General features: G+C 38.6%; 1 pseudogene across 1 annotated transcript; it reads right to left on the minus strand.

Moving 5' to 3' along the window:
* Positions 1–9,384: 9,384 nt before the first annotated feature.
* On the minus strand, positions 9,385–47,912 carry LOC147350313 (vacuolar ATPase assembly protein VMA22 pseudogene; annotated as a pseudogene). Its single transcript, XR_015149083.1, has 2 exons — positions 47,849–47,912; positions 9,385–11,095 (listed from the first exon to the last, which is right to left on the minus strand). The product of XR_015149083.1 is annotated as a vacuolar ATPase assembly protein VMA22 pseudogene (transcript).
* Between the last annotated feature and the right edge of the window lie 24,177 nt (positions 47,913–72,089).

The following is a 72,089-nucleotide window of genomic DNA, read 5'->3' on the forward strand; positions in this document are numbered from 1 at the left end:
GTTTTATTTCTCTGTAGTAGTTTCTTGGGATCCTTTCTTTTTGGTTCTTATATTTTAAAAGGGAGAAAGACAAGCCATCATCAGATTGTGAGAGGAACACTGGGCTTTGGTTTGTACTCTACCATGTTCCTGCAGGGGTTTCCTTGGTCAAGTCAGTTAAACATTCTTAACTCAGATTTCCTACATAAAAAACAAAGATTATCCTATTTTATTTTATTTTTGAAAGCAAAAAAAATGAGATGACTCTGTAATATTATAAATTAGTATGTAAATATAAAGCTTCTTTTTTTAAATTTCAGAGGCAATGTTTTGGGGTAGAATGGTATATCAGTTCAGTTCAGTCACTCAGTCATGTCTGACTCTTTGTGAGCCCATGGACTGCAGCATGCCAGGCTTCCTTTTCCATCACCAACTCCTGAAGCTTGCTCAAACTCATGTCCATTGAGTGGGTGATTCCATCCAACCATCTTATCCTCTGTTGTCCTTTTCTCCTCCCACCTTCAATCTTTCCCAGCATCAGGGTCTTTTCAATTGAGTCAGTTCTTCACATCAAGTGGTCAAAGTATTGGAGTTACAGCTTTAGCATCAGTCCTTCCAATGAATATTCAGGACTGATTTCCTTTAGGGTGGACTGGTTGGATCTCCTTGCAGTCCAAGGGACTCTCAAGAGTCTTCTCCAACACCACAAAAGCATAAATTCTTCAGCGCTCAGCTTTCTTTTTGGTCCGCCTCTCACATCCATATATGACCACTGGAAAAACCATAGCTTTTACTAGATGGACCTTTGTTGGCAAAGTAATGTCTCTACTTTTTAATATGCTGTCTAGGTTGCTCATAACTTTTCTTCCAAGGAGAAAGCATGTTTTGATTTCATGGCTGCAGTCACCATCTGCAGTGATTTTAGAGTCCCCCAAAATAAATTCTCTCACTGTTTCATTGTTTCCCCATCTCTTTGCCAAGAATGATGGGACCAGATGTCATGATCTTGGTTTTCTGAATGTTGAGTATGAAGCCAACTTTTTCACTCTCCTCTTTCACTTTCATCAAGAGGCTCTATAGTTCTTCTTCTATATTTGCCATAAGGGTAGTGTCATCTTCATATCTAAGGTTATTGATATTTCTCCCGGCAATCTTGATCCCAGCTTGTGCTTCATCCGGTCCACCATTTCTTATGATGTACTTTGCATGTAAGCTAAATAAGTAGGGTGACAATATACAGCCTTGACATACTCCTTTCCTGATTTAGAACCAGTCTGTTGTTCCATGTCCAGTTACAACTGTTGCTTCCTGACCTGTGTACAGATTTCTCAGGAGGCAGGTCAGGTGGTCTGGTATTTCCATCTCTTTCAGAATTTTCCACAGTTTATTGTGCTCCACACAGTCAAAGTCTTTGGCATAGTCAACAAAGCAGAAGTAGATGTTTTTCTGGAACTTTCTTGCTTTTTCAATGATCCAATGGATGTTGGCAATTTGACCTCTGGCTCCTCTGCCATTTCTAAATTCAGCTTGAACATCTGAAGTTCACAATTCACATACTGTTGAAGCCTGGCTTGGAGAATTTTGAGCATTACTTTACTAGCATGTGAGATAAATACCATTGTGCAGTAGTTTGAGCATTCTTTGGCATTGCCTTCCTGGGATTGGAATGAAAACTGACCTTTTCCAGTCCTGTGGCCACTGCTGAGTTTCCCAAATTTGCTGGCATATTGAGTACAGCACTTTCACAGCCTCAACTTTTAGGACTTGAAATAGCTCAACTGGAATTCTATCACCTCCACTAGCTTTGTTCATAGTGATGCTTCCTAAGGCCCACTTGACTTCACATTCCAGGATGTCTGGCTTAGGTGAGTGATCATACCATCATGCTTATCTGAGTCATGAAGATCTTTTTTTGTATTGTTCTTCTGTGTATTCTTGCCACCTCTTTTTAAAATCTTCTGTTTCTTTTAGGTCCATACCATTTGTGTCCTTTATTGAGCCCATCTTTGCATTAAATGTTCTCTTGGTATCTCTAAATTTCTTGAAGAGATCTCTAGTCTTTCCCATTCTATTTTTTCCCTCTATTTCTTTCCAATGATCACTGAGGAAGGCTTTCTTATCTCCCTTAATATTAGATCAATATTAGACTTAATATTAGATCTAAGCATTTCATTCTGCAGCTAGTGTTCTTTTTCATTGTTCATCATGGTTCTCTTCTCCTTTTGAACCTTCTGCAGAACAGTTCTGGACCCTCTTTTAAAAGTTCCATGAAACACTCTAGATATTTGGGGAAAATGTGTAAATTTCCCTACAGTGCACCTGAAGTATATCTTCTAGAAGAGAGAATGGGAACTGCTGTCTTGATCCTGGCTTTGCAGCCTGTTCAGCTGCTTATTACTCCAATCTGATTTTAAAGAGAACCTGAATACATTCCCTCTAAATATCCACTACTTTGTCTCACTAGGACATCTGCCCTAAATTGCTGACTGCTTTTAGTGAGTTAGACTAAATGGCAATAGAAAGGCAACATTTTCCCTCAAAACCTAGATGAAGACCAGCTAATCTTTTCACTAGTGCATACAGTTAGTCCATCAAAACTTCAAGTACTTAGGAAATTTCTGAGGAATCTCCACTACTTGGAGAAGGGATTCTCTAGAGGAGAGGGGATGAGGGAAGTAAGTTGTCTTTTTTTTTTCTCCCTTCAGAGCTTGCCCTGATCACTCTCCTCCCAGCGTGACCTAGGTTTTCTCTTGATGGGTCCTCCCCTGTGGCCCCTTTTATCCTCCAGGAGACTGAAGCAAATGAAGGCTTTTCCCAGGGTTTTTGGCTGTCAGTGACAAACTCTTCAAGATGGTAACATGCATGCATGGGCATTAAGTACATTGGAAAGTACTGACTGAGTTAGTGGGGACCTTAGTGATTGAGGTCAAGTTTAAAGGAAGTAGCAGCAACTATTGGAGAAGGCAATGGCACCCCACTCTAGTACTCTTGCCTGGAAAATCCCATGGATGGAGGAGCCCGGTGGGCTACAGTCCATGGGGTCATGAAGAGTCGGACATGACTGAGCGACTTCACTTTCCCTTTTCACTTTCCTGCATTGGAGAAGGAAATGGCAACCCACTCCAGTGTTCTTGCCTGGAGAATCCCAGGGATGGCGTAGCCTGGTGGGCTGCCGTCTCTGGGGTTGCACAGAGTCGGACATGACTGACGCGACTTAGCAGCAGCAGCAGCAGCAACTATACAGCCCTAGTAGATTTGTGTTAAGGAAATACAGGCTCAGTTATAAAAATTCCTCAGAATTTTTTAAGAGAAACCAGACACTCAGATTTTTTTTTTTCAATTTTGAAATAATCAGCTTTTAAAAACCTAACTTTTACGTTATGTAAAGAAAAAGATGTGGCTAAAGAAAATACGTCTGTGGCCTTAATTTGCCCAATGGACTCCAAACTTGTGGCCTTGCAATAAGAAGTAACAATTATGATGTTTGACTATAGATCAGGCACAGAGCTCAGCGGTTAACATAATTTATCCTAAAGTCTCTTTTCTGTTTGTGTGTACGTGTGCATCCATGCATGTAGGACGCTGCTGTTTGTTTCCCTGAAAACTCTTCCCTTGGTTTAGGCAACAATTCTCTCTCATTTTTCAATCTGAGCGATTTGTAATGACCTGGTTTAATGTCATTTGTTCCACACAGACTTCTCTAACAGTGATCTCTAATTGATTTCCATGTTTCCATATAAATTTTCATATATTTCATAGTGATACAATTATATCACAAATTCATTATTTAATGATTACTAATTTAATGGGAATTGGTGATGGACAGGGAGGCCTGGGGTGCTGTGATTCATGGGGTCGCAAAGAGTCGGACACGACTGAGCGACTGAACTGAACTGAATTTAGTGGGATCTCTTATAACAACTACTTTAATATTTATTCAACTTTTGTTGAATCTTATGTCATGTTTCCCAAAATAGATTATAAGGTTTTTTAGGGAAAGGTATAGACTTCTTTCTTTGTCTCTTCTAATGATTAATAATTAATTGTAATATGTACAAGATAGACAATAAATATTTGGATGAGTATGTTTAAAATCAATAACTCTATGATAAGACATAACAGGATAATGGATTTCTTAGTTAAAATGTAAAAGCTATGTTAAGTGCTTGTTAGGCACTGTGATAAGAGCTTAAAAATTTTATCAGTTAAGTATTATTGGCTCTATTTTATAGAGGCAAACAAAAAATTAGAAACCTATAAGGTACATGGTTTTTCCATGTCACATACATGATAAGTTGCAGAGCTGGTATGTACTTTAATATTAAGAACACTCATAATAGGCATCAACAAGGTATGAAATATATAAACAAAAAGATAAAAGTGCTCCAAATCAGGAGGCTAATCACAAAACACTCAGCAAATAGTAGGATGAAGAGATTTTAAACACATGCGTTGTTAGTTTCCATTCTCAGAGAAATGTAGATACTATAAAGATTTCTTATTCAGAGAACTGATACCAACACTGTGGCTATCCTCAACTTTTAAAATAAAAAGTGCTATATCTTTTCCAACTTTCTGTCCTGAAAGGATTAATTCACTCCATCAAAAGTTAATAGCTTGAATCATAAAAATAGAATGTTGAAATTAGAAGGGATTTTAGAAACTGACGACCTATTTATTATCAAATGAAGAATATAGACACAGGAAGAGATTTACACAAGTGCATCCTACGAAGAAAATAGTATTCATAAAACCACTACTGTTTTTTCATAGAAAGTAAATAGCAAGATCAAACATTTTTCAATAACTATGTAAGACTGCTGGAACCTCATCTCCTGATTGACAGAGAGCAAATGCAAATGAATTGACAGCAGAAGGCAATGGCACCCCCACTCCAGTACTGTTGCCTGGAAAATCCCATGGAAGGAGGAGCCTGGTAGGCTGCAGTCCATGGGGTTGCACAGAGTTGGACACAACTGAAGCGACACAGCAGCAGCAGCAATCCCCCAACCAGTAACGCTGAAGAAACTGAAGTTGAATGGTTCTATGAAGACCTACAAGACCTTTTAGAACTAACACTCAAAAAAGATGTCCTTTTCATTATAGGGGACTGGAATGCAAAAGTAGGAAGTCAAGAAACACCTGGAGTAACAGGCAAATTTGGCCTTGGAGTATGGAATGAAGCAGGGCAAAGGCTAATAGAGTTTTGCCAAGACAACACGCTGGTCATAGCAAACACCCTCTTCCAACAACACAAGAGAAGACTCTACACATGGACATCACCAGATGGTCAACACCGAAATCAGATTGATTATATTCTTTGCAGCCAAAGATGGAGACGCTCTATATAGTCAGCAAAAACAAGACTGGGAGCTGATTGTGGCTCAGATCATGAACTCCTTATTGCCAAATTCAGACTGAAATTGAAGAAATTGGGAAAACCACTAGACCATTCAGATATGACCTAAGTCAAATTCCTTATGATTATACAGGGGAAGTGAGAAATAGATTTAAGGGACTAGAACTGATAGACAGAGTGCCTAATGAACTATGGATGGATATTTGTGGCATTGTACAGGAGACAGGGATCAAGACCATGCCCAAGAAAAGGAAATGCAAAAAAGCAAAATGGCTATCTAAGGAGGCCTTGCAAATAGCTGTGGAAAGAAGAGAAATGAAAAGCAAAGGAGAAAAGGAAAGTTATAAGCATCTGAATGCAGAGTTCCAAAGAATAGCGAGGAGAGATAAGAAAACCTTCCTCAGCGATCAATGCAAAGATAGAGGAAAACAACAGAATGGGAAAGACTAGAGATCTCTTCAAGAAAATTAGAGATACCAAATGAACATTTCATGGAAAGATGGGCTCGATAAAGGACAGAAATGGTATGGACCTAACAGAAGCAGAAGATATTAAGAAGAGGTGGCAAGAATACACAGGAGAACTGTACAAAAAAGAGCTTCACAACCCAGATAATCATGATGGTGTGATCACTGACCTAGAGCCAGACATCCTAAAATGTGAAGTCAAGTGGGCCTTAGAAAGCATCACTATGAACAAAGCTAGTGGAGGTGATGTAATCCCAGTTGAGCTACTTCAAATCCTGAAAGATGATGCTATGAAAGTGCTGCACTCAAAATGCTAGCACATTTGGAAAACTCAGCAGTGGCCACAGGACTAGAAAAAGTAAGTTTTCATTCCAATCCCAAAGAAAGACAATGCCAGAGAATGCTCAAACTACTGCACAATTGCACTCATCTCACATGCTAGTAAAGTAATGCTCAAAATTCTCCAAGCCAGGCTTCAGCAATACGTGAACCATGAACTTCCTGATGTTCAAGCTGGTTTTAGAAAAGGCAGAGGAACCAGAGATCAAATTGCCAACATCTGCTGGATCATTGAAAAAGCAAGATAGTTCCAGAAAAACATCTATTTCTGCTTTATTGACTGTGCCAAAGACTTTTACTAGGTGGATCACAATAAACTGTGGAAAATTCTGAAAGAGATGGGAATACCAGACCACCTGACCTGCCTCTTGAGAAACCTATATGCAAGTCAGGAAGCAACAGTTAGAACTGGACATAGAACAACAGACTGGTTCCAAATAGGAAAAGGAGTATGTCAAGGGTGTATATTGTCACCTTGCTTATTTAACTTCTATGCAGAGTACATCATGAGAAACGCTGGACTGGAAGAAGCCCAAGCTGGAATCAAGATTGCAGGGAGAAATATCAATAACCTCAGATATGCAGATGACACCACCCTTATGGCAGAATGTGAAGAGGAACTAAAAAGCCTCTTGATGAAAGTGAAAGAGGAGAGTGAAAAAGTTGGCTTAAAGCTCAACATTCAGAAAATGAAGATCATAGCATCTGGTCGATCACTTCATGGAAAATAGATGGGGAAACAGTGGAAACAGTGGCTGACTATTTTTGGGGGCTCCAGAATCACTGCAGATGGTGATTGCAGCCATGAAATTAAAAGACGCTTACTCCTTGGAAGGAAAGATATGACCAACCTAGATAGCATATTCAAAAGCAGAGACATTACTTTGCCAACAAAGGTCCGTCTAGTCAAGGCTATGGTTTTTCCTGTGGTCATGTATGGATGTGAGAGTTGGACTGTGAAGAAATCTGAGCGCCGAAGAATTGATGCTTTTGAACTGTGGTGTTGGAGAAGATTCCTGAGAGTCCGTTGGACTGCAAGGAGATCCAACCAGTCCATTCTAAAGGAGATCAGTCCTGGGTGTTCATTGGAAGGAATGATGCTAAAGCTGAAACTCCAATACTTTGGTCATCTCATGAGAACAGTTGACTCATTGGAAAAGACCCTGATGCTGGGAGGGATTGGGGGCAGGAGGAGAAGGGGACAACAGAGGATGAGATGGCTGGATGGCATCACCGACTTGATGGGCATGAGTTTGAGTGAACTTGGGGAGTTAGTGAGGACAGGGAGGCCTGATGTGCTGCGATTCATGGGGTTGCAAAGAGATGGACACGACTGAGCAACTGAACTGAACTGAACTGAATTCTTTATCATGATTGACAGTAGTTGTCCTCTAAATTGCTCTGAGCCAGCTGGATGGAGAAAGCTGGGTAGATTAAGCTTGTAGCAGATATAAAATGATGAAGAAATGAATTTCTTGTTGTTGCTATTCAGTTGTGTCTGACTCTTTGAGGCCACATGGACTGCAGCATGCCCAGCTCCCCCTTCACCGTCTCCTTGAGCTTTCTCAAACTGATGCCATCCAATTGATATCATCCTCAGTTGCCCCTTCTCTTCCTGCCTTCAATCTTTCCCAGCATCAGGGTCTCTTCTAATGAATGGCTCCTTGCATCAGATGGCCAAAACATTGAAGCTTCAACATCAGTCATTCCAATGAATATTCAGGGTTGATTTCCTTTAGGATTGACTAGTTTAAGCTCCTTGCAGTCCAAGGGATTCTCAAGAGTCTTCTTCAACACCACAGTTCAAAAACATCAATTCTTCAGCGCTCAGCTTTCTTTAAGGTCCAACTCTCACATTCATACATGACTACTGGAAAAACCGTAGCTTTGACTAGATGAACCTTTGTTGGCAAAGTATGTCACTGCTTTTTAATATGCTGTCTAGGTTGGTCATAGTTTTTCCTCAAAGAAGCAAGTGTCTTATAATTTCATGGTTGCAGTCACAATCTGTAGTGGTTTTGGAGCCCCACAAAATAAAATCTGTCACTGTTTCCCTTGTTCCCCCATCTATTTGCCATGAAGTGATGGGACTGGATACCATGATCTTTGAATTTTTTGAATGTTAAGTTTTAAGCCAGCTCTTTCACTCTCCTCTTTCACCCTCATCAAGAGGCTTTTTAGTTACTCTTGGCTTTCTGCCATAAAGGTGGTGTCATCTGCATATCTGAGGTTATTGATATTTCTCCCGGCAATCTTGATTCCAGCTTGTGAATCATCCAGCTAGGCATTTTGCATAATTTACTCAGCATAAAAGTTAAATAAGCAGGGTAACAATATACAGCCTTGATTTACTCCTTTCCTGATTTTAAACCAGCCTGTTGTCCCATGTCTGGTTCTAACTGTTGCTTCTTGACCTACATACAGGTTTCTCAGGAGGCAGGTAATGTGCTTTGGTATTCCCATCCATCTCTAAGAATTTTCCACAGTTTGTTGTAATCCACATGGTCAAAGGCTTTAGCATAGGCAATAAAGCAGAAGTAGATGTTTTTCTAAAATTTTCTTGCTTTTACTATGATGCAATGGATGTTGGGAACTTGATCTCTGGTTCCTCTGCCTTTTCTAAATCCAGCTTATACATTTGGAAGTTCTCAGTTCATGTACTATTGAAGCCTAGCTTGGAGGATTTTGAGCGTGACCTCAATAGCATGTTAAATGAGTGCACTTGTGCAGTGACTTGAACATTCTTTGATATTGTCCTTTTTGGGATTGGAATGAAGACTGATCATTTCCAGTCCTATGGCCATTCCTGAGTTTTCCAAATATGCTGGAATACTGAGTGCAGCATTTTCATAGCATCATCTTTCAGGATTTGAAATAGCTCAACTGGAATTCCATCACCTCCACTAGCTTTGTTCATAGTGATGCTTCCTAAGGCCCATTTGACTTCACATTCCAGGATGTCTGGCTTAGGTGAGTGATCATACCATCATGATTATCTGGGTCATGAAGATCTTTTTTGTATGGTTCTTCTGTGTATTCTTGCCACCTCTTTTTAATATCTTCTGCTTCTGTTAGGTCCATCCCATTTCTGTCCTTTATTGAGCCCATCTGTGCGTTAAATGTCCCCTTGGTATCTCTAATTTTCTTGAAGAGGTCTCTAGTCTTTCCCATTCTATCGTTTCCTCTATTGCTTTGCATTGCTCACTTAGGAAGTCTTTCTTTTTTTTTTTTTTTAGCAGCAGCGATTCAAGTATATTTTTATTAAAGGCTCAAGAATTAAAACACTGTGGTACCTGTGTCTTAACTTCCATTAAGATCAATGAAAAAAATGGAAATGCCAAAATATGGTAGGGGTATACAACACTGGGATTAATCAAAAGAAAAGGGTGGCATTTCAAATCAGCGCTAAGGATGGTCCACTGTATGAACTATGGTAGAAAAGAAGAAGTTGAGTGCAGGACTCACCCTATACTTCACTTGAATACAAAAGTTCTTGAGGAAAACCCTGGAGAATTCTATTATCCCATCAACTGCAATCCCAAAGCCAGAAATCATAAAATAGCTACCTGATAATTTCAACTGTTCTAAGAAACTTGATTTAAACACAAGAGCTGAGAGAGCTTTCACCTTACTCATTACACTATTCAACTGTTCTGTGCAGTTTAATGCAATGTGTTTTATAATAAAAAGTTAAAAAAAAAAAAACAACCCACCATAAGTGAAGTTAAAACACAAAAACTACAGCTCATATTATAAACAAAAAACTAACATCCCCCATAAACTCCTAGAAACTGCTAAAAATATCAACAAGCCCATAGAAAAATGAAGCCAGGACACAGAGTTTCTGGCCCCTCAACAAATTAAAAGACTCATTCTTGAAAGGCAGTCTTTTAAAAACCTGAATGGTCTTTTGAAAGAGTTCCCTTGAAAATTTAGGTCAGATCCTTTTTACTTTCTGGCTTAAAACCTGCTAAGCATTTCCCATCTACTCAGATACGTGTGTTTTTCTATCAACGCAGAATCATTCTGTCCTGATCTGTGTAGCTATGTATGTTTTTTGCCCCCCATCAAAGTCAGTTTTAAGGATCTGGAGAAACTGAAGCACCTATTTCTTGTCCTTCCCTGCCACTAGCTGTGTAGTATTTCATCCAGTAATGAAAAACCACAGCTAATTGATGCGTGAAGTTGTTATTGTTCAATAATATGAACTAACCTAACAGCTTTGTGACTGCTCCACATGGATGTGTCCTGGGACAATGTGAGTTTACAAGTGGTTTCACAGTAGTAACCTTGAACATTATGCAGTTTGCCTCTTCAGACTTTCCCACCTAACAAAGTTGGAAACATGCAGACCAGAGAAGTATTAAGGAGCAGGAGCTAGTTGGGGTGGCGGGCAATCTGTGAAGGAGGAAGGGCTGATAAGGGAGCCACATCGAAGAATAGCTGTTCCCACTGCCTTGCTTCTGTGGTGACAGGTCAGGGCCCTGGGTTCTAGCTGCTTGAGTTTCTCCTGGAGTTCCTGGAGCTGGCTTCGACCCCAGGTGATGCGGCTCTGAAGGCTGGCCATGTCCGCAGCCAGCTGCAGACCCTCCCGGAAGCTGGCTTGAGCTTGTCGCAGACTGTGAGGAACCAGGATTCCAAACCATTTCAAAGGGTTCTGGGGAGCTGGGGAGGAGTCTGGCTCTGGGGTCCTTGGGAGACCCTTGCGCCTGTGCAGAGCTGCCTCGCGGGATCCCACCTCCTCTGGAGTCTGGGTGCCGGCTCTCACCATCCAGAACGTCTGAAGTCCGTCCTGAGCCTCGCTGGTGCCGACGCGGACCTGGGGCTCCATGTGGGAACGCATACTGCAGGGGCCCTACTGACTTGGCGCCCATGGCATAGCGCGCTTTGGAGAGCAAGAGCCAGCCCTCCTCCACCCGGGCGTTTAGCCAGGAAATCTTTCTTAACACTCCTTGTTATTCTTTGGAACTTTGCATTCAGATGGGTATATCTTTCCTTTTCTCCTTTGCCTTTTGCTTTTCTTCTTTTCTCAGTTATTGGTAAGGCCTCCTCAGGCAACCATTTTGCCTTTTTGCAGTTCTTTTTCTTGGAGACGGTTTTGATCACTGCCTCCTCTACAATGTTATGAATCTCTGTCCATAGTTCTTCAGGCACTCTATCAGATCTAATCCTTTGAATCTATTTGTCACTTCCACTGTATAATCATAAGGGACTTTTAGGTTATACCTGAATGGCCCAGTGGTTTTCTCTGCTTTCTCCAATTAGGTCTGAATTTTGCAATAAGGGGTTCATGATCTGAGCCACAGTCAACTCCCAGTCTTGTTTTTATGAATGTGTAGAGCTTCTCCATCTTTGGCTGCAAAGAATATAATCAATCTGATTGACCATCTGGTGATGTCCATGTGTAGAGTCTTATCTTGTGTTGTTGGAAAAGGGTGTTTGCTATGACCAGTGCATTCTCTTGGCAAAACTCTGTTAGGTTTTTCTCTGCTTCATTTTGTATTCTAAGGCTAAATTTTCCTGTTACTCCAGGTATCTCTTGGCTTCCTACTTTTGCATTTCAGATTACATTTTGTCTTTCCTGTTTTGATATTCCAGGAAACAGCTGACTGTATGATGCTTGTAGCTGAAAGGAGTGGTAGATGCTTTGCATTCGCTTCTGCTCCAGTTAATGTTTAATGATTGTTTTCTGTGCGGTAGACATTGTGCCTTGAGCTTTCAACTATTTAATCTTACTTAATCTTCATGATAAACAAACAGAGAGAAAGGGAGAGGGGCAAGATAGGAATAGGGGATTAAGAGATACAAGCTATTATGTATAAAATAAATAAGCAACGAGGATATATCATATAGCCCAGAGAAATATAGCCATTATTTTGTAATAGCTTTAAATGAAGCAGAATCTACAAAAATATTGTTAACCTGAAACTTATATAACACTGTTAGTTAACTATAGTTCAATTATTTTAAAAAACCTTGTAGATAAGTATCATCACCATTTTACACATAAGGGCATAAGTTTAGGGATGGTAAGTTTCCCATTTACAATTAGTAAAACTAACACTATAACACATGATTCCAAGTCCAGAACACTTTAAGCCACACTTCTTTCTCTCTCACACTATGTAAAAAATATTTGTATCTGAAGCTGTCTAAGCAAATATCATACCATTTATCAGAGCATACATTACAACATAAGCAGTGTTCCGAACATCTCAGCTGGAGGTGACTTGCTAATTAGTAGCTAATTTTTGAATAGAAACCCTAGATGTAAGCATCTGAAGAAGCATTTCCCCTCACTATGAAGTGGTACTGTTCAGTCAGAGAAGAGCCATAGAGTTTTTAAGATAGTAACTAGATAAAACATTGCTTTTCTCTCCACAGAAAGCCACAGATATTCATAAAGCCTTGCCCTAGGAGGATGAAGCTAATAATGTAACAAAAAGCACTCAGGTCAATGTCTAAGGAATTTTATAATGCTGAAAGGATTACATGATATTCTTGTCTTGACCCCGAACTCCTGGACATCAGGGACAGTTTCCTTTGTTACTATAAAACCACATACATGACAGATGTTCACTATATTGGTCAACAAATTTAGAACTACTTGTAAAAGTTGTAAAGATAATATAATTTTTATGTCCTTTCTTCCTGTTCTATAGGCTAAATAGTAAAGGTATATCAGATGTGTTTGTGCATGCTAAGTCACGTCAGTCATGTCTGACTCTTTGCAGCCCTATGGATTGCAGCCCTCCAGGTTCCTCTGTCCATGGGATTCTCTAGGCAAGAATACTGGAGTGGGTTGCCATGCCCTTCTCCAGGAGATCTTCCCCACCCAGAGACTGAACGTATGTTTGTCTCTTACACTGGTAGTGGGTTCTTTACCACTAGCACTACCTAGGAAGCCTGTATGTCAAATGGACAAGAATTTTTTTTTTTTAATTTAGTCTTGGCTTGTAATGATCAGATTTAATGATTATTATGAATTTATTCTTGGTAAAAACAAACTTAATTATAGTTTTATTTAAGAATATCAGGAGGGTTCAGAATGGGGAACACATGTATACCTGTGGTGGAAAAAAAAATTTAAAAAGCAAAAAAAAACAAACAAAAAGAAAAAAAAATAAAAGATGAAAAAGCAGTATAAGTTAGAATTAGGTAAGATAACAGAACTTAGGACAGAATTCAAAATAAAAGAAATAAAAAAAAAAAAAGAATATCAGAATGATGCATAGAAAAAATGCTTTCAACAGAAACATCTTCAACAACCAATATTTCTAAGACTTTGCAGAAAGCAGTTTGATAGTCTATAAAGTAAGTGGCTAATCTAGCATCTGTCATTTACATTTCTGTGTTTGGAGTGATTATTCCTGTGTTTGCAGTTAGTGTGATCTTTAAATACTTATATATTTACATAAAAATTTTTTTTAAGTGACAAGTTAGCTGTAGAGATGTATATAGCGTACTGTGCAGGCTTGACTTTGGAGAGCAGATATAAAAAACAGCACAAATTGGGTTAATTTAAACTCAAACAAAAGGTCAGCTGGCAAAAAGTAAAGACCTCTCTGACCTCTTGTTCAAATCCTGGAAGCTATAAATCCCGCTAAACTACTTAGGGCTTTATTAAGCAAGCCCAACAAAAGATAATCAACATTGTAATTATTGTTCAATTATAGTCAGAATAATAAACCTGGTTTTTATTTGTCAAAGCAACAGGCCTCAAGTCATTTGTAAAACCATTTTAATGAATAGTAGAGAGCTGTAGGTTACATAGTAATTAAAGAAAAATCATAAAACCAAACAATTAAAATTGGTTGAAACCTTAACAGTATCCATTAAGCTTCTTGAAAGTCAAGGTTATAAGGGTAACTAAAATGCAAAATTCAAGGGCAAAATCTATTCAGGTTTCACAATCTCTAATGTCTCATTTTCATCGAAAAGTTCAGCCAAAGAAGGAAGGAAAATTGAAAAACTAGTAGGACTCCAAACCACAAGTTAAGTGACCCTGGTTTTTCCTTGTCGAGTGTCTCCAAAACAAGAAGCAGGATGTTCTGTAAACCAAAAGTTGAAAACCTGGGTAACACTTTATGGTGTATTTTATAAGTACTTAAAAAAAGACAATTAATAAATGACTGGAAGAAAAATTTTTCCTTAATTATTTTAATATGTATTTGTGCTTCATTACTCATGCAGCATGTAATGTGTTTTACAAGCACTTAAAACTTATTATTAAATAATTTTAATACACTAATTTTCTTGAAAGCCTGCAAAGTTCTTACATTGAAATCATTGAGTGGAAATAGTATTGAAAATAAATTTTTTTGAATTCTTACATATAACATTTTGCAAGTATGGACAGTACGTGTTTCACTTGTAAAGAAAAATTATAGAGAAGTTTGTAGTTAATGATCTCCTTTTCTACATATATTTCTGTTATTGATTAAGAAGTTAAAAACGGAAAGATAGAATGACACCTTTTGAAAACAATTGAGTCTTTCTTGAATATAAACTGCTTATTTTTCTGTCTGAATATATGTTTTAAATTTCAAAAGTCTGTGCTTTGGGGTTTGCATTATAACTGAACAGCTTTAAGTGAGCAATCCCCAAGGTTACAGAAGCCTTGTATAATCAACCTATTGGAGAAACTTCGTAAACACAAAGCAAAGCTTCAAACCCTCCGGTGCATTCCTACAAACTAAATTGAAGAGAAAAAGCGTGTCATGATAAAGTGAGAATAGTGTCAGCTGGCTTCTGGGGTTTGGTTTTGTTTTGTGTTGGTTGAAAGAAAGAGGAAGCTTTCTGTGGAACCCACTGAAACCTGATTTTGGCATTTCAACCAGGACTCAAACCTCTGGCAAAACACAATACCCTGTTTCTAAGAAAAGAGGTTTACAAAGCTCAGAAAATCTTGGACATCAAATGGTTCTTACAAAACAACATTTTGATGATTTAAAGTGAATCAGAAACATATGGATTAAATTTCTCTTAAAATACACATGGGTTTAAAAATTAAGAATGAAAGTGCTCGGCAAGATGCGTTTTTAGTTTTACTAACTCCAAAAGGTTTGAAAAGAGTTCAAGTTGACAGACCCAAAACACAGCAGTATTCTTCATTGTTTTATTGATTGTTCAATCATGTCTGAGTCTTTGCAACCAGATGGACTGCAGCATACCAGGCTGCCCATCATTCACCATCAACCACTTTACTCAGATTCACGTCCATTGAGTTTCACTGGTAGTACCAACCAACTCTAATCTCAGAAACAATGGATGTCTACCCCATTCAAAAGGTGTCAGGTACTGCCTTAGTCTGTTCTGCTATGTATGTTCATTATAGCATATACGCTATAATGAAATACCACAGACTGGGTGGCTTATAAACAACAAATGTTTATTTCTCACTGTTCCGAAGGCTAGAACATCCAAGATCAAAAGGTCAGTAGATTCGGTATCTGGTGTGGGCCTGCTTCCTGGTTTATAGACAGCAGTTTTCTTGCTGTGTCCTCACATGGCAGAAGGAGCAAGGAAAGCCCTTTGGGGTCTCTTACACAAGAGCACTAATACCATTTATGAGAGTTCCACCCTCATGACTTAATCACTCCCAAAGGCCCCACAGCCAAATGTAATCACATTGGGCATTAGGATTTAACATATGAATGGTACACAAAACAAGCTGGATACACCAACAACTCAGATATAATAGTTTAAATTAGACGTTAAGTTATAGAATATTCTACTTATTTCTAAATCTTACAATCATTGTATAATCATTGCAGGAAAATGGAGCTTCCAGGAATTCAAAACCAGGTCTAATTTCTTCCTACTTTTGCAAAACTCAGAAATGCTGGTTACAACAAATGCAAACGCTTTCTAAACTGTAGAGCATAGATCAACTATGTCAGAAATATCTAGGTTTTTATTTAAAATATAAACTCCCGTTTCCTTTTTCAGATTTATGATATCAAAGTCATTGGAGGCAAGGCTGGACATTTACATATTTTATAAGCTCTTATTCAGATGCCCTTTAAACATTGAGAATAACAGTAGTATGTGAGGCAGGTACTTTCAGATCTCCCAAGAGAAGGGTACCATCATTTTCTGCGTGGCTAAACTGAGTGTCACGTTGGATTGATTTCTAAGCTGAAAAGGTCTGCATGGGCGCAAACTGTTCACTCTCACTCACCATTGTATCCTCAACTCAGTTGCCCATCATAAAGTAAAAGCAAAGATTTTCTAATAAATTCAATGAACTAAAAGATACAATTTTTATTTAACACTTTTGCATTCAAGAATATATTTTGAGATATTTTTGAAGGGTCATGATGGCTATTTAATACTGCTTTATTCAATGTTTTATTTTCTAGTTTATTATTGGGTCTTAAAATGTAAATGAGAGAATATGTAGGTAGCTTTGTTTGTATACCAGAATTACAGAGAAATGGCTTAAATTTCATGAATAATTCTGTCAAGGGAGTAAATGTTAAATCCAGGATACACTATCTTCACAGAGTTACTTGCTTAATGTCCTTCTGTCTATATCTGGTATCACAGGAACAAGCAGAAAGTTTATACCTGTAAGGTGATACTATGAAAGAAAAATAAGTGATGAATCACAACCAGTTAAAATATTTATGCCAAAAGATACAAAGAAATGTAATGACAGGCAAGAAAATACTTTAATACCTGTGATTATTAAAAGCTTTACTTTTGTGTGCAATAATTGCACATTTGGTTCCCTCAGTTTATAAAATGAATATCTCATGTTTATTAATGTTTTTGAGAAAAAACAAGGTATGAACAAGAAATCCTCTAATAATCCAAAATTAATACAAAGCTAACAGCTTGACAACTACTCCTCCCCATCACACTTATCTTAGGTTTTCCAGTGTATTTGTATGTCAGTACACACACACATATTTTAATTTAATTTTTATTTTATATTAGAATATACTTGATTTTGGAAAACTCAGCAGTGGCCACAGGACTGGAAAACGTCAGTTTTCATTCCAATCCCAAAGAAAGGCAATGCCAAAGAATGCTCAAACTACTGCACAATTGGACTCATCTCACACGCTAGTAAAGTAATGCTCAAAATTCTCCAAGCCAGGCTTCAGGAATACATGAACAGTGAACTTCCAGATGTTCAAGCTGGATTTAGAAAAGGCAGAGGAACCAGAGGTCAAATTGCCAGCATTCCTTGCATCATCGAAAAAGTGAGAGAATTCCAGAAAAACATCTATTTCTGCTTTATTGACTATGCCAAAGCCATTGACTGTGTGGATCACAACAAACTGTGGAAAATTCTTAAAGAGATGGGCGTAACAGACCACCTGACCTGCCTCTTGAGAAATCTGTATGCAGGTCAGGAAGCAACAGTTGGAACTGGACATGGAACAACAGCCTGGTTCCAAATCGGAAAAGGAGTACATCAAGGCTGTATATTGTCACCCTGCTTATTTAACTTCTATGCAGAGTACATCATGAGAAATGCTGGGCTGGATGAAGCACAAGCTGGAATTAAGATTGCCAGGAGAAATATCAATAACCTCAGATATGCAGATGACATCACCCTTATGGCAGAAAGTGAAGAGGAACTAAAGAGTCTCTTGATGAAAGTGAAAGAGGAGAGTGAAAAAGTTGGCTTAAAGCTCAATATTCAGAAAACTAAGTTCATGGCATCCAGTCCCATCACTTCATGGCAAATAGATGAGGAAACAGTGGCTGACTTTATTTTTGGGGGCTCCAAAATCACTCCAGATGGTGATTGTACCCATGAAATCAAAAGACGCTTACTCCTTGGAAGGAAAGTTATGACCAACCTAGACATTATATTAAAGCAGAGACATTACTTTGTCAACAAAGGTCTATCTAATCAAGGCTATGGTTTTTCCAGTAGTCATGTATGGATGTGAGAGTTGGACTATAAAGAAAGCTGAGTGCAGAAGAATTGATGCTTTTGAACTGTGGTGTTGGAGAAGACTCTTGAGAGTCCCTTGGACTGCAAGGAGATCTAACCAGTCCATCCTAAAGGAGATGAGTCCTGAGTGTTCAATGGAAGGACTGATGCTGAAGGTGAAACTCCAATATTTTGGCCACCTGATGCAAAGAGCTGACTCATTTGAAAAGACCCTGATGCTGGGAAAGACTGAAGGCAGGAGGAGAAGGGGATGACAGAGGATGAGATGGTTAGATGGCATTACTGACTCAATGGACATGAGTTTGGGTAAACTCCGGGAGTTGCTGATGGACAGGGAGGCCTTGTGTGCTGCGGTTCATGGGGTCGCAAAGAGTCAGACACGACTGAGCGACTGAACTGACTGACTGGTACTTGATTTACAATGTTGTATTAGTTTCACTTGTACAGCAAGGTAACTCAGTTAAACATATATTTATTCTTTTTTCAAATTCTTTTCCTATTTAGGTTATTATAGCATGTTGAGTAAAGTTCCCTCTGCTAAATAGTAGGTCCTTGTTGGCTATTTATTTCATACGTGATAGTGTGTATTCCCTGGTGGCTCAGACGGTAAAGAGTCTGCTAGTAATGCGGGAGACGCGGGTCCGATTCCTGGGTTGGGAAGATCCCCTGGAGAAGGAAATGGCAACCCACTCCAGTACTCTTGCCTAGAAAATTGCATGAATGGAGGAGCCTGATGGGCTACAGTCCATGGGGTCGCAAAGACTCAGACACGCTGAGCGACTTCACTCACTAGTGTGTATATGTGAGTCCCAAACTCCAAAGTTATCTCTCCTCCCCAATTTCCCCTTTGGTATCCATAATTTTGTCTTCTATGTCTGCAAGTCTGTTTCTGAATTGCAGCTAGAAAAAAAATTATCTGCTAGATATCTCCATTAAAATTTTTTGAAACTTTCTTTAATATCCATTGTGAAAAAAGTTTTATAACTAGTGTATGTATGCTGGAGAATGCTATATATTTTACAACTGTTCAATGTAAAATTTTCTGTGTAACTAACAGATCAACATTTTAAAATTTATTATTCAAATATTCTATATCTTTGCTGACTTTATCCATTTAACACATCAACAATTAAAACAAGTTTATTTGAGATACCACTATGAAAAGGAATGTCTTTGTTTCTTATTATAATTCTATCGAATTTATTTTATATTTGGAAGATATTCTGTGAATACATATTTAAAATCAGTATCTGGTGCCTGCTTTACTTATATGGCAAGAGTTTCTGCTCTACTTCTAAAAATGCTTTTTAATACTTGATTTGATAATAAGAGTGTATAGTGAAGAATTTGGCCCTGCTCAAAGAGAAGTCTGGCCTCTGTTACCAGCTCCTGTGAGGTCATCTCTAAAACCTTGGGAATTTCCCTAATAATGGGAGTATCTTTGTTACTAATGAGGGTCCTTTGAGCATCACTTCATAGTTTATAGTTTACACTTACGAGGTGAGCTGTGGTGGGTCCCTTGGACTATGTGGTATTAGCTGGATCTGAGAAATGGGGCAGAGATGATGAGATTTGGTTCAGGCACTTGTGAAATCAATCAACTAATCATGCCTAAATAATGAAGCCCCTGTGAAAAATCTGGATACTGAAGATGGAATGAACTTCATTGTCATCAGGACATGTTGTTCAGTTGCTCAACCATGTTCAACTCTTTGGGACCACGTGGACTGCAATATGCAGTATGCAACACATGGAGTATTGTGTGTTGGCACACAGGAATTCTGTAGGCTCACACGTCCTAAAGACAAGGAAAGCTTTACATTTGGAATTTGCCCAGATTCTGTCCTACAACTGGTTATAATACATCCTTTTCCTGTCATAAGTCATACACATGAGTATGAAAGCTCTTGGTGAGTTATATGAGCACTTCTAGCAAATTATGGACACTGAGTGTGGTTTTGGGAACTCCCAAACTTGCAGGTTTTAGAAATCTTGGGCAGACTTTATACTTTGGAGGACTGTATCCTCTTATCTTATTTGGCTAACTCTGGGTAAATAGCTGTGTGTAAATTGTGTGTGTGTGTGTGTGTGTGTGTGCGCGCGCGCGCTTGTGTGCACATGCACTCAGTTGCTCAGTCCTGTATGACTCTTTGTGACCACACAGACTGTAGCCCGCCAAGTCCCTCTGTCAATGGAATTTTTCAGGCAAGAATACTGGAGGAAGTTGCTGTTTCCTACTCCAGGGATCTTTCCAACCCAGGGATTGAACCTGAGTCTCTTGTGTCTCCTGCATTGGCAGGTGGATTCTTTACTACTGTGCCGCCTGGGAAGCTCTAAAGAGCTATGAAAGTGAAAGTGAAGTCGCTCAGTTGTGTCCGACTCTTTGCGACCCCATGGACTGTAGCATACCAGGCTTCTCAGTCCATGAGATTCTCCAGGCAAGAGTACTGGAGTGGGGTGCCATTGCCTTCTCCAGGGGATCTTCCTGACCCACGGATCGAACCCAGGTCTCCTGCATTGTAGGCAGACGCTTTACCCTCTGAGCCACCAGGGAAGCCCTAAATAGATATACCAAGTTACTTATTTTATCCCTTGCCCCCTACAATCCCTGCCAACCACTGGTGTTTTTACTGCCTTTATAGTTTTGTCTTTTACAGAATATCGTATGCTTGGAATCATACAGTGCATAATCTTTTCAAATTAATATTTTTGCTTAGTGTTGTGCATTTTAGGTTCCTCCATGTCTTTTCATAGCTTGATAGCCCATTTCCTTTTAGTGCTGAATAATATTTCATTGATTTACGGTACCACAGTTTATCTATCCATTCACCTCAGAAGGACAACTATGTTGCTCCCAAGTTTTGGCAGTTACAAATAAAGCTGCTAAAAAAATGTATGTGCAAGTTTTTCTGTGGCCATAAGTTTCCCCAACTGCTTTGGGTAAATACCACAGAGTGTGACAGCTGGATCATATGGTAAGAGTGTCGTTAGTTTTGTAAGAAACCACCGAACTCTCTTTTAGACTGGCTGTACTGTTTTGTATGTACACCAGCAATGAATGAGAATTCCTGTCCTCCACATCCTTATTAGCACTTGGTGTTGCCAATGTTTTGACTTTTGGCCATTTGAATAGGTGTGCAGAGGTGTATCTTCTTTGACGAGGTATATGTTAAAGTTGTGAGTCCACTTTTCAGTCAGGTTGTTTGTTTTCTTATTGTTGCATGGCAAGAGTTCTTGACACATTTTGGACAATAGGGTCTTGCAAATATTTTCTCAAAGTCTATACTTGTCTTCTAATTCTTTTGACATTGTCTTTCACAAAGCATAAATCCAGCTTTAAGTTTTTAAAGTCATAAATCCAGCTTTCAGTTTTTCTTTTATGGATTGTGCCTCGGTGTTATATTTAAAAGAGCGTCATCATTCCCATGGTCATCTAGGTTTCCTTCTAACTTATCTTTTAGAAGGTTTACAGTCTTGTGTTCCACATTTAGGTCTATGATTTGTTTTGAGCAAATTTTTATGAAGATTGTAAGCTTTAGATTCCTGTTTTTTAGGTGACTATCCAGCTGTTACAGCACCATTCGTTTAAAAAACTGTCTTTAGTCCATTGTATTGCTTTTTCTCCTTTATCAGTAATCAGTTGATTATATTTGTGGGGTCTATTTGTGAGCTCTTTTTTGTTCCATTTATCTATTTATTCTTTATACGATCTTGATTACTGTAGCTGTATATTACATTTTGAAGTTGGTCAGTGTCTGTCCTCTGACTTTGTTTTTCTCCTTCAATATTGTGTTGACTCTTCTGCATCTTTTGCCTCTCAATATAAACTTCAGAATCAGTTTGCTGATGTCCATAAAATAGCTTGCTTGAATTTTGACTGGGACTGTGGTGAATATATCGATCAGACTAAGAACTGATATCTTGACAATGTTGAGTCTTTGTATCCATGAACATGGAATATTGTTCCATTTATTTGGTTCTTCTTTGATTTTTCTCATCAGTTTTGTAGTTTTTCCTCACCTATAAATGACATCATGTTTTCAATTTCAAATTCTACTTGCTCATCACTTGTATATAAGCAACTGATTGACTTTTTTATATTAATCTATATCCTGCAAACCTGTTATAATTGCTTATTAGTTCCAGGATGAATTTTTGCTAATTCTTTCAGACTTTTACATAGATAATCATGTCATCTACCAAGAAAGACATTTTTATGTCTTCCATTTTAATATGTATATCTGTTTTTCTTTTCCTTGTATGATTGCAATAGCTAGGATTCTACACTTTCTAAGGATAATCCAGGATGCTGGATGTCAAATTCTAACTTTTTTTGCCCAGCAGTTTTACTGTTTCACTCCATTCTGTTCTTGCTTGTTTGTATGATTTCTGACCAGCAGTCTGCAATGATTACTTGTAGAGGCATGGATGGACCTACAGCTTGTAATATAGAGGGAATGTCAAAAGAAAACCCAAATACTACATATTAACACACTTATGTGGAATCTAGAAAGATGGTATAGATGATCACATTTGCAAAACAGAAATAGAAACTGCAGAAATAGAGACTTAGAGACTAAATGTATGGACACCAAGGGGGGATAGGTGGAGGGTGGGGTGAATTGGGAGATTGGGATTGACGTACATACACTATTGATACTATATATAAAAGAGATAATTCACGAGTTATACAGTTCCCTGTATACGTCAGAGAACTCTTCTCAGTGCTCAATGGTGACCTAAATGAGAAGGAAATCCAAAAATATGGGGGTATACATATAGCTGATTCACTTTGCTGTATAGTAGAAACTAACACAAAACTATAAAGTTACTATACTGTAATAAAAATTAATCAAAAGAAAAGAAGCTCTCCCACCCTGGCTTCTTTGAAGATTTTCATGTGTCTCAGGGTTTTGCAGTTTAAATATGAGGTACCTAGGTGTAGATTTTTGGTATTTATCCTGCTTATCATTCTCTGAGCATCCTAAGTTTATGATTTGATGTTTGTCATAAATTTGGAAGTTTCTAAGAATAATATTCTAAGTATTATTATTTTAAATATTTATTTCCTACATTTTCTCTTTCTTCTCTTTCTGGTATTCTAGTTAGGTATATAATGGCGTGTATACATGCTCAGTTGGAGAAGGCAATGACAACCCACTCCAGTACTCTTGCCTGGAAAATCCCATGGATGGAGGAGCCTGGTGGGCTGTAGTCCATGGGATCACTAAGAGTCGGACACAACTGAGCGACTGAGTGTTCTTGCCTGGAGAATCCCCGGGACGGGGGAGCCTGGTGGGCTGCCGTCTCTGGGGTCACACAGAGTCGGACACGACTGAAGCGACTTAGCAGCAGCAGCAGCATACATGCTCAGTAGTGTCCAACTCTTTTGTGAACCCATGGACTGTAGCCTGCCAGGCTCCTTTGTGTACAGAATTTTCCAGGCAAGAATACTGGAGTGGGTTGCCATTTCCTTCTCCGGGGGATCTTCCTGACTCAGGAATTGAATCTGCATCTCCTATGTCTCCTTCTTTGACAACTGAATTCTTTACTGCTGCACAGTTCTTAGATGTATTGTTGTGGACTTTTTTCCCCTATTTTTTTCTCTTTGCATGTGTGTTAGTTTCCTAGGGCTGCTATGACAAATTATCACAAACTTCGTGGGTTAAGTCAACAGAACTTTATTTGTTTACAGCTATGAGGTCCAAAATAATGGTGTCAGCATGGCTCCATTCTTTCTGAAGGCTCTAGGGAAGAACCTTTGCTTGCCTCTTTCAGCTTCTAGGAGCTGCTTGCAACTTTTGCTGTGTTTTAGCATATAGGTACATTATTCTAATCCCTGCTTCCATTCTCATATCCCTTTTCCCTCATCCCTGTGTCTTAAATCTCTTGCCTTTTTCTTATAAGTAAAAGATTTAGAGCCCACTCTAAATCCAGGGTGATTTCATCTTATCCTTAATTACATCTGCAAAGACCTTTTTACCACATAAGGTCACATTCACAAGTTCTAGGAGTTAGAATTTAAATCTCTCTTTTGGGTCAATGACATTCAACCCACTCCTGAACTTCAGTTAGGGAGTTTTCTATTGGCCCATTTCCAAGCTCACTGACTCTTTCTTTGGCTGTGCTTTTTTTTTTTTTAATGCAGTTTAAAGTTCCTGTGTTTGTATATATTAATTTTTAACTGCCTCCTTAATTTTCTAAAATATATAATATGTGTGTGCGTGTGTGCGTGTGTGTGTGTGTGTGTGTGTGTGTGCTCAGTCATATCCTCCTCTACTAAGTCTCCAGGACTATAGCCTGCCGGACTTCTCTGTCCACAGGATTAACCCAGCAAGAATACTGGAGTGGGTTGCCATTTTCTCCTTCAGGGGATCTTCTCAATCCAAGGATCAAACCCTGTCTCCTGTGGCCCTTGCATTGGCAAGTAGATATATTATAGACATATTCAGTAATTGTCACTTTGAATGTCTGTGTAACTTGGGTGTTTTATTAGTCTTTTGGGGCTGTCAGTACAAAATACCATAGACTAGGTGGCTTAAACAACCATTAATTTTCTTACAATTTTAGAATTTAGAAGCCTGAGATCAGGATGCCAGCTCTGAGTTCTTCGTGAGTTCTGGTAAGAACTCTCTTCCTGGCTTGTAGAAAGCTACTTTCTTACTTTTTCTGTACAGGCCAGAGAATGTGCTCTGATGTCTCTTCCTTTTTTTATAAGGACTAATTCCATCCTGAGGGCCCTATCCTCATGACTTCATCTGAATCTAATTACTTTTAAGTCTCACCTTCAAATACTATCACATGGTGGGGGTAGGGATTCAATACACTAGTTTTTTTTGTTTTTTAACTTTACAATATTGTATTGGTTTTGCCATATATTGAAATGAATCCACCACAGGTATACATGTGTTCCCCATCCTGAACCCTCCTCCCTCCCCATACTATCCCTCTGGGTCGTCCCAGTGCACCCAGCCCCAAGCATCCATTATCGTGCACCAAACCTGGACTGGCAGCTCGTTTCATATATGATATTATACATATTTCGATGCCATTCTCCCAAATCATCCCACTCTCTCCCTCTCCCACAGAGTCCAAAAGACTGTTCTATACATCTGTGTCTCTTTTGCTGTCTCGCATACAGGGTTATCATTACCATCTTTCTAAATTCCATATGTATGCGTTAGTATATAGGCTCCAGTTTCATCCACCTCATTAGAACTGATTCAAATGTATTCTTTTTAATGGCTGAGTAATACTCCATTGTGTATATGTACCACAGCTTTCTTATCCATTCATCTTCTGATGGACATCTAGGTTGCTTCCATGTCCTGGCTATTATAAACAGTGCTGTGATGAACACTGGGGTACATGTGTCTCTTTCAATTATGGTTTCCTCAGTGTGTATGCCCAGCAGTGGGATTGCTGGATCATAAGGCAGTTCTATTTCCAGTTTTTTAAGGAATCTCCACCCTGTTCTCCGTAGTGGCTGTACTAGTTTGCATTCCCATCAACAGTGTAAGAGGGTTCCCTTTTCTCCACACCCTCTCCAGCATTTATTGCTTGTAGACTTTTGGATCGCAGCCATTCTGACTGGTGTGAAATGGTACCTCATAGTGGTTTTGATTTGCATTTCTCTGATAATGAGTAATGTTGAGCATCTTTTCATGTGTTTGTTAGCCATCTGTATACTACCCAAAGCAATTTATAGATTCAATGCAATCCCTATCAAGCTACCAACGGTATTCTTCACAGAGCTAGAACAAATAATTTCACAATTTGTATGGAAAAACAAAAAACCTCGAATAGCCAAAACTATCTTGAGAAAGAAGAATGGAACTGGAGGAATCAACCTGCCTGACTTCAGGCTCTACTACAAAGCCACAGTCATCAAGACAGTATGGTACTGGCACAAAGACAGAAATATAGATCAATGGAACAAAATAGAAAGCCCAGAGATAAATCCACGCACATATGGACACCTTATCTTTGACAAAGGAGGCAAGAATATACAATGGATTAAAGACAATCTCTTTAACAAGTGGTGCTGGGAAAACTGGTCAGCCACTTGTAAAAGAATGAAATTAGAGCACTTTCTAACACCATACACAAAAATAAACTCAAAATGGATTAAAGATCTAAACCTAAGACCAGAAACTATAAAACTCCTAGAGGAGAACATAGGCAAAACACTCTGCGACATACATCACAGCAGGATCCTCTATGACCCACCTCCCAGAATATTGGGAATAAAAGCAAAAATAAACAAATGGGACTTAATTAAAAGCTTCTGCACAACAGAGGAAACTATAAGCAAGGTGAAAAGACAGCCTTCAGAATGGGAGAAAATAATAGCAAATGAAGCAACTGACAGACAACTAATCTCAAAAATATACAAACAACTCCTACAGCTCAATTCCAGAAAAATAAATGACCCAATCAAAAAATGGGCGAAAGAACTAAATAGACATTTCTCCAAAGAATACACAAGTTTTAAGAGGAGACAATTCAATTCTCAGCAGGTGTCTAAATAACTTTCCTTTATTTCTGTCCTTTCTTAACAGTAGCTGTTTGGCAGTATGCAGACAGTCAGGAACACTCCTTATCAGGATCATGTCAGCCCTTCTCAAGGCAGGATCAGCTTTTCCACCTTCCTGTCATTCTTAACTTCACTCCCCACAGCAGGGGAGAGTCTGGCCCTTGGGCACATCAAACTCCTGGCTGCCAACTGCTTCAGATAGTCTTCCTGCTGCTCTGATTCCTTGGACTTGGGTGTTTTACACCCAGAATGACAAAGCTGTTATTGGAGGGGGCAATGAATAAACTATAAGGTAATTCTGACCATGTGTTCAGTTAAAAATTAATATATATAAACGCAGGAATTTTAAACCACTTGCTCATGTCCAGACTGCCAGCCTCTGAAGCCAGGGATTGAGCTCCTCCAGCCTATTTTGGTGGTGGTATCATTCCAAAAAATTATGGAGTTACTTAAAATCTATATGCTAAATTATCATTTGTGTGTACATTATATTTATAAAAGTAGTCTGGATGATCTAGACTCTGGATCATTACATTAATTCTAGGTCACTCATTTCTCATATAATGGTAAATTAAAATAGAAGAGTTTAAAATAGTCAATTGTTCTTTCAGAATTGCAAAGCTATTATTAGAGGGGACAATGAATAAACTATAAGATAATTCTGACCATGTGTGCTCAGTAACTTTTGTTGGAGCCAATTCTTTTGTGACCCCATGGATTACAGCCCCCTAGACTCCACTGTTCATGGGGATTCTCCTGTCAAGAATACTGGAGGGGGTTGCCATGCTGTCTGCCAGGGGATCTTCCCAGCTCAAGGATTGAACCTGTGTCTCCTGCATTGCAGGCAGATTCTTTACCCACTGACCCACCTAGGAAGCCCAATTCTAACTTTTATAATAGGGGAAATTAGTTTTCAGAAGAGAAGATAGTTTTTGTACTGCCTTTCAGGACTAGAGTGCAGCCAGGGAATTACATGTCTCTGTTTTTGTTTTTAACTAAACAACATTTTCCCTCTCTGAAATATAAGCATATCATGTTTAGTCTGAAATGTGCTTAGAAATTTGTTCATGATTTGGCACACATGGCTAAAGGGAGAGAATCCAAAGTTATACAGAAAATACAGACATGATACACTGGTTAATTTACAGCTTACTTTTAGCACCTTTACTCTTTAATGACCTGAAATTAAACAGGAGATTTTGGTATTTTTGTATCACTTTATTTACCTATATGGGCTTTCCTAGTGGCTCAGTGATAATGAATCCATCTGCCAATGGAGGAGAGGTCCATCTCTGGAAGTTCCCCTGGAGGAGGAGAGGGCAACCCATTCCAGTATTCTTGCCTGAAGAATCTCATTTACAGAGGAACCTGGTGGGTTACAGTCCATGGGGTTGCAAAGAGTTGGGCACAACTTAGAAACTAAACAACAATAACATATAGATGTTGATTTTTAAAAAACCTGTACCTTTTTTCCCTTACATTGGATTTTTTATTGAAGTATAGTTGTTTTAATATGTTGTGATAGTTTCAGGTGTACAGTAAAGTGATTAGGTTATATATATTCCTTTTCAAATTTGTTTCCATTATAGGCTATTATAATATATTAAGTATAATTTCTTGTGCTATACAATAGGTCCTTATCTGGACATTCCTTATACTTATAACAGGGCTTTTAAAACAAGCGGGAAATGCTTATGGCATAATAGTAACTAAATAAAAAGGTATATAAAATTATAGGACTAAGATTCTCAGGTTTTTCATTTAATTTTCCCCTATACATTCTTTTGAAAAAATTGAAAACATAGAAGAATTGAAAGAATAATATAATAGACACTAGTATGCACTCAGGAGAAGGAAATGGCAACCCACTCCAGTGTTCTTGCCTGGAGAATCCCAGGGACGGGGGAGCCTGGTGGGCTGCCTTCTCGGGTCACACAGAGTTGGACACGACTGAAGTGACGCAGCAGCAGCAGCAGTATGCACTCATCTAAATTCACATTGCTAGTATTCTGTCACATTGGCTTCATCTCTCTCTCTCCTGCCCCTACACACATTTAGTAATATGGAATCACTTGAAAGAAGTAGCTGAAATAATGACATTTCACTCCTAAACAATTTTTTAAAATTGGAATATAACTGCTTTACAGCATTGTGTTGGTTTCTTCCGTACAATAAAGTGAATCAGCTGTATGTATACATATATCTGCTCCCTCTTGGACCTTCCTTCCACCCACTCCCTAAACAGTTTAATCTATGCCTCCTAAAAATAAGAACATTCTCCTAAGAAAATCAGTTCAGTTTAGTTCAGGCGCTCAGTCGTGTCCGACTCTGCGACCCCATGAATCGCAGCACGCCAGGCCTCCCTGTCCATCACCAGCTCCCGGAGTTCACCCAAACTCATGTCTATCGAGTCAGTGATGCCATCCAGCCATCTCATCCTCTGTTGTCCCCTTCTCCTCCTGACCCCAATCCTTCCTGGCATTAGGGTCTTTTCCAATGAGTCAACTCTTCACATGAGGTGGCCAAAGTACTGGAGTTTCAGCCTCAGCATCAGTCCTTCCAAAGAACACCCAGGACTGATCTCCTTTAGAATGGACTGGTTGCAGTCCAAGGGACTCTCAAGAGTCTTCTGCAACATCACAGTTCAAAAGCATCGATTCTTCGGTGCTCAGCTTTCTTCACAGTCCAACTCTCACATCCATACATGACCACAGGAAAAACCATAGCCTTGACTAGACGGACCCTTGTTGGCAAAGTAATGTCTCTGTTTTTAAATATGCTATCTAGGTTGGTCATCACTTTCCTTCCAAGGAGTAAGCGTCTTTTAATTACATGGCGGCAATCACCATCTGCAGTGATTTTGGAGCCCCCAAAAATAAAGTCTGACACTGTTTCCACTCTTTCCCCATCTATTTCCCATGAAGTGATGGGACCTAAGAAAATAATTCCTTAATAAAATAAAATACTCAGTTTATATTGGATATTTAAATATCCAGAGAAGAGGAGGAGGGCAGGGAACTGGAGAGGGAGGAGAAAACAGGAGAGGAGGAAGAGGAGGAACAGAAAGGAAACAGAGAGAAGTCGATGGCCTATGAGAAAGGGTTCTTGGACCATAGTAATTTATCCTCTGAAGTATTTATATACCTCCTGTTATTTTTGGCCATAACAAGGCCACTTTTTCACTGGTAAATTCAAGTTCTGGATGCAGAAAGAACATGTATGTTAAACTTGTGGAAAGCAGCTAACTGGGCAAGGAGATTTAGTCAAAAGGGGAATTTGAGCGTGACTCTCAGACTTCTGCCTTTGTAAACTGGAATTAACTCATATTGAAATGATTAGTTCTTTTAATAAGTGTCATGACTATGAAAAATGAGATTTTTTATTTTAATAAATCCAATAAAAATGATTTACATAAATGAGTTTTGATTTCTCTACTGTTTTGAATCTCTTTGGTATGGAAAGATTTTCCTTTTCTGAAGTTGAACTTGAGTTTTGAAAACAGTTGGAATTTGTGAACTAAGCCTGGTAACTAAGAACTGTGAAATAAAGAAAGTAACACCAATTTGGTAATACCAAAAATGTTTTCACTGAAAGTGCACAGAATAACAGGATGGCTAAGAAGCCAATTACTGTGCCACAGTTCACACCTATTTATGAGTATCATATGCTGATGATATATGAAGCTTATTGGTTTACTGGTAGTTTAATAACCACATAAACACAAACATTCTATTTCATTATAATTATTGAAAATTGAAAATTGGCTTTTTTAGTTCTCTTGTAATTGAGAGCTAAATAGATTACTTTTCTTTCTTCAGTCTCTCTGCTACCTTTTCTCTTTATGCCTACGTATTTCTCCTTATTTCATTCATTATGCCATTCTTGATTAAAAGCTTTTTATGCTTTGATCCAGCCATTGGTTTAAGACCAGGATCCAGCACTCCGAGCACCATGGAATCTAGTCCCATTGTACCAATTTTATTTTATCTTCCATTAACCTAGCCAGTGTCCTCACTTTTCATTCTGAACATAATGCTGCTGCTGCTGCTAAGTCGCTTCAGTCGTGTCCGACTCTGTGCGACCCCATAGACGGCAGCCCACCAGGCTCCCCCGTCCCTGGGATTCTCCAGGCAAGAACACTGGAGTGGGTTGCCATTTCCTTCTCCAGTGCATGAAAGTGAAAAGTGAAAGTGAAGCCGCTCAGTCGTGTCTGGCTTTTAGCGACCCCATGGACTGCAGCCCACCAGGCTCCTCCATCCATGGGATTTTCCAGGCAAGAGTACTGGAGTGAGGTGCCATTGCCTTCTCTGCTGAACATAATAGTTATTAGTTAATCGATCATGCATTTATTAAATGCCTATTATATATTTTGTACGCTCATTTGCTCAGTCGTATCTGACTTTTTGCAGTCCCATGGACTGTAGCCCGCCAGGCTCCTCTGCCCATGGAATTTTCCAAGCAAGATTAATGTAGTGGCATGTCATTTCCTACTCCAGAGGATCTTCCTGACCCAGCTGTCTCTTGCATCTTATGCACTGGCAGGAAGATTCTTTACTACTAACACCACATGGGAAGACCTGTTGAATAATATGTTAGGCACTGGTTAAGATGTGGGAATTTGAAGATGAATAAAACATTTTTCTCAACCTCAAGGAGCTCAAATCATAGTGGAGTTGCCAGATAATAATAACTTAACATAATGTGAGAAGTGCAAGTATAGTCTGGTGGTCAGACAAGTTTATGACAGAGTACGCTTCCATCCATTATTGTTTGCTGGTGTTTTTGTTTTTGTTTTTTCCCAGTGTAAAATAACAAAAGATAAAGGGTAAAACTCAATGGCACTTTATAGCATACACAATGCAATCCTCTCATTTTTCAAACAACAAAACTAAGTCTCAGAGTGGACACCCGTTTAGTGAACAGGATTCGAATTCAAATTCTCACCTCCTAGCCCTGTGCCTGTTTAAGGCATTAAACTAGATTAATTGGCAACTGATGAGAGGGTAACACAAGGAATATTGGACATATACCTGAAATAGCATAGCTTGGTTTCCCCTTAAAATTAGATTCTGTGACAAGGACTTGAATGCACGTAACTTTCGAGGAGAGTCTCACAAGAAGTGTAAGAATGGGCAGGATGAGGAGCCCATAAAGGGTATGATTACAAATGAGTTAATACCTGGTGTTCAATCCCACTGAGAACCCTCCAGATCACTGTGTAGAACATAACTGAGAATTACACTACAGAAGGACAGGGAAGTGGGGTCTTTACCAGTGACCTGTGCCCCTCATTATTGGGACCATTGACTGCCCAGAACTTCCTAGCTGTGGGCAGTCTACACAAGTTCTTAGGGAGCCGGAGAGAAGTCTCAGACAGGGAAACATAGACATTCCCCATCAGCGATTATAGAACACTTAGCTTCAAGTGAGCACAGAGGTAAGCCAGGCATATAGAGCAGGGCATGAGTGGCATATGCTACATGGATGGATAAAGAGTTTTTAAAGGCTGAGATGGAAATTAATGTAACTTCTTAATAATTCTGCCAGTGCCACATCAACCATGATCACCCATATCATTGCATAGGTCAGTACTGCCTGTTACTCTAATTCTGGATAATATCAGCAGTGTAAGGGTTTTTCTGTGTCCATAAAAGAGAGATATTCAGTGCACACTATAGAACGAGATGGGAAGGAGTTACAGTAATTTTCCTTATTCAACACTTATTCACATTCACTTAAGTTTTCCTTATATCTCTATATATTTTCCATAATTTGTTTTTAAAAAAGCATGTATGACCTTGGAGGCTGACTAGTATAGAAACAGTAATGTTTTTCAAATTTAGTTGTCATTTCCATTTTACTCTAATATCTTTGAAAGGACAAACTGAGGATGTTGTTTACAGGATTAAGTAATCTGAGAGTTCAGTTTCTAACTGTTCAGGTAACTGTTCAAGTATTCAGAAATAAATCCAAATTTCTCTGGTCTGGAAGTTGTCCCTGACTAGTTTATTTACTGGGGGATACAATTGAAGTTAGAAATCCTGGGAGAACTGTTTCTGTTTGTTTGCCTAGATTTTCTTTTTTCTTTTTTTTCCTTTGTGTGTTTGTTTTGTTTTTTGTTTTTGCTATTAGAGTGTATTTTGATACTTTTAACTTGTAGTTTGGGTGGATTCCATGACATAAGAAGGCATATACACTTTTTCTTTTTTCCTTTTTGGTAAAAAGTTAGAATATCTGAAATGTCAAGAACATGATTTGTGTTTAAGATGTTTAAAAATTTGGGTCGATTCTTATATTGTGTTAATATGTAATGGTCTCTGATCTACCCTCCCTTTCATTTTCTTTGCTATGGATCAGAAGAATACAAAGGATATTGGAGATGAATGTGTTTTCCAAACCTATCTGATTACTCAAGTAGAGCAAAAAGCCAATGCTTCATCAGGCTCTTGCTGTCCTGTGCAAGACTGTGTATAAACACTAAAAAGTGAGCCTTTCGAGAACTGTTTCCTCATCTATTAAACATACCAATTTAGCAATGGATGATTTCATAGATGGCTTTATTCTTCACAATTTTGTGACTTTTTATAGGTGTTAGAGATGTTTCCCATTTCATATGCTTCCAGCAATGCTTATCAGCTAGTTTCCTCAAACTGATTAGGGCAGATCCAGTTCAACATAATGAGCAAGATATCTTAAGACACTCTAATACTCTCCTCATTTCTGTTGTAGAGAGTCAATGTTAGCCATTTAACTTTACAACCAATTAATCTCATGATAACACAAAGGGATTGAGGATTGGTTCCTGTCTCTAGCTAACACCCCATAACCTCTGGTCTTCTGTGGGAGGGGAAAGGAGAGAAAAGAACAGTGAAAGGAAGATAGGGTAGGAGTTAAAAAAAAAACAAAACTGTGGTCCCTGTATTCTCCTGGCCCAGGAAATTGAGTCAAGGAAGCAGAGGCCATTCAGTTCAGTTCAGTTCAGTTCAGTAGTTCAGTTCAGTCGTGTCCGACTCTTTGCGACCCCATGAATCACAGCACGCCAGGCCTCCCTGTCCATCACCAACTCCCGGAGTTCACTCAAACTCACGTCCATCGAGTCAGTAATGCCATCCAGCCATCTCATCCTCTGTCGTCCCCTTCTCCTCCTGCCCCCAATCCCTCCCAGCATCAGAGTCTTTTCCAGTGAGTCAACTCTTCGCATGAGGTGCCCAAAGAACTGGAGTTAAGCCGTTATCATACTGGAATTACAGACCATGCTCTAGAAGTTTCAGCCACCACAAGAATCAGGATCTTCCCAGCATGTATGTATACCCAATTAGAAACTGACCACCAGGTGGCGCCAAACTGCAGCTATGATACAAGTGAATTTGAATTATTTAGTATCAAGCAATCCTCCTGGTCATTTCATAAGACTCTCAATAGTTGGATAGTCGAATGCTAAGGGACCTTACTTTTCTGTTTCCAATCCCATATTTATAGCTCCTCTTACCTATAGCCTATAGGTAAGGTTGAAAATCTTTAGCTTTGTCGAAAAGAAAATCTGCCTTATTTTTCATTATCACTTCTTCCTCTTTCCCTGAAGTCTTACATAGTATAGCTGAGTCACATGGCAACAGCAACCATTTACTACATGTCCATTTCCTCTTGCAAATGCCACTCTTCTCTTTGCTATGCCTTTGCCACCTCAGTCCTGGTGCTCTAGATCTAATTAGAAGATTTTGCTCTAGAAAAGGTCGAGCCTATAAGATATCCTCTTCCATGAAGTCTCTTCGATTACTTCCATCCTTACAAAAGGCAGGGTTATTAACACCTACTTCCCTGGCCTTCCAGAGTTCCTGTTTGTTACTATCATTTCCCACATGTAAGTATCGTCGTTGATATTTGTCAGTTTGCCACTTAGAATGAGAACGATTCAAGCACAGGAACAAACCAAACATTTTACCTTTGAATGGCCAGCGTTTAGTATACAGTTATCACATACTATACCTTTAGTCATTGTATCTTTAGTGACTAAAACATGATTTGGATAAAATATAGATATAGCTAAATTTCGAAGTTGGATAAAGTTTAAAAACATATGGGCAGCTAAGTATATAAAAGACACAAGTGATGATGTTCCTAATAAAGCAAATAATCCTTTGCTAATGTGGATGAGCACTGGATCCTTGTTTTCTTGGTCCTTTTGCTGTTGTCTTAGAACAAATATTCATGAGTATTATATCCTGTTATACTGTTAATGGCCTGATAATATTTTTATATATTGTACTTCCCAGAGTTAGTTGCTTTATAGGAAAGAATAAATTTAGTTGATGGGCAAAATTACTTTCCTTGTGGTCGTCTCATAAGAGAGACTGACATACCATCTATTCCTTAATTCTGACTTACCTACTCTAACTCTTAGCTATAGTAATGGTCACTGCATGGTCATTGACCTGTCTTTTCACCGATGCCTAAAATGCTCCAGTTGATTTCAAAATCAGAAGGTAGTTTATCTCAAAAATTGGAAAGGATCTTAATCCATATGTCTTATTTTTATAGTTGAAGAAACTATGGCATAGGAAAGTTAGATGCATTCCCACACAGTTTATTAAAGAGACAATTGCAGCAAGAAACCCACTTACTCCCACTCTATCATGTTGATTTCCTTTGACCCACAGAGTTAATAGGTCATCATGATTGACTTAGTTTATGACTTGGGTAAACAAACAAGTCTGAAACAGTGATAGAAGAAAAGCCTACACATGGGCAGTTTAGTTAAAGTCCTTCGTAGCACATCCTTCTCCAGAATCTAATCTCATTCCTCCAGTCTACTCCAGTGTTTTGGTTTTTAATCACCTCTCTGGTTCTGAGAAGCACTTATAGACACTCTAGAATTCTTTAAACTTTTAATCCAGTCTGGGGTCTTATTTTGGCAGTTAAAGGACTTGGAGTGTCCCACAAAGGACTGTTTGCCTTCTTATCTAATCTTCAGTGCATCTAGCAGCAAAACAGACCATTTCATGGTATCGTTCTGCCAGCAGAAGGTTGTTTAAGGATACACAACTCCTGTCACTTTTATTGCATGGTCGAGTAAATAATTTGAGGCCTTTCCAGCTCCTGACTGCATCATGTATTTGTAATTTTCCTTCTGCAGTTCCAGTTTGCTTCCCTTCTTTGAGGCTAGCTTCCATCCCAGAAGATCCGGCAAATGTTTTCTGAATAGGCGTGGCATTCCTCCATTTACGCAACACAGAATAAGAAGCCCAGAGAAAGCAGCTTGATGTTGTTTTCCGAATTCTCTGCTACCTCCTGAGTTGTGAAATACTTGGAACAGCAGTTCACTTGGCCCAAACGTTTCACCTGTTTCCTCTTTTTTCATCTCCTTGGTGAATTGTAAAACCAATCTTCAAGAACAGGATTCCATTGCCATGCTGTATCGTCTTTCAATCACACATGAAGTGTTTGGATGAAGCACATACCCTATGGGCCTGTGGCCCTGTATGAATGCTAAAGTACCCATGAGGCTCTGTAATATATATCAGGGCTGATACCAACTTTGGAACCTGGGTAAAGCCTGGGGGTAATCCAAAACCATGAGTCTGCTTTTTGGCAGGCCAGGCCACCTGCTAACAAACCAGAAACATGCGCGGGGTTTGCAATCACTAGTCAGAAAGAAAATAAAGTTGATGCCAGAAGCTTCACAAATTATAGCACAATCTCAGGAAAGAAGGAATTAAAGGGGGTAGAAAGTAGACAACCACAGGAGCACCTGAATCTAATAACAAACTGGAGTGTTTTCAATTGGCAGAAAACCTGGACGTGGAAAAAGAAAAATTCTGTTTGCCTCTGGCTAATAAATAAATGATACTCTCCGAAGCCACTCATTAGTCAGATCCTGACCTCACCTCAGTGCAAGTTATGCCCCGTGATGAGTGCAGTGGTATCTTTTTAGCCCACTTTTCCCACTTCCAGGGTGGTTCCTGATTACAGATCCATGGCAGATGACAGCTCAGTGTCAGGGCTTTATCAGCCAGTGGTAAAATGAGAAATCCAATAGGCTATTCCTAACATTAAATTCATTTAATTTAGATTTTCCATTATTTTGAGAAATTTATTTTTCTACTTTCACTTACTATTAAAATGTCCACTTCTTATGAAATGATGGAGGAAGTAGAGAATAGAAGATACATGTATTATTTAAATGTCTCTGTTGGTAAAATTACAAGTTGGCAAAAATGAATCATTTTTCACAGTTCAATGGTTCTTTAAAAAAAAAAGCCAAGAAATTGTTGAAACTCATTTTGAGCAGTTTCAGTTCAATATAGCAGATTTCTTCAGTGAGCAAAGATTGGATACTGTGGTCTCTTCTGCAGCAGACTTGATTTAATCTAATGGCCTCCAAGGAAGGGAAGGTTAGTATCAGAAGGGAGGGAACACCAGGTTATCTCTCACCTAGATGATTAACAAGATCTTCACCATTCTTGTGGGACTATTTCTCCTTGATGTCTGCACACCTAAAATTAACTGTATTACAAACTATGCTCACAGATCCCCAAGGTCCAGGCTTAATGCATACTTTGCTCTCACATTTGTGAGTATCACAGCCAACAGTAGCCTGACCTTTTTCTGCTAGGTGACAGAGATGAAGATGTTACAATAAGCTGAGGACCACTACCAAAGTACCACTCCTCTTTTTTCACCTTCAGCTCCTCACTACTTCTTTTCACCCCTGATATCCTTCCTGCTGGCTCCCCATAGCCATTTTCTCTATGTTCAGAGTGCTAATTTTGTGTCTTGTTGCTCAAAATCCTATACTGTGAAAGTCTCAAACAGATCTGTCTTGGGCATTCTACCATGGGCCAATCCACCCCTGAATCCACACCTAATTAGATTCCGTCTTGTGTTTTATCCTTAAAAGCCTGAAAACAAGTTTCCCTGTGACAGCTAATAAAATGATACTAATTTGTGGCTGATTATGACCTTGTATCTTGCCTGAAGAATTTCATGGACAGAGAAGCCTGGCTACAGTCCGTGGAGTTGCAAAGAGTCAGACCCGACTGCATGACTAACACTAACTGTTGGGGTCTTCACTTCCAAGTAAATACAGTGCCTTAACCTGAATGACTAAAGATAAGAGTTCAATATTGCTGTGATGGGATTAAATGTACTTTGCTTGCCTGCCTACTTTGTAAAAATGTGAGCATATGTGCTATCCTTATGGTGTGTGAGGTTAGTAATATTAGACATTAAAAAAAAAGACTCTTCTTTTCTCTTTCAATAATAATCCCTCCATCAATAATCCCTGCTAATTATTTTCTATTGCCATCTTTCTCTATATTTTTCATGTTAATTCTCAGCTAAACCACTCTGAGGGGTTTCTAACTGGTTCCTTGTTTCCAGCTTAGCATCTACCCTTTCCTTACGCTTCATTCTCCTGGTCCACAATTAACTATCCCTCAGTACAGCTATCAGAACAAATTTTCTGAAAAGTATGTGTTAGTCACTCAGTCGTGGAAGACTCTTTGCAATCCCATGGACTGCAGTCCACCAGGCTTCTCTGACCATGAGATTTTCCAGACAAGGATACTGGGGTGGGTTGCCATTTCCTTCTCCAGGGAATCTTCTCAACCCAGGGATCGAACCTGGGTCTCCTACACTGCAGGCAGATTCTCTACCAACTGAGCTACACGGCAAATCTGGCTAGAAAGCCTCCAGCAATTCTCTTTGGCCTATCTTGGTCTTATCTCCACTAGCCTCCTAGCCAAAGGATTCAAGCCAATCAATATTATCCTACTCTCCCAAATGTTCCTCCTTTTCCCTGGAGCAATTATCTTCAACACGTACTCAGCTTGGAAGACAGTTCAAGCACCATTGTCTACTGCTTTATATGTACACCTTTTACATTCTGCTGAATACAGCACTTTGCATTATAATTATCAGTTCATCTGCCTTCCTCACTAGATAGTGATGCCCTTGAGGCTTGGATATATGCTTATTTCCCTTGATACACCCAATGCCGAACTCAGTCCCTAGTGTTGAGAAGTTGCTAGAAAAGTATGTGTCCAAAGTATACAAAGGGCTTCCCTGGTGGCTCAGAGGATAAAGAATCTCCCTGCAATGAAAGAGACTCAGGTTCAATGCCTGGGTTGGGAAAAAGGAAATGGCAACCCATTCCAGTATTCTTGCCTGGATAATCCCAATCCATGGGGTCACAAAAGAGTTGGACACAACTGAGTGACTAAACAATAACGACAACAAAAGTATGCAGGGCTACTCTCCTAGTAATAGAGCTTTCCCAACATGGTTTTCCTTTAAGTAAAGGCTTTTTCTGTTCTGCTGCTTGCTCAGTCACTCTGTCATGTTCAACTTCTGCGATTCCATGGATTGTAGCCCGCCAGCTTCCTCTATCCATGGGATTATCCAGGCAACAGTATTGGAATAGGTTACCATTTCCTTCTCCATAGCTGTTGATGTTATAATCAAATTCAACCAGATACCTACATCACAAAGGAAATACTTTCACCTGTCTTGCCAAGACACCTATGAGACAAATTTGTCAGAAACTCACAACATACAGTTCTCTTACTCATCAAAAACATGGCATTCTCTGGCATCTTTTCTAATCAAACAACTTCAGTAATGTCCTTGAGACGAATGAGGAACAGACCAGGGAAGCCATAAAGATGTAGGCAGTCTGCAAGGAGAGCTAGACTATAGTCGTAGCAGCAGCATCACAAAGCAGGACATGATGGAGGTCATGGCAGGCAGAACGGGGCCCTGGGAATGTGGGAATGGAGGGCATGGGAAGAGCCAGAGTTTCTACAAGGGCACCAAGTGCAAATGCCTGGCAGACAGGTTTGTTTACTGTGAAGGAAACACTGGCAACAGAGATGCTACAGAGAAACGCTACAGAGAGAGATGAATCCAACAGTGAGGAGTGTTAGAAGACATTTAGAGAGGAAGGAACCTTAAGGTCAAGTCCTGAACCACTGACATACTAACATTATTGAACCATCAGGGAAGCCCATACTAACATTAAAGATGGGGAGTTCTGAACACGCCCCCAGAATTATTGGGCAAAAATCTAAATGTCCTTATTCAAAGTCCAATGACCTTTAATATTCTGTTATGCTATGGTTGATAAACCAATAATATACAAGCAGGGTATAAGATGCAATTCACAAGATGTACAAAACTATGTAAGAGCATTAAGTGGGCGAAGGTGGGAAAAGCACTGTCTTTTATCAAATGACAAGAAAGTACTTAAAAAATGACAGTGACAGGAAGGCACTTTTTATTTCATTCTTCCCTCACAAATGTCAACTATTGTCTAATCATGTGAGCAGGCAAAGATATGATGGGAGGCAGAGAGCCTTACCAAAGCAGGAACAGATAAAAATGACTGACTCAGATTGGATGAGTTAAATCCATAGATCTTGATAGCTTCCACACTAAAGAACTTAAGAAATTGGCCACAGCCATTGCTGAGTCACAAGCAATTATCTTCAAGAACTCTCAGTGGGCTTAAAGTGGCCCCACACTGGAATATATCATATCAGTTCTTTCAGAAGAGGATTATGGACCACCCTGGACATAGCTGATTTACCAGAGAGGGGAAAGAGATTAACTCAAAATATTGGTTTTTCAATGGCTAGAAGATAATAGGGTTGGAATCAATTGAACTTGTGGGGATACAATCATAAAATTTGGGGCTGGGCTTGATTTTAGGGATCATGTAATATATTGTCTTTATAGAGAAATAAAATGAGCTTAATAAAAGTTAAATCAGAAATCCTTAAGAGTTCAGGTCCTAATTTAAGGACAGTGTCGCAAGTCTGGAAAACGAGGTGTTGGATAAATGAAATATTTATTGGCTTTTTTATCTCCTCTAAATGGTATTCTTCCTTTGGGCTCATGATTTCTTTCATAAAACAGGAAATGAAATTCCAGCACCACATAAATATGAGAAATAACCTCTTAGTTACAATTTGCAAAATAATCAACATCTTGATACCTAGAGGTTATACTGCTTCACAGATTTTTCTCTGAGTGAGAAAAATGCTTCCTTAGTTCCATAAATTACTGCTACTTTTCACTTTCCCTTTGTGACGCAAACTTTTAAACTCTAAGTGAGATGAGTCACTGAGCAAGAGCGCTAGTCCTATGAAATCAGAGAACTTACTTTAAGCTAACATTGAGTATAAAAATATGACTTTACAAAGTACTGTTTCCAAATTTAGGATAGTTCTTGTCGAACTAAAGGAATTTTAAGGAAGTAAAAGATGGCCCTGGAATCCCTTCCTTTGACTTCTGGGCTGTTTATTTGAACTCCTATCGGGTTTTGGAGCCCTTTCTCCCCAGTTTTCCTGAGGTATTTGTTGAAAATCTTTGGTAGGGTCATGCTTCACAGAGGGAGGGAAACACACGAGATAAAGTCCGTTGTCACAGGTGCCTGTTGCCACTCTTATGATACAGTCATCTTTCAGTATTCGACAGTGTTGGTGGAGGGAATTCGTTCCATGATACCAAAGTCTGGGGATGCTCAAGTCCCTTAGATAAAATGGCAGAGTATATAGTTCATGCTCCATATCTGCGGTTTCTACATCTGGGGATTTAACTAATCTGTGTACTAGAATGATTAACCAAGTCTTTCCTCTATGGGCTGAATTTCTTCGTGCTTTTTTTTCTCTCTCCAAGCTTCCTTTCCTGATCATAATCTTATTATCCTGTATTTTACTTCCTTAGGGCCTTTTGCATGACAATTCTTTTGTATAACAGATGAATTCCGGAAAATAGGTTGATTTATATTCAATTATGTTTAATATATTGGTGGTAAGTTCTCTATTTAAACACATTTATCTGGGGGAGAATAGTTTAAACTGAAGATGTTCCTCCGTTTCTGGTGAAATTCACTTTCTGTTACCAGCTGAGGGAGGGGAATGCTATGAATTTCTATGGGAGGAAAAGAAGTTGGGTGATCCAACCTTATGGAAGGTGAACCTGAGGTAGGATAAGTCATGAGAGAGACTGCTTAAAAAAAAAAAAAAAAAAAAGAATATCTACTAAGGCCCTATTAACATTTAAGACAGTCAAGTTTGTAGGAAACAGCTATTTAAATGGTATTGTGTCCAAAATACATCTAATCATATTTTTTATTAACCTATGGCTCCTACTTCTATCTTCTAGGTCGGTGTAGAACCATTCCCACACCTTTTGCATGCAACATCTATTTGAATAGATTTGAATACAGCTTATATACTCCCTCAGACATGCTTGCTAGAGGTTTTGATACTTTTGATAGTTTTGAGCCTGGAAAGTTTTCTTGTATTCTAAAACACTTACTTGCTGATATTCTGTTAGCAGCTATATTCTGATAAAAGGAAATATTGTACAGCATTGCAAAGAACTTAAATTTTCTGTTAATGCCATATGAGTGTAAGAAGCTAACTTCAGAAATTTTCTGGTTAGGAATATTGGTTCTCTGACTCCATATGTGGAAGTCTTCACTTATATACACCTGCTTGGGTAGATTGTGGAAGACCACAGACAAGTGATTTAACTCAAGATGTTACAGGCAAAGCATTCTATTTCTTCTTACTGTAAAAAATAAGGAACATTTCTGAGTCATTGCAGTCTTGGAATGTAATGCCGAACAAATGAGAACCAGACCACAAACAGTGGGGCCAAGTACATCATTACTGAGTGACTAATGTGAACGACTTACATAAACTGTGGCTGAAACTGAGTTTTTAGCAGATGACCATAACCTTTGATTGCATCAAGAATAGTTAAAAGCTCTTTAATCTGCATATTGTCTTCAGGAAAGAAAAACTCATCAATTCTATTCATAATCTCTGAGACCTGCAATTTTTCATTAAGATTTAACTCTACCTTTCTCAGATTCTTCTCCTCCTAGAGAGCGACGGATGTGACTAAAAGGAATTAGCTGGGGTCCAAATGTGTTGCATATATTGATAACGGGGGAAGGATGCTACAGATTAATACAATCTTCTTCCTTCCTTTAAAGCACCATGGAATGACTTCCTTTCAAAACTTTGGCTGATGGAATAATTCATGTATTTCTTTGGAATACCTGTGTCATATACTGAGTTCCCAATCCTTTAGAAAGTAGTTTCCTTTGTAGCAGGATCATTTCTTCTTACTCATTATGAACCACGTCTGCCCATGATCCCATCTCATTGAGGTTTATTTTCTTTAAACACACAAATGAAAGGCAACACAGATTTTCACTAGGAACTCTTTTTAAAATGGAAGCAAAGAACATTAGTAACTCCTTCTGGGAAGGAAAAAGTTCGCTTCTGGTCTTACTCCCTAAATAAAAGCACTGCTGCTGCTGCTAAGTCGCTTCAGTCGTGTCCGACTCTGTGCAACCCCATAGACGGCAGCCCACCAGGCTCCCCCGTCCCTGGGATTCTCCAGGCAAGAACACTGGAGTGGGTTGCCATTTCCTTCTCCAATGCATGAAAGTGAAAAGCGAAAGTGAAGTCGCTCAGTCATGTCCGACCCTCAGCGACCCCATGGACTGCAGCCTACCAGGCTCCTCTGTCCATGGGAATAAAAGCACTAGAATCACACTAATAACTATCTCATAGTTGAATAAATGTTAATATTTTGTATACTTTCTCTCTGTTCACATTTGAATGAGAGTCTAATTGATTCCTGTGTACTTGAGAAAGATATAAGGGAAAAAGGAAGAAAAAAAGAGTTAAGAATTTTCCTGAAGGGTATTGATATTCTTTAAACTTATTAATAAATGTTGATCCAAATTCTCTTTTTTTCCACTTTTCGTACTCTATTTGGAAAATCTTAGCCCTTACCACAGGCCAACTAAATTAAAAGCTTCATTTTAGTAAAAGCCATAGGTGATCTATATGGACATTAAAATTTGTCAAAAATTGTTCAACTCACTGAGTCTCTAAACTTATGATTAACATCAAATATTCTCACCTAAAACTCCTGTTGTCCTATTCCATTTACCTCTGACTTGTTTTCCCCCCACCTAAAAAATCTTCACAGTATTAATTTTCTTCCATGCTCAACTCTTGGGGAAAACTCTATGCAATTTCAGTATCCATGAATAGAATCCTTTTAATATCCTAGCTCTTCAACAACTTGACCTTATCTCTTTCAAACATTTTCTCTTCCTGGAAAATAGCATTTGGTCCCATTGTCTTATAACCTGCAACCCTACCATTAATGAAAAATTTTAATTTACCATAATTTTAGGTTTGATCATCCTACTCATAGGTTATCATCTATTACCTTTCAATTTCACTTCCTCTGGTACTCAAACTTTAATGAATTTCTGAATCCACGGGTATCTACATGGTATTTGACTTTCCCACTTTTTCATTACTGTCACCACATCTTGGCATCCTTTCTTTCCTGCCTTAAATCCCATGGCCAATCTATAATCATTCCTTTGGATCTATTTTCTATACCCTTGCACATTGTCTAGCTTTCTTACACTCATCTTCCAAAAACTCATCACTGGCCAAATTAAACCTTAATCCTTTTAAGTTTTAGCTCAGCTAAATTGGCTGAAGAAAACTACAAAATCATGCTAATATTTTACCTTAACTAAAGACCATTAATTTCAAGTAGGACCTTAGGAGCTGCCTAACAATTCTGTGTTTTCCTCTCCTTTTAGAAAATCACCCCTCTTTCTTTTGTCTACTCAATATCTCCAATGTCATCCTCCCTTCAATAATCATGTCTTCCCGTCTCCTCAATCTGAGTTGATGACCTGACTTTCTATTTCACAGATATAGTATAGAGGTAATAAGAAAAGATCTCTCCTCAACACACATAAATCCAGGTACCTACATCTGGGTGCCTTTTTGCTTGTCAGCAATACCAACTGCACTTACTCCTAGAAGTCCAACTTCTTTATTTCAGAACTAGATGGTATTTTTATGATAAAGTCTTAGCTGTGGAAATTCTCCTCTCTTACACGATCAAATTTTCTCTCTGTATTGTATTCATCAACATATCTTATAATTTCTCCCAATTAGAAATTTCAGTCTTGAGATTCATACCTTGAAATCTGTTTTCCTATTTTTCTTCTTCCTTGTAAAATAAAGCCTCTTGAAGGAGCTTTCTCTAGATTTGTCTCTGATTTCTTTTCTTTTCTTTATTACATCCACTCCAATAAGACTTTTGCCGATAGTTTGTCACTAAAAACTTTTTTCCCCAAAGTTATCAATTATCTTGGTGTTTCTAACTGCAATAGTCAATAGTTAGTTCCTATTTTGTTTGATCCACCAGTAGCATTTGACATAATTGACAATCTGTCTTTCTTGAAACATTTTCTTTGCTTCGTTTACTGAATATCACATGTTCCAGGTTTTCTCGCTTAACTGACTATTCTTTCTCAACCTGCTTTACTGATGTCTCACTGTTACCCTGAATTCTAAACACTGGTGTTTCCCAGGGCTCAGTGCTTGATCCATTCTTTATCTATGTTCTCATGTGATATCGTTCATTCCTAATTTTCTTTCTCCAGCCTTGGACTCTTTCCTGATCTCTAAATTCATATGAGCTGCCTACTTGATATCTCCTGATGGATGCTGAATAAGCATTTAGTACATAAGATGCCCCAAACTGAATTCCCAATCTTTATCCGCAAACCTACTTCCACCTACAGTCTTCCTCATCTGTTTAGATGACAATTGCATTTGTCCAGTTGCTCAAGCCAAAGACTAAGTCATTCTTGGCTTCTCTACTAGAAAATCCTGTCAGCAATACCATCAATACATATCTTAAATCTGACCACTTTTCCACTATTACCTCCTACATCCAAGCCTCCACTATTCCTCACTTGTAATGCTGCAAAGAAGACTCTTGAGAGTCCCTTCTACTGCAAGGAGATCAAACCAGTCAATCCTAAAAGAAATTAACCCTGAATATTCTTTGTAAGGACTGATGCTGAAGCTGAAGCTCCAAATACTTTGGCCACCTGATGCAAAGAGCCAACTCATTGGAAAATACCATAATGTTGGGAAAGATTGAAGACAGGAGGAGAAGGAGGAGACAGAGGATGACATAGTTGGATGGCATCACTGACTCAATGGATATGAGTTTGAACAAACTCCAAGAGACAGTGAAGAACAGGGAAGCCTGGTATGCTGCAGTGCATGGAGGGATTCCTTAAAGTCATGTCAGAGATTACCTCCTCTCTCTTCAAAACCCTCCAACATTATTAGACTCAAAAAGGTCAAACTCATTTGAATGACCCAAATGATCCACATCTTGCCATTTCCCACTTCATTTCTATGCCTCCTTCTTTCTTTCATCCTAATCTAGTCATACATGCTTCTGCCTCAGAGCCTTTGCCCTTGCTGTTTCTTCTACCTGAGATATTTTTCTATCAAGTTCCTCCAGTGTTTTGGAAGCTCATATTTCTCTACTCTGCCTAACTTCTCACCATTGCATCTATCACACTTACACGTACGTCTGTATCTATATCTCTGTCTACATCCATATCAGTATCTATTCATACTTCATTTGTTTTTTATCTCTCTTCATTGATAGGATTCAACCTCCACGAGGGAAAGAGGGACGGAATATATATATATATGTAGTTATGACTGATTTACATTGCTGTATGGTAGAAATCAACATAACCTTGTAAAGCAATTATACTCCAATTAAATTTTTTTTCTAGAAAAGGACAATGATTTGAGCCAATTTTTTCACTTCTGTATGCTCAGTGCCTTGTTCAATGCCAGGCATGTATTTGTGCTCAATGTATGTTTTTCAACTGACTGAGTGAATACATGAATTATCTATTAGCCCACTTATGAGGTGTTAAAATTGCCTGTGGCCAAGATTCCCATGGCCAGAGAAGCCTGGTGGGCTAGGATGCACAGGGTCACAAAGAGTCAGATACAACTGAAGTGACTTAGCACCCACGCAGGCAGACTTTCTGAGTTATCCCAAGTTTTCCACCTAATCATAGACATATATAATTTGAAACTTTGTAAATTGTTTAAATCAATACCCTCTCCACTGATGGAATTTAAAGGCCTATTTTCTTTGTCTGGACTCTGAACACAGTTGTTTAATGGGTGCTCGCCGGAGGCTATCTTCCTCTGCATACACCATCCTCGATGAGTCTCGGGGAGCCCTGTTTTGACCCAAAATCCAATGCCAATTACACATTATTGTCATGGAAAAAGTCACTGTTATTAATATCTTTATGGATTATTTACAAGAACCTAGTGAAATGCTGTGCACCCTGTGGGTACTTAATAAATAGTTGGACTGTGACTGACTATAGTAATTGAATCCATCTGAAATTAATTATTTTATCTTGATCATTGTTTCTCCAGGTTGACAACAATGCAAGCCTGTTGCAATTTGTTTTTGGTTGTTGTATACATGCGTAGTGCCCCTTGGAGATCCAAATATGTTAATTAATGACAAAGTAAATAGTGTTCTTGCTGGCATGTGTTATAGATTTTCAAAGAAATCTCCCTGGTATATTATCACAGAATTTATTAAACCTAAAGACATTTCCAAAACATATGTTTATAGTTTTATATTTTGAACCGTTCCAAGAATGAATTCTCACTGGCTTTCCAGCCTCCTGCCTGTCTCCCCTCCAGTCCTTCTTCATATCCTTGTTGGGTTACCTTCTGAGTCACAGCTCCAATCAAGCCATTTTTCTGGTACATTGTTGATGCCTCCCTCCAGAAAGCCAAGTCCAAGTTTATCAACATATATGCAAAGTGACAAGCCCAGTAGCTATTCTATTGTTAAGTCCAATACTGCCCAGATTTTGTTTCGTGAAACATTGGAGTCACAAGGGATGTTAACAGTTGTTCTGTTAAAAAGAAAAAAAAAAAAAAAAAAAACAACATTCTAGAAGCCAAATTAGTTTCGAGAATGTTGGGTTAACATGAAGCCAGACTCTTGACTTCAGGACTTCTCATAGCTTTTAAGATTTTCAACATGAATCTCTAAAAGATAAATTATTTTGACCAAAGAACTGTATTTTTTCCAAGAGAAACTGCTGTATTCTGCAAGATTCTAGTCTTCCCCTGCAACACAGTCTGAGAGATGCTAACTGTAACTTAATTCTCTGCTTATTATCGTGCAATGCAAGGTTCTACTCATCACCTAACCGAATGGACCCAATTCCTGGTACTCCCGACAGCCTTTTAGTATTTCTTAAAGGCTCACCATATAATGGTACTTTATCTTCTTGTCTGAAATGCCTTCCTGACAGACATCTGGCTTTTACTCACCTTCAAGCATTTGGGCAGGGGTGAGTTTGTCATAGAAGGCTTTCCTGAAACCAGTGTATACCATCATAACTCTTATCTGAGACCTTACCACATTTCTCTTTAGATGTTTATTACTGGAACACGGATTGTGTTTTGTTCATCTTCACATGCTTATATATATATAGAATCAGGAAAATAGCAGGTGCTTGATAATTATTTGTTGAACTAAACTAAAGAGAGCAGATGATTTACATATTTGGAAAAGTGGATTATGCAACTATTTGCAAACTATATTTTACACCCACAAATATATTTTGCAGTTTAGATGGTAATAAATGTTTTTGTGAAATGAGACGGAATAGGATAAATGAAATCAAGACTGGCACATGTCATCTTGTGTAAGATAGGCACACTGTATTTCAATAGTCTACTACACTTCTTCCCTTTTCTGACATGCTTTGTGATGAAAGAGCATTAAATGTTACTGGAAACTGTTTTGAAATGTTTTAGAAACCATGTCCATGGATCAACATTGCTAATAAGTTCAGAACATAGTGATTTCATTAGCTCTTTCAGTGTGCCCAAAGATGACTTGGCAAGAGGCAGTAGTGGTAGCTAAAGAACTGACTTTTTGTTGTTTCTAGGATTTTGGCTGAAGTTGTGAATTCAGAGCATGGGTGAAGGAGACCCACAAGTTGCAACTTTTTTCTCACTATCAACCCATGGTAGATTGATTCCCAATACGTATACCCAAAGCAAGGGTACAGCTGTGCACTAAGAATATATCTCCTACCCTAAGACAGTATCATGATCTCATATCAGAAAACCAAAAATGTTAATTGCTTCACTCTATGACAATTGATTTTGACTGTTATATTCCTGAGAATTATTCATTTCTATGATGTTTTCTAAATAATCCTCTGTTTAGTGATGTTGTAGATTCAATGGTGGGTTAAATAATTTCTGCCCTCAACTAACTTACAATGCAACTGAGGACATAGGATAAATCCTCAAATAACGACAAAGCAATGCAGCATAAGATACCTGCATTTTGAATGATACAAAATGCTCAAGAATTCAGTGCCTGGGAATTGCTTCCATATGGGCTTCTCAGGGAGGTCTTTATGGAAGAAGGGACTTTGTACCAGACTGTGGTTCAAGTGGATTACAGAAATTTGAAGACTGAGGAGGGAATTCAAGGCGGAAGTAGACAATAGACACAGGCATAGAGAGGGTGAATGATGAAACATGTCTAGAAAATGTCCTACAGTCTGGCTCAGTTGAAGTATATATTCTCAATAAGCATAGTGGAGAATCAGACCAGAAAATGTGTTGAATTAACATAGGTTAAATGTTAGACTAAGTTCCTAATTTTTAAAAAGAAGCTATGAAGCCATTAAATAAGGGGAGAAATTTTTATTATCTAAATAGCAGGTACTAAAATTTATTTTAAACAAGCACTGTCATTGGAAAAAATATCATGGCTTCTGAAAAAGAATGACAAAATGAACATATACTAAAAATCTTATCTCCCACAGCAAATATAAGAATGCTGAATGTGGGTGTTGGCAGAAGTGAAACAGTAGTTAGAATATGTTAATTAAGTAGTAAAATAATGAAAATTCTCCACACTTTTGTTTCAGGAAAAAAATAGGAACATGGATTCTTTTTAAAGAAATATATTAAGATAATCTTTTACATAAGTGACAATAGTTAATTTTAGAAGTGGATTGGTAGAGGAAAATATGGTGAATTCAATAAATGCTAGGAAAAGTAAAACTAATGTGTATTAATACTTTTAAAAATAATAGTAATCAACCCATTATTTGTTGATAGAAATAATGTTTTTGAAAAATGACGACATTTTCCAAAAACACAGTGTGATGAGTTGCATTCACGTTCATTTTTTGCAATATTTAATACCTTGGTTAATAGAGGACAACTGAATTTTCAAACCTGTGTCTACATTCAGTTTGTTGCCACATTTTTTGTCAGGTAACCACTGTTAGCTATGAGACACTGAGGATGAAATACATCTTCGTATTTATTAAGAAAACACTTTTGTTCTTGCAGAACTTCTGAAAAAGTCTCAGTGACTCTCAGGGTTTCCAGGACCACACTTTGAGGTGTTAATTTTGAGAAGCTAAAAAGGAATATTAATATTAGGCAAAATCAAATTTAATAGGAAAAACATTACGAAGGAAGAAGTGGGAGAATTTTTGTGCTTTAATAAAGTAATCCACCAAGAAGGTGTAATCATTACAGACCTTCATGGACCTAACATCAGGACCTGGAAATACATCAAACAAAATTTAACAATTTCAGAGAATTAATTAGAACTTCACAATCATTCCGGGAGATTACAGTCTCACAGAATCAGCAGATAAGAAATAATTAATGACATAAATGGTTTAGTGATATAATTGGTAGCTCTGAGCTACCAATTAGCTCTGAGCTAATAGATACATATATATTTTCAGGGCCAAAGTGGAGCAGACATTGTTTAAAAACAGACATGAAAACATTTTATGCTTACACATTTGCAAACCTAGATGAAATTGACAATTTTCTAGAAATGAGTATTTTAATAAATTGATCAATATTCTTAAAACATACAAAACAACATATAATAGGCAATACAGGGAATATCAATTAAATTCAAAATATTAACATTTTATAGATGACATTTTCTGAGCCTGATGTTTTAAAATTGAACACCAATGAAAACATCGTGACACCATTTCCCATGTATTTGAAATTCTGCAAACAGACTTAATAATGTATGGTTTAAATGAAAAATCATTAGAATAATTATGTGAATTTTTATATGTCACTTCAGAATTATCACCTTAAGTTTATTTCTTAAAAGACAAGTGAAGTCGCTCAGTCGTGTCCAACTCTTTGCAACCCCATGGACTGTAGTCTACCAGGCTCCTCTGTCCATGGGATTTTCCAGGCAAGAGTACTGGAGTGGGGTGCCATTTCCTTCTCCAGGAGATCTTCCCAACCCAGGGATTGAACTCAGGTCTCCCGCATTGTAGGCAGATGCTTTACCGTCTGAACCACCAGGGAAGTCCCATGATGTCAATAAGTAAGATCAACCCAAGAAGTTGGTGGGACTGTAAAAACATGTTAAATAGAAAAAAGAAAACAAGAAGGAAAAATATTAGAATTTAAAACATTTGAAAACAAACTAATAAAAAAACAAGTTTGAAAATTAAATTCCCCTGCCACTTTTTTTCCATTTAGACAATAAGAAAGTAAAATCTGGCAAGATTGAAAAGAAAGAGAAAGAGAAATAAATAACATTAAGAATAAAACGGATTGCATGGGCAAGGTAATGTAGGAATTAAAAACATAATATGAACAAAACTGTGTTTATACATGTGAAAAGCCAGATGAAGTCATTAATATTTTGAAACATCTAAATTACCAAAATGGATAAACATACTTTAAAAAAAATCCTGAATGAAGAAAACAACAGATAAGAAATGAAACAGTAGCCAAAAATCTTTCTGTTTTTTTTTGTTTGTTTGTTTTTTGGCTTTCCAAGAGCAAACAATGTTACATCTAAGCTTTGGTAAAATTTCAGTAACAGAATTTCTGTATTATATGCAAGTTATTTTCTGTATGTGAAAATATAGCTACAAAAGTTAACTAAGCAGGATAATATAACCTTGATATTCAAATCAGACAATAAACTTATTAGCCAATTTCATTTAACATAAACTCTAAGTAAAATATGAAATTAAATCTGACTGTATGTTAACACATACACAGACTCACTCACACACATGCATACATCCAGCATTATCTAATCAACCATCCCCTAGGAGTTCATGGATGATTGTTGTTATTCAGTCTGTTGCATGATACATGGATGATACACTATTATTAAAAAATTGACATCCCTTATATGCAGAATCTAAAAAGAAATGATACATATCAACTTATTTCAAAACAGAAGCAGACTCACAGACAGAATGAACTTATTTTTGCCGGGGGGAAGGATGGGAGATGGGATGTTTAGGGAGTTTGGGATCAACAAGTACTCACTACTGTATTTAAAATGGATAACCAACAAGAGCCTATTGTACAGCACAGGAAACTCTGCTCAATGTTCTGTGGTAGCCTGGATGGGAGGGGAATCTGGGGAAGAATAGATACATGTATATGATTGGCTAAGTTCCTTTGCTGAGTACCTGAAACTATCACAATATTGTTAATTGACTATATTCCAATATAAAATAAAAAGTTTAAAAAAAAAAAGTTTTAAAAATCAATCATGCTCAAAGTTGGTCAGAGAAAAACAGATCATAATAGACCAAGACATTGAAAATTCAATAGTTACTTGTAACACTCTTAACAAACAAGAGCTATAAGGGAACTGCTTCTGCTGGTGCTGCTAAGTCGTTTCAGTCGTGTCCGACCCTGTGCGACCCCATAGACAGCAGCCTACCAGGCTCTTCTGTCCCTGAGATTATCCAGGCAAGAATCCTGGAGTGGGTTGCCATTTCCTTCTCCAATGCATGAGAGTGAAAAGTGAAAGTGAAGTTGCTTAGTCATGTCCGACTCTTAGTGACCCCATGGACTGTAGCCTACCAGGCTCCTCCATCCATGGGATTTTCCAGGCAAGAGTACTGGAGCGGGGTGTCATTTCCTTCTCCAATAAGGGAACTAGTTTGCTATTATAAAAGGTAGAAAAATGTGTGTACTTAGTCTCTCAGTAGTGTCCAACTCTTTGCAACCCTCTGGACTGTAGCCCACCAGGCTTCTTTGTCCATGGGATTTTCCAGGCAAGAATATTGGAGTGGGTTTCCATTTCCTCCTCCAGGGTATCTTCCTGATCCAGGGATTGAACTTGCATCTCCTATGTCTCCTGCAGTGCAGGAAGATTCTTTAACCCTTGAGCCATTAGGGAAGCCCTACAATTAAAGTCATACTTTCTGTTCAAATTCTAGAAGCATTTCTATTAAAGGCAGGAATAAGATAAACTTACACCTTTATTGGAGCCAGATCAATACAAATATAATGTAGGAAGAAAAGGTAAAAATATGAAAGATATGTAAAGTTGATACCATTTTAGATAAATTTATCTACACAGAAAATCCAAGATCCTGAATGATTGAAATCAGAAATTATGAGAGAATTTCAAAAAGTGACCAACTGCAGAATCACCATAAAAATAATAGCACATCTATGTAGGCATAACTAGTGCTCACTGCTTTTCCTTTCCTTCTAGATAACACAGAGAACTGTTTCCCCACTATTTAAAGAGAGGCATGTGACTAGATCTTTTAGGTGCTATTTTCCCAGAAATGCTTCTCAGAAGTAGAACTAGTTTTATTTTTGAAAGACAAGTGCCATGCTATCCTCAATATCCCTACTCTGCCTAGAAAGTAAAGGCCATCTCACTTATCTGCTTTATCCCTTTAGGAACAATTCTCTTGGGGAAGGTTCTTTAGGTCAAAGCAACAGGAATTTTGTAGGAGTTTTCGAGTCTTAACAATCAATGTTTGCACTTCGCAGGTAGTGCTAGTGGTATAGAATCTGCCCATCATTGCAGAAACAAGAAATGTGGGTTCAATCCCTGGGTTAGGAATATCCCCTGGAGAAGGGCATGGTGACCCACTCCAGTATTCTTGGCTGGAGGAGCCTATGGACAGAGGAAACTGGCAGACTGACAGATTAGAGTCCATAGGGTCGCAAGGAGTTGGACAGGACTGAAGCAATTTAGTATACACAATCACTGAATAGATCAATGTGCATATTTATGTACAATCAATGCACATATTTAATCTAGGAATATGATTTAAGTTTCAACTGGTAAACCTAGTACTGACCCATTTGGATAGCTTCACTTAAATAGAGTTAAAGATTCTAAATTCAAGCAAGACAGCAATAAACTTGATGTTCCCCCTAAGAACCTTTCCAGTAAAAGCACTTGCAAATTTGAATGCAAAAATCTATTGTGAGGTCCAGCATTCTGTACATATCCTTAAATGACAAACACATGTTTCCCTTTAATGGATATAAATGACCACAGAACAATGTAAACCACAATCAAAAGTTTATTTTAAAATCTCAGCATTATTAAAGTTCAAAATATTTATAATATCTGGTGTGTTGATATGTTTTCTTTCTCTCCTAATTCTACTTCTAATTTTAGTTTGCTTTCTTTCTATATCCTGTAGCTTTTCAAAATGTTTGGTTGTACAAGTTAATTAAGATTTCTTATAGGAGTAAAGGCAGAGTCAAAGTTTATTTTCTTAATCACTGTGGAAATGATGACTACTGGTTTATAAAGATGTCTAAAAAAAAACAGTGAAAGTATAGTCGCTCAGTCATGTCTGACTCTTTGCAACCCCATGGATTGTAGTCTACCAGTCTCCTCTATCCATGGAATTCTCCAGGCAAGAATACTGGAGTGGGTAGCCATTTCCTTCTCCAGGGGATCTTTCCAATCCAGAGATCAAACCTGGCAGATTCTTTACCATCTGAGCCACCAGGGAAGCCCCAAAGATGCTTACTATGGCTATATTTGAGCCATTTGTGATGAGACTGGACTTCCCTGACAGCTCATTTGGTAAAGAATCTGCCTGCAATGCAGGAATTCCTGGGTCAGGAAATCCACTGGATAAGGGATAGGCTACCCACTGCAGTATTCTTGGGCTTCCCTTGTGGCTTAGTTGGTAAAGAATCCGCCTGCAGTGCGGGACACCTGAGTTTGATCCCTGGGTTGGGAAGATATCCTGGAGAAGGGAACAACTACCAACTCCAGTATTCTGGCCTGGAGAATTCCATGGACTGTATAGTCCATGGGGTTGTAGTCAGTGTGTAGGCAGAATGCCATAGATATCCCTCCAAGATTTCTATCCCCTTGTGAGTCCACTAAAATCTATGTACTGCTGTGGAAAAGACTTTGAGGATGTGATTAAAATTACCAATGAACTGACTTTAAAACAGAGAGGTTATGTCTAATTATCTGGGTGGGCCCAGTGTCTCACAGAAGCCCTTAAAAGTAGAAGAGGAAGGAACTCAACAAGATGGGCAAAAGTGGAATTCAAAGAGATTCCAAGCATGAAAAGGACTTGATGCACTGTTGCTGGTTCTGAGATTGAAGGACCAGGTGTAAGAATTGATGAAAACTGGGGGCTTGCTGGCCCCCAGATGACAGCCAGCAGAGAAATGGGACCTCAGTCCTACAATTGCAAGGAACTGGATTCTCCCAGTGACCTAAAGGAGCCTGAAAGCAAATTCTTCTCGGAGCCTCTTTGTAAGAGGTAATGAGTTGACAACTTGTTGATGTTGTCATAGGATCCAGAGCAGAGAAATTAGTGAGGCCAACCCAGACTTCTGACCTACTGAACCATGAGATAATTGATGAATGTTGTCTTAAACTCCTACTTTTGTGGTAATTTGTTACCACAGCAACAAGAAACTAATACAATCATCATGATATCACTTTGAGGCAGAGTGTGAGGAAAGTTCATAAGTTAATGCGATATCACTTCAGGAGAGGTTATATTAAACTTTTGCTGAATAAAACTGCAAGTAAGAATGTGGTTAACTTAAAAAATAACTAAACAAAAGTATAGTTCAGTTTTGCATATCAATTTGATAAATGAAACCCCAGATACAAAAATGAAACTTGGGAGTATTTTTGTAAGTTTATTTATGTAAAATATGTATGCACTTTATCTAAGAGTCACCTTGGAGTGACTGAATACTCTTAAAACATTAAGTTGCTTTTTCAAAATTTAAATCTTTTCAGATTTTTGAAACATATCTATTGAATATGATGTACCAGGTTATAGGGTACCTAGTTCTAATATTTCACCATTTTTTAAAGTACTTGACTATTGAAAATTAGTTGCTTATATATGAATGTGTTATTCTCTCAGTTTTGTCTGACTCTTTGCAACCCTCTGGTCTGCAGCCCACCAGGCTCCTGTGTCCATGGGATTCTCCAGGAGAGAATACTGGAGTGGGTAGTCATTCTCTTCACCAGGGGATCTTCCCTACCTAGGAATAGAACCCAGGTCTTCTGCAGTGCAGGCAGATTGTTTACCATCTGAGCTACCAGGGAAGCCATATTATAAAGGAAGAGAAAGCAAATATACTAATTTTACTGATTGCTGACTGTTGTAACAATATATCTTAAATTATTGGTTGAAATAAAATTCAGATATCTATGCCTTTATTTTATCTAAAGGAAAAAGTATTTATGTACATTTTTGAAAAAAGTATAAACTATTTGTGAATTGATTGTATAAACAGATTAAAGACCCAACATGAATCTATTCTGATAAAAATACAAATAAGGGGAGGTCATTGCCCAGCTAGCTTAGTGACTATTTCAGTTAGGTAAAGTCAACATGACCAAAGCAAATGCTTGTGTCACTAATAATTATATGGCGGACTCTTTCAATTGTGCTGGGCTCCCCTGGAGAGTAATTGGCATCATTGTTTGTTGGCCTGTGGGATAATCTGTACTTTCTGACTTCTCTCCATTTCCTGTACCTCTAAAAGAAATATGACCCCACGTGGTTGGAAACTCTGTCTACTGACTATGACCTTGTATAATGTGAATGTGCTAGGCCTGCTTTGAAGAGCTGGCCTGACTCTGAGCAGATCCCCCTGACTTAAAAAAGAAAACTAATTAGGCACTAAGAAAAGTCTCATTCTTTTGAGACTGAAAGCATTCCATCAGGTTTGTTCACATTCAAATGGTCTGAAAGACTTAATACTTAAAAAAAAAAAATGTGTCCTTGAAAACTAATAAAGGATTTGCATTTACTTAGATTATTATTCAGTTCAGTTCAGTCACTCAGTCGTGTCCGACTCTTTGCGACCCCATGAATCACAGCACGCCAGGTATTAGGAGACATAAAATCAAATTCTCTTTTTTTAGTACTTGCTCAAATGTTGGGGTAATCTACTCTATGTATGCCAGCTATTGTGATATCAATTACTTTGTTAATAAATGCATCAGTGTTTTTTTTAATTTGAACTAAAATGTGATGAATCATTGATTAAATCAAAATGTATAACTTTCTTTTACTTTGCAAACTTAAAGATTAAGTTGAAAATAGGTAAAATTCTCTGCCTGAAGTCATGGAGGTAGAGGAGAATTTTAGAAATTATGTGATAAAGCAGATCAACAATAAATAGTCTTTTAATGTTAATAATGTCTTCTATTTCCTTCTCTTTTTCTTCAAAGGAACTTAACACATTTCACAGGAAGTATCCTTTTAAAATGCCCCTGTAAGAATTTTAAAGGAGAAAGATCATTTACTTCATTTTAAAGCTAGAGAGACTTAAATACTGAAACATTTCTGTTATACAGAATGTACATTTTGGCCCACTCTCAGGACAGAAACTCTTTGTCCAGTTGTAAATTTTAGCCTGTTTCTTGGTGAGATGACCTAATGAAATCTGATCAAAGCTTCCCATTTGACAAGTCAGCCTGCCCTTCCTCTACAGCTCTCTGTTTACTTCGAATTAAAACTGGTGTCAAGCTCTCCCTGGCTGATGACATAGATATTTCTGCACTTAATCTTCTGCCTGAAATGGATGAGGATGAAGTTTCTATTTTGCCCTTCTTGGCCAGTTTCCTTAATCAGCAATTGACCTTGTTTCTAATAACCTAGAGAACCTCCATATTTATCCACATCAGAGATTTGGTACCTGGAAAGATAAATAAAAGAAGGCTTCTTTCTTTTTTTTTTTTTTTGTCTTTCTATAGAAGTTTTATTTTTATCATTTTCCTGCCAGTGTTATTGAAAAATAATTGACATATGTCACTGTATAAGTTGAAGGCATACAGCATGACAGCTTGATTTATACCTATTGTGAAATGATTACCATGACAGTTTAGCTAACATCCAACTTCTTATATAAATACAATAAAAAAGAAAAGAAAGTAGAGAACAAAAAAGAGAGAAAATTCTCCTTGTGATAGAACTCAGGATTTACTCTCTTAACAATTTTCCTTAACAGTGTTCCTAATACAACGGTGTTAGCTATACCCATCATGTTGTATTAAATTCCAGGTACTTAATTTATATTATGCATTTATCTATGGACTGAGGCCAAAAGAAGAGTCATTTTGAAAAGTGACTTCTTGAAGTTTGGGGGACAGAAATTCGGCTGTGTATAGTTATTAAGAGGCACAGCCAGAACACAGACTGATGATGGATTAGATCACGGTAGCAAGTATTGATATCTTGCTGCTGCTGCTGCTGCTAAGTCGCTTCAGTCATGTCTGACTCTGTGCGACCCCATAGACAGCAGCCCACCAGGCTCCCCCGACCCTGGGATTCTCTAGGCAAGAACACTGGAGTGGGTTGCCAGTTCCTTCTCCAATGCATGAAAGTGAAAAGTGAAAGTGAAGTCGCTCAGTCGTGTCCGACCCTCAGCAACCCCATGGATTGCAGCCTACCAGGCTCCTCCATCCATGGGATTTTCCAGGCAAGAGTACTGGAGTGGGGTGCTATTGCCTTCTCCGACTGATATCTTAGACTATGGAAATTTGCTGTAGAACATTAAGGCCCCATATAAGTTATCAAAGAAAGTAGGGGCTACCACCGCCAGTTACAAGTTACCAAAGGGCCATACTGTTAGCTGCTGAAGCACACACATGTAATCATGAAGAAGGATTAGTTCTTCCTTCTCTTCACGTTCCAGTGACATAGTCCAACTGATATGGAAACTCCAATTTAGTACAAGTTAGTTAGGATTTCTTTGTACTATACACCTTGTTCTAAAACCACATCAGGGCAGGAGGCTTAGTCTTACTTTCTCCACAGGCAGCACATCAGCATGTTTGTGTGGCAAAAGTACTGCTTCTTCTGGACCTTCTCCCCCTCAACTTCCCTACAGTCGCCATGGTTCAGCATTTTTTCATTCATCCTCCAGTGCATGCATTCTCCGCTCTGTATAAAGGCAACTGATGAAATAGGGAAGTGGGAAATGGGAGGAAGTGAGTCTAAAAGGGAAGGATTCAGATTCTCAACAGTGAAGAAGGCAAGAAGAACCCTTTGAAAGTGAAAGTGAAGGTGGCGATAGTCTAACCTCTGAGCTCCTCAACATAATCTGACCTTCCACCATTAGAAAATTAACATCAGGTTCAACTCGATCACAAAAAGGCCATCTGTGCAGGATCTTTTCTTGATTCACTTTAAATAACAAAAGTAGTTGGCATGGTATACAGAGGAATAGTCTTACGGGCAGTAAGAGCTAAAAGGACAATAGTGTTACCACCTTTGCAGGTGGTTTGAATAACATATTGCTTATATTACATATTAATATCAATATTTTGAAATAGGCTGTATTCGTAGCATATTCTGCTCTCTGAATCATGAAGAGCCACTTGATATATCTGTTTAATTAGAAAACATAAAATAAAAGAAGAACTGAGATCTCTATATTAATCTGCTAGGGTTGTCACAACAAAATACAACAGACTGTATTAAACAACAGATGGCTTAAACATCTGTTTATGTGGCTTAAACAACAGATATTTATTTTATCACACTTCTGGGCACTTGAAGTGCAAGATCAAGGTGTCTGCAGGTCTAGTTTCTCCTGAGCCTTCTCTCATTGACTTGCAGATGTCTGTGTCCTCACATGGCCTTTCCTCTTTGTGTCTGTATCCCTGTGTCTCTCTCTTTTTAAGGACACCAGCCCCATTGGATTGAGGTTCCACATGACCCCTCATTTAACCTTGGTGGTAGTGGTTTAGTCTCTAAGTCATGTCCAACTCTTGTGATCCCATGGACTGTAGCCTACTAGGCTCCTCTATCCATGGGGTTTTCCAGGCAAAAACACTGGAGTGGTTTGCCATTTCCTTCTCCAAGGGATTTTCCCCACCCAGGGATCAAACCCAGGTCTCCCGCACTGCAAGCAGATTCTTTACCAACTGAGCTACTAGGGAACCAACTGAGCTACTAGGGAAGTCCCATTTAACCTTAATTACCTCCTTAAAATCTTATATCTAAATATGATCACATTGGGGCTTATCACTTCAACATATGAATTTTGGGGGACACAATTCAATCCACAGAAATCCCTTACTCTCTCATGCTATACTGCCAGATTACCTGTTTCTGTGAAACTCAGACACTGGATCTTGATGTCTAATATCTGAAAAGGAGTCCTCTGATTTCTCCTATTGACAATAGCAACCACAACTAGAAACAAATTCTACATGATCACTGATTAACTTTGAAGAGTGTTTTGTAGCTTTTCATAGGAGCTAGCTTGGGCCGCACTGTGACAATGCAAAATTTCCATTCATGAAATTTGTAAGCCTCCCAAAGAAACAGTTCAGTCTAGTCACTCAGTCATGTCCAACTCTTTGCGATCCCATGGACTGCAACATGCCAGCCTTCCCTGTCCGTCACCAACTTCCAGAGCGTACTCAAACTCATGTCCATCGAGTCAGTGATGCCATCCAACCATCTCATCTTCTGTTGTCCCCTTCTCCTCCTGCCTTCAATCTTTCCCAACATCAGGGTGTTTTCCAATGAGTCAGTTCTTTGCATCAGGTGGCCCAAATATGGAGTTTCAGCTTCAGTGTCGGTCCTTTCAATGAATATTCAGGACTAATTTCCTTTAGGATGGACTGATTGGATCTCCTTGCAGTCCAGGGGACTCTCAAGAGTCTTCTCCAACACCACAGTTCAAAAGCATCAATTCTTTGGCACTAGCTTTCTTTATATTTCAACTCTCACATCCATGCAAGACTACTGGAAAAATCATAGCTTTGCCTAGATGGGCCTTTGTTGGCAAAGTAATGTGTCTGTTTTTTAATATGCTATCTAGATGGTCACAGGTTTTCTTCCAACAAGCAAGCATCTTTTAATTTCACGGCTGCAGCCACCATTTGAAGTGATTTTGGAGCCCAAGGAAAAAAGTCTCATTGTTTCCATTGTTTCCCAATCTATTTGCCATGAAGTGACGGGACCAGATGCCATGATCTTAGTTTTCTGAACGTTGAGTTTTAAGCCAACTTTTTCACTCTCCCCTTTCACCTTCATCAAGAGGCTTTTTAGTTCCTCTTCACTTTCTGCCATAAGGGTGGTGTCATCTGGGTATCTGAGATTATTGATATTTCTCCCGACAATGGCATTTTGCGTGATGTATTCTGCATATAAGTTGAATAAGCAGGATGACAATATACAGCCTTGATGTAATCCTTTCCTGATTTGGAACCATTCTGTTGTTCCATGTCCAGTTCTAAGTGTTGCTTCTTGACCTGTATATAGATTTCTCAGGAGGCAGGTAAGGTGGTCTGGTATACCCATCTCTTTATTTTCCACAGTTTGTTGTGACTCATACAGTCAAAGGCTTTGGCATAGTCAATAAAGCAGAAGTAGATGCTCTTCTGGAATTCTTTTGCTTTGTCAATGATCCAGCAGATGTTGGCAATTTGATCTGGTTCAGTTAGTATCTGAACCAGATACTCAGAAACAATATCTGAATTCATTCATTGTGCATTGGATCTTTTTATAGGAAATGTTCTCTCTTTCTGTGGAAAGATATCACAGAGGAGAAGCTCTTTTGGGCAGATATGACTATCGTCACGTCTTACTTACAAGGACATCACTTTCAGAGATTTAAAAAAAAATCTGTCTGGATGTAATCAGAATAATTCAAGATGGAAATCAATAGAAAGCCATATTTTACGATTCAGAAGTTGCTAAAATCTAAGATTTATGCCAGACCACCATATTTAACATTACGTGGATTGGTTGAAATTATAACTTCATTTTATTAGTGTTTCATATAGATAAAGCCTAAACAATCATATGGTTAGAAAGTACTCAATGGCATTATCTATTTGTAAATAGTAAAATGAATAATGGTTATGTGAATAGAGGTAAGACCCAGAGAGGGTTAAAGATGTGTCATAAGATGGGATGTTTAAGTTGAGATATGTAACGAATTGAAGGAATAGAAGAGATAGACTTCAGAATAATCTCATTCTTAAACTATGCTGTATGAATAGTGGAAGAAATATATTTAACGAACTACAGAAAATGTTTTCTATGGGTTCTTGTGAAAGATTTCATCATGGTGTCGATTCCTTAACTTTCTTAAGACTTGGATGTGATCAATCGCAGGAGACAATTGACTGCCCTATATATCACTCAAGTTGTATTAACCTATTACTAAGTCATAGTAACTGTTGCTATGATTTTATTAACAATACTAATAACCTTTCTGTGACCTATGCCAGCTTTGTTGTTGTTCAGTCACTAAGTTGTGTCTAGCTCTTTACATCCCCATGGACAGCAGCATGCCAGATTTCCCTGTCCTTCACTATCATCCTGGAGTTTGCTCAAAATTCAAGTCCATTGAGTCAGTGATGCCATCCAACCATCTCTTCCTCTGTCATCCCCTTCTCCTGCCTTCAATCTTTCCCAGCATTAGAGTCTTTTCCAATGAGTTGGCTCTTCGCATCAGGTGGCCAAAGTACTAGAGTTTCAGCTTTAGCATCAGTCCTTCCAATGAGTATTTAGGGTTGATTTCCTTTAGGATTGACTGGTTTGATCTCCTTGATGTCTGAGGGACTCTCAACAATCTTCTTTGCTACAATCTTGCCAACTTTATTGTCCTCATTTTAGAAGAGGGAAGAGGGAAATATTTATTAAAGACAGGTCAAGTTCTGTAGTGTCTGTGTCTTTTTTGGAAATTTCCCTATATCTTTCCTGAAATTCTGAGGTAGCATTTCAAAACAAATAGAATAAAAGCCAATCAAAACATTTATTTCTCTGTAAGGCAGAAGAACATTCAGCCAGATAGGGCACTGAATAGCTAGGTTGGATACCATCCATCAGCAACCAGCGTGGCTAAGCTAAAGCTTGCTGGCTCAATGCCAGGGTGGTAAATGGCACTTATTTTCTTTTACTGTTTTACATTCTTCCAAGCAAATGAAATAGAAATAAATGTGAGATTCTGCCCTTAGATGTCTTTTGACAGAAGCTAGGTTTAGGGGATGGAGGAGGCAACGGCACCCCACTCCAGTACTCTTGCCTGGAAAATCCCATGGATGGAGGAGCCTGGTAGGCTGCAGTCAATGGGGTCGCTAGGAGTCGGACATGACTGAGCGACTTCACTTTCACTTTTCACTTCCAGGCATTGGAGAAGGAAATGGCAACCCACTCCAGTGTTCTTGCCTGGAGAATCCCAGGGATGGGGGAGCCTAGTGGGCTGCCGTCTCTGGGGTCGCACAGAGTCGGACACGAATGAAGCGACTTAGCAGGTTTAGGGGAAAGCTTTTGTTAAATTCAGTAAAAATTGCCTCTGTCTTCCCATAGCAGAGTGTAGAACTTGGCATCAAGAGGTCTGACTCCCTATTTATGCCTTACAAGCAGCTGTCTGCTACCAATCAATGAATATTTGAAGTAGCAATATTCGTAAACAAGACATTCTTCCAACATGCAAAATGCTTTTGCTTCACAAATTTCAAAAGCAAGTTAAATAAGAAATGTAAAAGAAATTAAAGTAATGGATAAAGCAGTTTATATTTGAAGCAGAGGATATTATAAGATGCTGTGCCAGCTCTTAATAATAGAAACACATGCATACAAAAGCAAAAGGATGTATTCCCATTAAAGTTCTGCTCATCAAATATATTCTCATGTTTGATTGAGCAAGATATTGATATCCTTCCAAATACTCAATAAGCAAATGAAAGAAAATCTTTTTGAAAGACTTCTATAATTATATTATTTTGTGATTACAAATACATTGCTATTAAATATATCCATATTCACACCCACATTCACAAATACAACTAAATCTATACCTACATCAACCATGTCTATCTACATATTAACAGGTAAAGTTTATTGAGTCAAGTCTTGTTGACATGGAGGCGTGTTCATGAAATCTTATCCCTATTTTACGTTATGGGTTTCCCAGGTGTTGCTGTTGTTTAGTTGCTAAATCACTTCTGATTCTTTGAGACTCCCTGAACTGCAGCATGCCAGGCTTCCCTGTTCTTCACTATCTCCCTGAGTTTGCTCAAATTCATGCCCACTGAATCAGTGATGCCATCCAAACATCTCATTCTCTGTCACCCCCTTCTCCTCCTGGCCTCAATCTTTCCCAGTATCAGGGTCTTTTCCTTCCAATGAGTCAACTCTTTGCATCAAGTAGCCAAAGTATTGGAGCTTCAGCTTCAGCATCAGTCCTTCCAATGAATATTCAGGGTTAATTTCCTTTAGGATTGACTGGTTTGATCACCTTGCAAACCATGGGACTCTCAAGAGTCTTCTCCAACACCACAGTTTAAAAACATCAATTCTTCAGTGCTCAGCCTTCTTTATGGTCCAACTCTCGCATTCATGACTACTGGAAAAACTTTGACTATATGACCTTTGTTGGCAAAGGGATGTCTCTGCTTTTTAATACACTTTGTAGGTTTGTCATAGCTTTTTTCCCAAGGAATAAGTGTCTTTTAATTTTGTGGCTGAGGCCACCATCTGCATTGATTTTGGAGCCCAAGAATAGGAAATCTGACACTGTTTCTACTTTTTCCCCATCTATTTGCTATGCAGTGATAGGACCAAATGCCATGATCTTTGTTTTTTAAATGCTGAGTTTTAAGCCAGCTTTTTTACTCTACTTTTTCACTTTCACCAAAAGGCTCTTCAATTCCTCTTCACTTTCTGAAATTAGAGTTGTATCATCTGCATACCCGAGGTTTTTGATATTTCTCCCAGCCATCTTGATTCCAACTTGTAAGTCATCCAGCCTAGCATTTTGTATGATGTATTCTGCATATAAGTTAAATAAGCAGGGTGAAAATATACAGCCTTGATGTACTCCTTTCCCAATTTTGAACTAGTCCATTTTCCATGTTCAGTTCAAACCATTGCTTCTTGTCCTGCATACAGGTTTCTCAGGAGGCAGGTAAGGTGGTCTGGTATTCCCATCTCTTTAAGAATATTCCAGAGTTTGTTGTGATCCACAGAGTCACAGTGAACCCTGGCAGGCTGCAGTCAATGGGACTGCCAAGGGTTGGACACCTTTTAGCAACTAAACAACAGCAACAAACTCTGTGAAGCTAAGCCAACAAAAGACTCAATTCATTTTCCTTTCCTTTTCAACAGATGAATAAAATATCTAGAGACAGATAAAAACATAATAGGTGTTCACTCCTTTTATTTGCATAGTGGGATCTTTTCCTCTGGCTCAGTGGATTAAGAATCTGCCTGCAATGCAGGAGACATAGGAAATATGGGTTCGATCCTTGGATTGGAGAGATCCCCTGGAGAAGGAAATGGCAACCCACTCCAGTATTCTTGCCTGGAAAATCTCATGGACAGAAGAGCCTTGTGGGTTACAGTTCATGGGTTGCAAAGAATAGGACACAACTGAGAAACTAACACTTTATTTGCACAGTACATCTTAGAAAGTAAGTCAGCTCATGCACTTTCATTGATCAGGTCCTCTAAGGACTTCTCATCTCACTCAGAGTAAAAGATACATCCTATGTCCACATCTCTAAGGCCGTGAGTGATCTGTCCTCTCACCCTGTTGAGTCTCATCTCAGTTCCTACTCTTCCCCATCGGCTTCTTGCCAGCTCTAGCCGTGTTGGCCTTCTTGCTGTTCATAGAACAGGGCCCGCATGGCCCTGCCTTAGGCCTTGCTTGCTGCTATTTCTTTGGCCTGAAAATCTTTTGCTTTGCATGACTGCTCTCTCTGCTTTCTTGAGTCTTTACTCCAAAGCCAACTCTCACAGAAGTCTCTGGACTAACTTTTCAAAATTTACATAATTCTTCTTATGCTAGTTTCCTGCTTTGTTTTTCTTTCCTTAAAGCTTATCACTAATATCCAGAATATTTTACTTACTGGATTATTTTCTGTTTCCCCTGCCATAACGTAAAAGACATTCAGAGGACTTTACGAGAAGAGTACTGCAGTGTTTTGTTCCCTGCTGATTTCTTTGTACCTAGAAGAGTACCTGTGTCATGTAAGTGATCAATAGAGAATCAAAGATTCTGTATTTCCTATAAGTCATCCCCTCCTGTACGACTAGGGTAAGAAAATATCCATGATGTCTTTATTCCAAATTCAATAATTTATTTATCATCTATTTTTGCATTAATTTTTATTCTAAATCATGTTGTATCAAAGTATTATTCATACTGATTACTGAGTATTTTGATCTGCCTTCAGTTTTGTGTCTGAAGCACAAGCCTTATTTGTCTCTTTCCTTTATTATAATCCTGACCTTTGAAGAAAAGTCTCCTTCATTTGGTACTGGGTTTGGCAGAGAACCAGGCTTCTTTAATGAGGATCATCTTTGGGAAAAAAAAAAAAAAAAAGTGAAAATGTTAGTCTCTCAGTTCAGTTCAGATCAGTCCCTCAGTCATGTCTGACTCTTTGTGACCCAGTGAACTGCAGCACGCCAGGCTTCCCTGTCCATCACCAACTCCTGGAGCTTGCTTAAACTCATGTCCTTTGAGTCAGTGATGCCATCCAACTGTCTTACCCTCTGTCGTCCCCTTCTCCTCCTGCCTTCAATCTTTCCCAGTATCACGGTCTTTTCTAACGAGTCAGTTCTTCACATCAGGTGGCCAAAGTATTGGAGCATCAGCTTCAGCATCAGTTCTTCAAATGAATATTCAGAACTGATATTGTTCAGGATTGGCTGATTTAATTTCCTTACAGTCCAAGGGACTCTCAAGAGTCATCTCCAATGCCACAGTTCAAAAGCACCAATTCTTTGGCACATAGCTTTCTTTATGGTTCAACTCTCACATCCATATGTGACAACAGGAAGAAACATAGCTTTGACTAGAAGGATTTTGTCTGCAAAGTAATGTCTCTGCTTTTTAGTCCCCTAAGTTTGTCATAGATTTTCTTCCAAGGACCAAGCATCTTTTAATTTCATGGCTGCAGTCATGATCTGCAGTGATTTTGGAGCCCGAGAAAATAAAACTCTCACTGTTTCCATTGTTTCCCCATCTCTTTGCCATGAAGTGATGGGACCAGATGCCATAATCTTCGTGTTTTGAATGTTGAGTTTTAAGCCAGCTTTTTCATTCTCCTCTTTCAGTTTCATCAAGAGGCTTTTAGTTCTTCTTTGCTTTCTGCCATAAAGGTGGTGTCATCTGCACATCTGAGGTTGTTAATATTTCTTCTGGGATTTTGATTGCAGCTTGTGCTTTGTCCAGTTTGGCATTTTGCACGATGTACTCTGTGTGTAATTTAAATAAGCAGGGTGACAATATGCAGCCTTGATTTACTCCTTTCCCAATTTGGAACCAGTCCATTGTTCCATATCTGCTTCTAACTGTTGCTTCTTGACCTGCATACAGATTTCTCAAGAGGGAGGTAAGGTTGTCTGGTATTCCTGTATCTTTAAGACTTTTCCATATTTTGTTGTGATCCACACAGTCAAAGGCTTTATCAGAGTCAATGAAGCAGAAGTAGATGTTATTCTGGAATTTTTTTTTGCCTTTTCAATGATCTAATGGATGTTGACAATTTGATCTCTGGCTCCTCTGCCTTTTCTAAATCCAGCTTGAACATCTGAAAGTTCTTGGTTCACGTACTGTTGAAGCTTAGCTTGAATGATTTTGAGCATTACTTTGCTAGTGTGTGAGATGACTGCAATTGTACTATAGTTTGAACAATCTTTGGCATTGCCTTTCTTTGGGATTGCGATGAAAACTGACCCTTTCCTGTCCTGTGGCCACAGCTGAGGTTTCCAAATTTGCTGGCACATTGGTGGAGCACTTTCACAGCATCTTCTTTTAGGATTTGAAATAGCTCAGCTAGAATTCCATCACCTCCACTAGCCTTTTTCAGAGTGATGCTTCCCAAGGCCCACTTGACTTCGTACTCCAGGATGTCTGGCTCTAGATGAGTTATCACACCATCTAGGTTATCTGGGTCATTAAGATCATTTCTGTATAGTTCTTCTGTGTATTCTTGCCACCTCTTAATATCTTTTGCTTCTGGTAGGTCCATACTGTTTCTGTCCTTTATTGTGCCCATCTTTGTATGAAATGTTCCCTTGATATCTCTAATTTTCTTGAAGAGATCTCTAGTCTTTCCCATTCTATTGTTTTGCTCTATTTCTTTATATTGCTCACTTAGGAAAATGTTCTTATCTCTCCTTGTTATTTTTTGCAACTTTGCTTTCAAATGGATATATCTTACCTTTTCTCCTTTGCCTTTCACTTCCCTTTTTTCTCAGCTATTTATAAGGCCACCTCAAACAAGCATTTTGCTTTTTTGCATTTCTTTTCCTTGTGGTTGGTCTTGATTACCACTCCTGTACAATGTTATGAACCTCCATCCATAGTTCTTCAGGGACTCTATCAGATCTAATCCCTTGAATCTATTTGTCACTTCCACTATAGAATCCTAAGGGATTTGATTTAGGTCATACCTGAATGGTTAGTGGTTCTCCCTACTTTCTTCAATTTAAGTCTGAATTTGGCAATAAGGAGTTCATGATCTGAGCCACAGTCAGCTTCTTGTCTTGTTTGCTAACTGTTTAGAGCTTCTCCATCTTTTCTGCAAACAATATAATCAATCTGATTTCAGTATTGACCATCTGCTGATGTCCATGTGTAGAGTCATCTCTTGTGTTGTTGGAAGGGGGTGTTTGCTATCACAAGTGCATTCTCTTGGCAAAACTCTGTTAGCCTTTTCCCTGCTTCATTTTGTACTCCAAGGTCAAACTTGCCTGTTACTCCATGTATCTCTTGACTTTAGCATACCAGTCCCCTATGATGAAAAGGACATTTTTTTTTTTGATGTTAGTTTTAGAAAGTCTTGTTGGTCATCAAAAAACCATTCAACTTCATATTCTTTGGCATTAGTGGTTGGGGCATAGAGTTGGATTACTGTGATATTGAATGCTTTGCCTTGAAACGAACAGAGATCCTTCTGTAATTTTTGAGATTGCACCTGAGCTCTGTATTTCGTACTCTTTTGTTGACTATGAGGGCTATTCCATTTCTTCTAATAGATTCTTGCCCACAGTAGTAGATATAATGGTCATCTTAATTAAATTCACCCATTCAAGTCCATTTTAGTTCACTGATTCATAAAATGTTGATGTTCACTCTTGTTATCCACTGTTTGACCACTTCCAATTTGCCTTGATTAGTGGATTTCACATTCCAGGTTCCAATGCAAATATTGTTCTTTACAGCATGGGATTTCTATCTCCAGTCACATCCATGACTGGGCATTGTTTTTGCTTTGATTCTGTCTGTTCATTCTTTCTAGAGTTATTTCTCCACTCTTCTCCAGTAGCATATTGGGCACCTACAGACCTGGGGAGTTTATCTTTCAGTGTCAAATCTTTTTGCCTCTTCATACTCTTAATGGGGTTCTCAAGGCAAGAATACTGAAGTAGTTTGCCATTCCTTTCTCCAGTGGACCACATTTTGTCAGAACTTTCTCTAGGGCCCAGGAAAGATTTCCCAACCTGGGGATCTGGCAAAGAGACTGAGAACCCCCAGGAAATTTGACTTTGAAAGCCAGTGGGATTTGATTACAGAATTTCCACAGGATTGGGGAAACAGACTCTTTGAGGGCACAAACAAAACCTTGTGTATATCAGGACCCAGGAGGAAGGAGCAGTGACCCAACAAGAAACTGAGCCAGACTTGCCTGTGAGTGTCCAAGAGTCTCCAGTGGAGGCGTGGGTTGACAGTGGCCTGCTGCAGGTTCAGCGGTATTGAATACAAGAGTCTGGGGAGCTGCCTGAGTTTTGCTAGTTGACAGGACCTCCTTTTGAAGGAGGTTGCCATTACCACCAGTCTGTCAGTTGTGTCCAACTCTTTGCAACCCCGTTGACTGTAGCTTGCCAGATTCCTCTGGAATTCTCTAGGCAAGAATACTGGAGTGTAGCCATTTCCTTTTCTGGGAGGTCTTCCTGACCCAGGGATCAAACCTGGATCTCTTGCATTGACAGGTGGATTCTTTAGCACTTGAGTCACCAGGGAAGCCTGAGGGCCACCTTGGTTAGCTCTTTCAAGATACTAATCTGAACTCTGACATGGGTAGCATGGGAGAAAATATACAACATTTCCCAAGCTTGCTTTAATTTGAAACCCTCTCAGTTCAGTTCAGTCGCTCAGTCATATCCTCTACCATGGAGCAATTTCTGAAACTGGGATGCCTTGATCTTTCAGAACAATTGTCTCTTCTTTTTGTCAAATTCTAGGTCTTTTGTAGCCTTTGTAAGAAAATTAAAAACTAATGTTGAAAAAAGAGTTGAAGAAAAAAAGCTAAAGAATAACAGATATAGTAAAATGTACAAATGACACATTTATTAATGAGAGTTGTGAAACATAATTTGTATTATTTCTTCAATGTATGTACAGGAAACAACTGACGTGAGCCTCTGCAAATTGGAGAGGATTCACTTCAATTCTTTACAAATCAGGAGCATAGCTCCAAATTGTTTCAACCTCCTTTCAACCTGCTTTGACCCAGAAATTACTTTGATACCCACAGGGAGAGGAGTCCTTTGTACTCAAATGTAAACAAACTTACAGTATACATTTGCAAAACAATTCATGTTTACAAGAGAATAATAGTAAACAGAGGTAAAATATAGATTTGAAAGGAGATTAGATATACATTGGAAACCAAGAGGAGTCGAAGTAAACATGGTAATGTATACATTTATAAGGATATTCAGATACACATATGAAACAAAAGAGAATTACAGCATGTGTTCAGTCTGAGGGAGCAAATCATTGGTTGAGGTTTTAGCTTTCGACATATGTGACTTAAATTTCTTTTGATTAGGGAGTGGCTGGTTTTGATTTTCCCCCTCATTGCTCCCTTAGTGGAGAGACGAACACTCAGATTATCATCACACTGTAAAAAACCCTGAGACTGGGAGCAAGATAATAGGCTGGGAAGGAGGACCTTCCACCAAGGCAGCAGAAAACTACAATTGTAAGCAAGGTGAAGACTTATGAACTCTACAGTCTGTATTATTCCTGATCTCCCTGATCATACCAGTAGTCTTAAGATTAATTGCCCTGTATCTTCCCAGTTCTTGCAGGAATGAGTGAAAACCAAAAAGTCTGCAAGAACTGGGAGGATGCAGAGCAAATAATTTCCTTTAATTCTCTGGTCAGTGACAGCACCTGCCTTCTTGTAGGTGAGGCCTTGGCACATGGAGAGAATATCCATAGTGCAACTAAGCATGGGATGGCCGTTGCCTAGGAACAGTTGATAAAGTCAGTTTGCAGGAGGTTGAAGGCCCCCAACCTCTTCACTGTACTTGGACTTGTTTATCTGTGTTACAAGAAGCAGAAATAGGTAAGGCACAACCATGGAAGCAGCTCTATTGGAAAACGTAGGAACAAATCCAGTATTTTTAAGTGCTAGGTTAACTTTTCTTGCTGAATGCGATGTCTAGCTTAGGATATGGAGAGTAAATGTGAGGCCACGGGATCTTAGTCTGAATATAAGTGAAGTTCATTAAAATTTAATTTGGTGACAGTAGGGCAGATTCTTACAAATCTGTTATTGAAGAGTCTGGCAGGGTTTAGTGAGGCATTTGAAACAGGCAGTTTAAAAAGAGAGGGATCTTCTTTTGTTAATGGTAAGTAGAGTTAAATAGAAAATGTTTGCTATTTAATTATCTTATTAACACACAGCATTTGTATTAGTTTCCTATTTCTGCCATAATAGATCACCATAAATAAATGACTTAAAATAGCATCCATTTATTATAATGCTATAGATTAGATGGTTTCTCTGCTTCAGCCCTCACATGGCAAAAGTCAAAGTTGTATTCATTCCATTTTGGTGACTCTAGGTCCTTGTTTCCTTGCTGACTGTCATCTGAAGGTCATTCTCAGCTTCTAAAGTCCACCCATCTTCCTTGGCTTGTGGCCTCCTTCATCTTCAAAGGCAGCAACAGCAGAGAAATTCCTCCTGTCTCATTCCTACTGTCTCTTTCTATTATATTTCTTTGACTTTAGATGGGGAAGGCCCATTGACTTGGCTTTCAAAAGTAAAAGAAAACAGCCTCATAAAAATTGATTGATTGAACTTGTTTGGAAAATCTCAGCATTTGTATAGTAATCATCAGACATGCATCCTATGGAGTTATATATAATTAAATTCTAACTAATGAGCAGAATAGAATTCTGGAAGTGATTTTAAATATTCTAGAAAAACCTGGAAGGTTTTAGAGTGTTGGCAATGAAAACAAAGTATAGCTCCTCAAATTAGAAAATTTACATCCTAAAT

Source organism: Bos grunniens, chromosome 20, assembly GCF_055505025.1.
Source record: "Bos grunniens cultivar Pamir isolate PY7600 chromosome 20, Bosgru_T2T1.0, whole genome shotgun sequence".
NCBI classification, from domain to species: Eukaryota; Metazoa; Chordata; class Mammalia; order Artiodactyla; family Bovidae; genus Bos; species Bos grunniens.